This window comes from Drosophila virilis, chromosome 5, assembly GCF_030788295.1.
Source record: "Drosophila virilis strain 15010-1051.87 chromosome 5, Dvir_AGI_RSII-ME, whole genome shotgun sequence".
Lineage (NCBI taxonomy): Eukaryota > Metazoa > Arthropoda > Insecta > Diptera > Drosophilidae > Drosophila > Drosophila virilis.
The window spans coordinates 27,411,841-27,483,929 of record NC_091547.1 but is presented as its reverse complement, the minus strand read 5'-3'; the positions used below and the strand labels follow the sequence as shown (position 1 = coordinate 27,483,929).

The following is a 72,089-nucleotide window of genomic DNA, read 5'->3' as shown; positions in this document are numbered from 1 at the left end:
ATCCTTTTCGCATTCCGCCAACGTGTCTTCGTCGAGTCGCAGAATGGTTTGTTGGTGTGAGACGGGGTAGACGGAGACCTTTTGGCACCTAAACTCAACTTTAGGGTAGGCTATTAATATGTGGATAATATTCTCGGACTGAAGGACCTTGATCTTAGAAGCTTCTATTAAGCTAATTATTGGGGTATCTTGTTCGATAAGTGATTTCAGATCGGTATGATCAAGGATTGTAGGATTTACTATGTTTGCTTTTGCCGACGTTATGGTGAGTATTAAATTTTGAATTTCTGTGTTCAGTATTCTATTTCTTGCCAACAGTGTCTCGAAAAAATGAGGAGTGTCAACCAAATCGCCTTTGCGGGAACTGATAATTTTGTTGATAGTGTCCGTCAGTCTGTTTATTTGTTTTTGAGTTTCGGAGTTTATTAGTATCTGTTTGGAGTTAGCCTCCACCAACTGCGTCTCTGTAACGCGGACCCTTAGGAAATCTGAAGCATCAGGGGTGCCAGCAACAACCTTCAAGGCAGTGCCTAAGAAATCGAGGCTTCGTGCAAATCTGTGATGCACTTGAAGAACGGACAACAATGTTCTAAGGTGATCTGTATCTACGTCTAGTAGTTTGCGCATATGCGACTGTGGAAAGGAATCGGACAGTTTTTCCGTCTCGTCTACCATACTAACAAATTCAGAAATGTTACTTGAGTGCCTCAAGTAGCTACGTTGATCGAACACCAATACTTCCCCGTCTAAGACCGGAATGTAATTGGCATGCGAGAAGTCGGTGATCCGAGCATTTACCGCTGCTAGTGCCACAAGCAAAGTGAGTGCAAACCTGAAATGGGCGAACAATATAAGACGATGTTCTAACTCTAAGTTGGCTTACTAGCTAATTGTGGAGGAAAACTTATTTCAGGTTGTCCTTATGGACCACCCTCCCCTTAATGAGGACAGACGTTCCCAGGTCTGCTTCGACCTTTTGTTCTGAGCATAAGGGAGTTAACTTGTTCCATAGCCTCTTGTGGTTCTTCTGGAACACCTTTTCTCCTACCTCGAAAACGCGGTTTTGCCTGGATGCATTGCACCTTTTGATATTGTCTTGCTGTGCCTTAATTAGCCTGTCTTTGACGTTCTCGCTACGATCATAAGCTGCGGCATGGACGACCTCTATTGGTTTCTCGCGGGTTACTGAGTGCAAACTTTTGTTGTACTCTATCGTAGCCTTTAAGATTAATTCTGTAGTGTCGCTGATTTTCTTGTCTAACTTAAGGCATCTCGCAATTTAGGTCAGGGTGCTATGAAAGCGCTCCACCTGGCCGTTTGAGGTGCTGTGAAGCGGACCCGCATTCACAATGCAAATGCCGTAGGCGTTTCGGAGCATCGAAGTGATGGTCTCGGAATTGAAGGCCGCCTCGTTATCGCAATAAATTGTCTTGGTTGCGGGGAAAAGGTTAACAATTTGCAGTAGAGGGCTTGTGACATCGATTATCGTTCTGGATAATATCGGTTGGACGACTGCAAATTTGGAGAATTTGTCTATGCAGGCGCTTGTTTCTTGTCTGTCGAGAAAATGTCAATATGCAACATTTTGCCAGTATAACTTGGTATAGGCGTTTCCCAGAGTTCTTGTTTCTTCGGGTGCCTATCGTACTTGGCCTTAGTGCAGACCCTGCAGTTTGCAACCACTTCTTTGGCCAAACTGGCCATATTGGGAAAATAATAGTCACGAAGTACTTGTTTAATGTTTTCCTGAGCTGCTCTGTGCGCTCGATTGTGCTCGACAGTGATGATTTCTAACTGCTCGTTTTTGTCCGTTATATCTTGCACAAGATTTTTGCAATGCCAGAATTCGGTGACAGGGAAATGCAAAATCAGGTCGTGTTGTTAACTTGCCAACGTGGGAAGATCGCAATGTATTGCATTAACATTGAGAGTTTCGAGAATTGTGCTCTTGTCAGTGTAACTGATCAAGTGGCGTGTTTTGCTGCGAAACAGCAAAAAGTTTCGCTTTAACGGAAAACGCGATTCCTCTAGGACAATCTGGTTCCTAAAGCAATTCAAAGGTTTGTCTGTTGTCTCGACCGTGTAGGTCAGGGAAAGTTCGCTGTGAACGGTTGCAGCGTCCGAACGGGGCCCATTTTGCAGAGCATTAATGTTTTGCCTTGAAAGGGCATCCGCCACCAGATTCTCTTTGCCCGGTTTATAAAACATTTTGGCATTGTGCTGGTCAATGTAAGATTTCCATCTTTTAATCTTGGATTTCGTGTTCTTGTCTGGCACAGCGAACGTGAGCGGCTTGTGGTCCGTGAAAATGTTAATTTCCCTAGAACCGTACAGAAAGTTCTGCAGTTTGCCTAAAGCCCACACAATGACCAGCAATTCAGCAAATGGTAGGCGACAGAACTCGTACTTGCCGCTGCTTACTGAAAACGAAGTCTTTTCGCGGTCATGCTCCGCAAGGTAGATTTGATGGTACCCAGACTTTAAGTCGAGGGTAGTGAAGTATTTCGCCTTTCCTAGATTTGCTAAGATCATGGGGATGCTCGGCATGGGGTAACGGTCCGGTATGGTTTTTTCGGTCAGTTTCCTGAAGTCGATTACCAACCTTTTTTTTGGGTTACCGTATGAGTCAGTGCCTTTTTTATCAACCACCCATGTTGGGCTGTTGTAAGGCGATCTGGAGGGCCTGATTATGCCATCGTCCAGTAATTGTTTGACTTCTTTGTTTATGAAGTCAGAAACACCCATGAGACTCGGGTATCTTGAATACACAGGCTCGTTGTCTACTGTTCGGATTGTAGCGATAACAGCAGTATTAAAAGGGAGAGGTTCATCTGTATTTGAGAAAGCTCTTTTGTTTCTGAGTATCATGTCCCTAAACTCTTTCTTTACGGAAGGGGGGACTACGATGTCGTTGACATCGGTGAAGTTCACATCAGCACATTGATAGTACTGGAGTTTTGCAGATGTACTCTGGTATTCCAGAGTGTTTTTTGCCAAGTTCAATTTGACTCCGGTTTGTGTTAGCAAGTCGAAGCCTATGATGGCGTCGAAAGAACTTAGGGTATCGAGGAGAAAAAACGGGGAAGTATGTTGGAAAATATTCATCAAGCATTTGCGCTTGATTTCGGTAGACCCGTGGATTGAGCTTACCGAGAATGACTTGGCGACCGGCGTTATGGTCTTTAGCTCTGTTAAGGGCTTCACATAATTTTTTACCGCGCCAGTGTCAATCAACATCTTCAGAGTTCTCCCAGCCAACCGTCGTTCAATGTACGGAAGCCGGGAGTGTTCCCTAAAAAATTAATCGAGTCGTCACCAGGTGTGAACTCGTTCTCACTCTCTAGTTCTTCAACTGCCTCTTTGGCCGCCTTCTCGAATTCTGTTACGGCTTCTTTGGAATCTGATTGTACGACATTGTTAACGCGTTGTCGTCTTTGACCTGTTGAACGGTCTGACGAATTCTTGCGTTTTGGTGCGTTGGACTCATTAGCCTGACGCTTGCTGTAGTCGGTTTTTTGTCTAAATCTGGAGGAAGAGTCAACTTCCATGGGCTGTGGAGCCTCGGTTTGATTGTCTTTAGGGGCCTGGGGCTGGGGACCGCCCTTTTGGCGTTTCACAAAATGGGGATTTCTCTCCTGATTTTGCTCATCTTTGTTAAATCTGGTTTGTTTGCCTTAGGCACGGCTTTTGTTACTTTCAGCAATTTGCGCTCGGTCTTGCAAGGCTTTAGCGTAAGAGTTCGCAAACATGCTTCTCTCAATGCTAGCTTCTGCCTCTCTGGCAAGGGCCAGTGCGGATGGTAGATCTTTTGGTTGTGCAGGGAACAATGCAAATGCCGTAGGCGTTTCGGAGCATCGAAGTGATGGTCTCGGAATTGAAGGCCGCCTTGTTATCGCAATAAATTGTCTTGGTTGCGGGGAAAAGGTTAACAATTTGCAGTAGAGGGCTTGTGACATCGATTATCGTTCTGGATAATATCGGTTGGACGACTGCAAATTTGGAGAATTTGTCTATGCAGGCGCTTGTTTCTTGTCTGTCGAGAAAATGTCAATATGCAACATTTTGCCAGTATAACTTGGTATAGGCGTTTCCCAGAGTTCTTGTTTCTTCGGGTGCCTATCGTACTTGGCCTTAGTGCAGACCCTGCAGTTTGCAACCACTTCTTTGGCCAAACTGGCCATATTGGGAAAATAATAGTCACGAAGTACTTGTTTAATGTTTTCCTGAGCTGCTCTGTGCGCTCGATTGTGCTCGACAGTGATGATTTCTAACTGCTCGTTTTTGTCCGTTATATCTTGCACAAGATTTTTGCAATGCCAGAATTGGGTGACAGGGAAATGCAAAATCAGGTCGTGTTGGAAACTTGCCAACGTGGGAAGATCGCAATGTATTGCATTAACATCTCCAGAGTTCACAACTTCTTTGAGAGTTTAGAGAATTGTGCTCTTGTCAGTGTAACTGATCAAGTGGCGTGTTTTGCTGCGAAACAGCAACAAGTTTCGCTTTAACGGAAAACGCGATTCCTCTAGGACAATCTGGTTCCTAAAGCAATTCAAAGGTTTGTCTGTTGTCTCGACCGTGTAGGTCAGGGAAAGTTCGCTGTGAACGGTTGCAGCGTCCGAACGGGGCCCATTTTGCAGAGCATTAATGTTTTGCCTTGAAAGGGCATCCGCCACCAGATTCTCTTTGCCCGGTTTATAAAACATTTTGGCATTGTGCTGGTCAATGTAAGATTTCCATCTTTTAATCTTGGAATTCGTGTTCTTGTCTGGCACAGCGAACGTGAGCGGCTCGTGGTCCGTGAAAATGTTAATTTCCCTAGAACCGTACAGAAAGTTCTGCAGTTTGCCTAAAGCCCACACAATGACCAGCAATTCTCTTTCGTTAGTGGCATAGTTTTGTTCGGCTTGTTTTAAGGCACGAGAAATCATTGTTATTGGCCTATTGCCTTGGGAAAGAACCGCGCCAATTCCACTGGCCGAAGCATCAGTGGTTAAATCGAACGGTTTCTGGAAGTCTGGATACATTAACATGACATCTTCTGATGCCAAAATACTCCGCAGACGGTGAAATGCATCGCGTTGAACTTCATTAAATTCAACAGGGATTTTCTTTGACACGTGCCTGCTAACTGAACCATTTTCCCCTTTAAGTATGTCCGATATCGGACGCGCTATAGCGGCAAAGTCCTTAATAAAGATCCTATAGTAGTTGGCTAACCCCAAGAAGGACCTAACGCTGTAGACACTCTTTGGTTCAGGGAATTCCTGAATGGCTTTAACCTTTTTGGGATCGGATGTTGCTCCGTCTTTGGTTACAATGAAACCCAGGAATTCGATACTTTCCTTGAAGAATCGAGTCTTTTCAGGGCCTACACGCATGTTGGCGCCGATTAGACATTTTAACACAATGTTAATATGTTTAAGGTGCTCCGTTTCATTTTTAGAAAAAATTATGACGTCATCTACATAGACAAAGCAAATCTTTCCTATATCGTCTATTGCCCTTTGGAATATGCTGCTTGCATTGCGCAGGCCGAATGGTAGGCGACAGAACTCGTACTTGCCGCTGCTTACTGAAAACGAAGTCTTTTCGCGGTCATGCTCCGCAAGGTAGATTTGATGGTACCCAGACTTTAAGTCGAGGGTAGTGAAGTATTTCGCCTTTCCTAGATTTGCTAAGATCATGGGGATGCTCGGCATGGGGTAACGGTCCGGTATGGTTTTTTCGGTCAGTTTCCTGAAGTCGATTACCAACCTTTTTTTTTGGTTACCGTATGAGTCAGTGCCTTTTTTATCAACCACCCATGTTGGGCTGTTGTAAGGCGATCTGGAGGGCCTGATTATGCCATCATCCAGTAATTGTTTGACTTCTTTGTTTATGAAGTCAGAAACACCCATGAGACTCGGGTATCTTGAATACACAGGCTCGTTGTCTACTGTTCGGATTGTAGCGATAACAGCAGTATTAAAAGGGAGAGGTTCATCTGTATTTGAGAAAGCTCTTTTGTTTCTGAGTATCATGTCCCTAAACTCTTTCTTTACGGAAGGGGGGACTACGATGTCGTTGACATCGGTGAAGTTCACATAAGCACATTGATAGTACTGGAGTTTTGCAGATGTACTCTGGTATTCCAGAGTGTTTTTTGCCAAGTTCAATTTGACTCCGGTTTGTGTTAGCAAGTCGAAGCCTATGATGGCGTCGAAAGAACTTAGGGTATCGAGGAGAAAGAACGGGGAAGTATGTTGGAAAATATTCATCAAGCATTTGCGCTTGATTTCGGTAGATCCGTGGATTGAGTTTACCGACAATGACTTGGCGACCGGCGTTATGGTCTTTAGCTCTGTTAAGGGCTTCACATAATTTTTTGCCGAGCCAGTGTCAATCAACATCTTCAGAGTTCTCCCAGCCAACCGTCGTTCAATGTACGGAAGCCGGGAGTGTTCCCTAAAAAATTAATCGAGTCGTCACCAGGTGTGAACTCGTTCTCACTCTCTAGTTCTTCAACTGCCTCTTTGGCCGCCTTCTCGAATTCTGTTACGGCTTCTTTGGAATCTGATTGTACGACATTGTTAACGCGTTGTCGTCTTTGACCTGTTGAACGGTCTGACGAATTCTTGCGTTTTGGTGCGTTGGACTCATTAGCCTGACGCTTGCTGTAGTCGGTTTTTTGTCTAAATCTGGAGGAAGAGTCAACTTCCATGGGCTGTGGAGCCTCGGTTTGATTGTCTTTAGGGGCCTGGGGCTGGGGACCGCCCTTTTGGCGTTTCACAAAATGGGGATTTCTCTCCTGATTTTGCTCATCTTTGTTAAATCTGGTTTGTTTGCCTTGGGCACGGCTTTTGTTACTTTCAGCAATTTGCGCTCGGTCTTGCAAGGCTTTAGCGTAAGAGTTCGCGAACATGCTTCTCTCAATGCTAGCTTCTGCCTCTCTGGCAAGGGCCAGTGCGGATGGTAGATCTTTTGGTTGTGCAGGGAACAATGCAAATGCCGTAGGCGTTTCGGAGCATCGAAGTGATGGTCTCGGAATTGAAGGCCGCCTTGTTATCGCAATAAATTGTCTTGGTTGCGGGGAAAAGGTTAACAATTTGCAGTAGAGGGCTTGTGACATCGATTATCGTTCTGGATAATATCGGTTGGACGACTGCAAATTTGGAGAATTTGTCTATGCAGGTCAAGAACTGTTTCTTGTCTGTCGAGAAAATGTCAATATGCAACATTTCGCCAGTATAACTTGGTATAGGCGTTTCCCAGAGTTCTTGTTTCTTCGGGTGCCTATCGTACTTGGCTTTAGTGCAGACCCTGCAGTTTGCAACCACTTCTTTGGCCAAACTGGCCATATTGGGAAAACAATAGTCACGAAGTACTTGTTTAATGTTTTCCTGAGCTGCTCTGTGCGCTCGATTGTGCTCGACAGTGATGATTTCTAACTGCTCGTTTTTGTCCGTTATATCTTGCACAAGATTTTTGCAATGCCAGAATTGGGTGACAGGGAAATGCAAAATCAGGTCGTGTTGGAAACTTGCCAACGTGGGAAGATCGCAATGTATTGCATTAACATCTCCAGAGTTCACAACTTCTTTGAGAGTTTTGAGAATTGTGCTCTTGTCAGTGTAACTGATCAAGTGGCGTGTTTTGCTGCGAAACAGCAAAAAGTTTCGCTTTAACGGAAAACGCGATTCCTCTAGGACAATCTGGTTCCTAAAGCAATTCAAAGGTTTGTCTGTTGTCTCGACCGTGTAGGTCAGGGAAAGTTCGCTGTGAACGGTTGCAGCGTCCGAACGGGGCCCATTTTGCAGAGCATTAATGTTTTGCCTTGAAAGGGCATCCGCCACCAGATTCTCTTTGCCCGGTTTATAAAACATTTTGGCATTGTGCTGGTCAATGTAAGATTTCCATCTTTTAATCTTGGAACTCGTGTTCTTGTCTGGCACAGCGAACGTGAGCGGCTGGTGGTCCGTGAAAATGTTAATTTCCCTAGAACCGTACAGAAAGTTCTGCAGTTTGCCTAAAGCCCACACAATGACCAGCAATTCTCTTTCGTTAGTGGCATAGTTTTGTTCGGCCTGTTTTAAGGCGCGAGAAATCATTGTTATTGGCCTATTGCCTTGGGAAAGAACCGCGCCAATTCCACTGGCCGAAGCATCAGTGGTTAAATCGAACGGTTTCTGGAAGTCTGGATACATTAACATGACATCTTCTGATGCCAAAATACTCCGCAGACGGTGAAATGCATCGCGTTGAACTTCATTAAATTCAACAGGGATTTTCTTTGACACCTGCCTGCTAACTGAACCATTTTCCCCTTTAAGTATGTCCGATATCGGACGCGCTATAGCGGCAAAGTCCTTAATAAAGATCCTATAGTAGTTGGCTAACCCCAAGAAGGACCTAACGCTGTAGACACTCTTTGGTTCAGGGAATTCCTGAATGGCTTTAACTTTTTTGGGATCGGATGTTGCTCCGTCTTTGGTTACAATGAAACCCAGGAATTCGATACTTTCCTTGAAGAATCGAGTCTTTTCAGGGCCTACACGCATGTTGGCGTCGATTAGACATTTTAACACAATGTTAATATGTTTAAGGTGCTCCGTTTCATTTTTAGAAAAAATTATGACGTCGTCTACATAGACAAAGCAAATCTTTCCTATATCGTCTATTGCCCTTTGGAATATGCTGCTTGCATTGCGCAGGCCGAATGGTAGGCGACAGAACTCGTACTTGCCGCTGCTTACTGAAAACGAAGTCTTTTCGCGGTCATGCTCCGCAAGGTAGATTTGATGGTACCCAGACTTTAAGTCGAGGGTAGTGAAGTATTTCGCCTTTCCTAGATTTGCTAAGATCATGGGGATGCTCGGCATGGGGTAACGGTCCGGTATGGTTTTTTCGTTCAGTTTCCTGAAGTCGATTACCAACCTTTTTTTTGGGTTACCGTATGAGTCAGTGCCTTTTTTATCAACCACCCATGTTGGGCTGTTGTAAGGCGATCTGGAGGGCCTGATTATGCCATCGTCCAGTAATTGTTTGACTTCTTTGTTTATGAAGTTAGAAACACCCATGAGACTCGGGTATCTTGAATACACAGGCTCGTTGTCTACTGTTCGGATTGTAGCGATAACAGCAGTATTAAAAGGGAGAGCTTCGTCTGCATTTGAGAAGGCTCTTTTGTTTCTGAGTATCATGTCCCTGAACTCTTTCTTTACGGAAGGGGGGACTACGATGTCGTTGACATCGGTGAAGTTCACATCAGCACATTGATAGTACTGGAGTTTTTCGGATGTACTCTGGTATTCCAGAGTGTTTTTTGCCAAGTTCAATTTGACTCCGGCTTGTGTTAGCAAGTGGAAGCCTATGATGGCGTCGAAAGAACTTAGGGTATCGAGGAGAAAAAACGGGGAGGTATGTTGGAAAATATTCATCAAGCATTTGCGCTTGATTTCGGTAGACCCGTGGATCGAGTTTACCGAGAATGACTTGGCGACCGGCGTTATGGTCTTTAGCTCTGTTAAGGGCTTCACATAATTTTTTGCCGCGCCAGTGTCAATCAACATCTTCAGAGTTCTCCCAGCCAACCGTCGTTCAATGTATGGAAGCCGGGAGTGTTCCCTAAAAAATTAATCGAGTCGTCACCAGGTGTGAACTCGTTCTCAATCTCTAGTTCTTCAACTGCCTCTTTGGCCGCCTTCTCGAATTCTGTTACGGCTTCTTTGGAATCTGATTGTACGACATTGTTAACGCGTTGTCGTTGTCTTGCGTTTTGGTGCGTTGGACTCATTAGCCTGAATCTTGCTGTAGTCGGTTTTTTGTCTAAATCTGGAGGAAGAGTCCACTTTCATGGGCTGTGGAGCCTCGGTTTGATTGTCTTTAGGGGCCTGGGACTGGGGACCGCCCTTTTGGCGTTTCACAAAATGGGGATTTCTCTCCTGATTTTGCTCATCTTTGTTAAATCTGGTTTGTCTGCCTTGGGCACGGCTTTTGTTACTTTCAGCAATTTGCGCTCGGTCTTGCAAGGCTTTAGCGTTAGAGTTCGCGAACATGCTTCTCTTAATGCTAGCTTCTGCCTCTCTGACAAGGGCCAGTGCGGATGGTAGATCTTTTGGTTGTGCAGGGAACACAACCGCTCTCAACGGCTTTCTGAGACCGGAGATAAAGGCGTGCAAGGCGTCGTCTCTGACCTCCCGGTTGAGCAAATCGGCGCCTTCTTGGTCGTGAGACATTACAATTTTGTTAGTTACGAGCGTGAGTTTCTTTTCGACGTCATCGTAGTATTGCATCAGGGATATTTCGCCCTGCGTAACTAACTCCAAACATTGTCTCAACAAGCGCCTGGATGTTTTATCCGAGTATGTGCAATATAGCCTAGCTAGTATTGCATCGAAATTTAGGACAGTGTTGTGAGACACTAGTAAGGCTCCAGCTGGGCCTTTGATTGTGTTCCTAATGATCGCTACCGCTTGGTAGTGTGCAGTGCTCTTTGGATAGTTCTTGAATAGTTCGTATGCGTAGATGGCTGCTTGCCTCCACGCCACATACTCATCCTGTACGCCGGAGAAATCCGGCACAGATTTAATAATGTCTAAGGGAATATCGCATTTGGCGTTAGGATCGACGGATATTTTCTCGTATGTGATGATTTGCGGCGCTTCCACCTGCAAACTCTGTACTTGTGAAGCTAAAGCGGTTATTTGTGATTGAAACAGATTTTGTTGTTGCGCTAAAGCTTGCCTGATGGCACCCTCTATGAGAGTCTGAACTTGAGCCGGCTCCATTTCTTCAGTTACAACGGTATCTGCAGGAGTAGGATCTACTGAGAAATTGATTTCCCCCTCCCAGCTATCGTCACTATTATATTCAACTTTTACCTCCCTAAAATTCCAACTCATTGGCTTATGGTTGGCACTTTTCAAAATTTAGGCCGATCGAGAAAGATCGGCAGGTAATACTGTTGGCAATAACGGAAACTGGTGTATCTTGGGGTATGCAATATTTATTATAAAATATTGTTAAGGGTATGCAGCAAAAAATATAATGCTGCCAAAAGTATGCAATAATTATTCGTTTACGGTATGCAATGCTTTATTGACAAAGAACGCTGGTAAAAGTATGCAACCATTTTTTGTAAAAGTATGCAACAATTTTTATAAAAGTATGCAATGATTTAAAGGAATGAAATGCCGGCAGAAGAAAGCAGCAATATTTACTTTACTTTACACTTTTTTTTTTTTTTTTATAAAAATCACACGTATCGGTACGTGGCGTTCGTGAATAATTTCTTCAAAACTGAAATCACTTATGAACTTACATGGTATGGGTTCCTATTTATTGGTTGGGCGCCAATTAAGTCTTCCGTCGTAACTTCGTTGTCTGGCGACGATGTGTGGTTAATCCAACAGGTGAATCCTTCTCCTTATGGGGTGGCGATGAATCCAACAGTTGCCCGTCTTGGACGTGGTCAACTATGATTGATAACACAAAAAACGTTTATTGACGGCAATGCCAGAGTTTAATCATTTACTCGTCTTATAATGTTGCGATCTAGATTGAGACTGAAGGCTACAGAAATGTTCAAGCTTAAGCTTGCCCTGTGAAGCCAATGCATCACGCCATACGCTAGAGTCGGCATGCCGACTCAGCATTCTTGCGCAAGCAGCACGGGTGTCCGCTTTCAGTTGCTGTGCGCAGAACTCTTGGCAGCGGGTCAGCATTGTTTACAAGAATACTACTTTGTTGCTGAGGGCAACCAATATGCTTAAGGCTGTGTGTTGTTGTATTTGTTGCTGAGGGCAACCAAATACTTATGATTGTGTGTTGCGTACTTAGAAATACCAATGTATGACTGTGAGAGTGTATCATATGTTTAGTTGTTAACTTACACATCGTTAACTCGCCACCGTTACATAGCGTTTCCAATGGTCAGGTAGAAGGATATCATAGCACCTTGACGGACATAGCTCGAAGCCTAAAAATGGATAAGGAAGCCAGCGATACAGTTAAGCTAATTATAAGGAGTATTATGGAGTATAACAGGTCAAACCACTCGGTCACGAACCAAAAACCGCCGGATGTCATACATGCCACAACTGAAAAGGTGCAGCAAGCTGTACTTGAAAGATGTAATGCAGCCAGACAGTATAGGGCTTTTGAAGTGGGCGAATAGGTTCTGGTAAAGTCGAACCGCAGATTGGGAAACAAGCTATCGCCCCTCTATATTGAAAATAAACTCGAGGCAGATCTGCGGACAACGGTCCTCATTAGGGTAAGAATTGTTCATAAGGACAGCCGCCTCTTTTACAATCAAATTCAATTTATTATTCTCAGGTCCACATACGTTATCGGTAGTGGAAAAATCGATTTTCCCTGAACGGAAAACATAAACATTATAACCAACAATATAACAAGCTAATACATCTGCCTCTTTAACCGAAAGGTTTTTGTAGCCACTGGTCCTTAAACACTTCACTAGATTCTCATGCACAAATTTTCGCCCTCATTAGAAGGAGGGTGATCCATAAGACAATCTAAGGTAGCAGTCAGAAAAATCAGTTAGAATAAGAACTAGCAGCTATGTTTATATTACTAACCGTACAAACCTTATCTGTTTTTTTTTTTTTTACAGGATTTAATCTGCAATCTTGTTAATGCTAGGTTTAGTACCGAATCGGATTATCGACTATTTGCATTCTAATTATATTCCGATAATAGACGGAATGGTATTGGTATGGGAACAGAGGGACTACTTGAGGCATTCAAGTAACCTGACGGAATTTAATGCCATTGCAGATTAAGCTGAAAAACTAATAGAGCTATTCCCACAATCTCACATGCGAAAATTATTAGATCATATTAAGAGCTTACTGTCCGTTGTTGAAATACACCATAGAATAGCCAGAAGCCTAAAATTCTTAGGCTCAGCGTTAAAGGTCATAGCAGGCACACCAGATGCCTCCGACTTCAAAAAGATTAGATGGCCGAATCCCAAGTAATCAATGCAATAGGCAATTCATTATCAACTCAGAGATGCAAAAGCAAGTCAACAAACTAACTGACCAGTAAATAAAATACTAAAGGCAAAAAAGAATAGTTTAGTGGATACACCGCATTTATATGAAACAATATTAGCGAGAAATAGAATATTTAATAATCAAATATCGAATCTAATTCTCATAATTACATTAGCTAAAGCCAATTTAATATATCCAACTATTTTTGAACATAATGATTTTAAAACAATTTTGAATGAACACCCAGTAGAAGTCCCCATAGTTAGCATTACAGAAGCGTCTAAATTAAGGTCCTCCAGTCCGAAAATATAGTCCACATATTAATAGCCTATCCTAGGGTATAATTAGCCGATTGCAACGATGACATACTAGCAGTCAACGAGTGCGTGTCAACAACGCCTCTGATTGTAAGCTCGCAGCACACGACTCCTGTGCACGAGGACTATACGCTGGCAGCACGGCCTCTTGCTGAACAAAACCGAGCCACCTCGAACCAGTCGCATTAATAAACGGTAATGTCATCATGATCAACGGAAGCACAGCTAAAGTGAGCACTGACGATGGCCCAGGGGTCGTAACAAACGGGACCCACCTCGTCATCTTCCATTTCTCCGCTACCATAAATGGCACAAAATATGCGAACAAGCGCGAGATCATAGGGAAGGCATCAGGCATCATGGGGTCACCTCTACTCAACATCATAAATCATAACTCCACAGGATCAATAACCATAATCTCCATGTCATCAACAACTTAAAAAATGAGTTGGCATCCACAGAAACATCCAAGCACCTGGCCACAGTCGGCGTCGCTCTCAGCATTACCATCAGCAGCTCATCATCATCTGGCTAGTTGTAATGGCAGACTTCGAGAAAGGTGAAAAGGATCATCAGTAGCTATAAGGTGACCGAGGATGGTCTGAAACTTGACATTTGGCATTTTCGACCTCTAACGAGGCACTTCCTTTCAACACTTCTGTCATTGCCACTATTCAAACCACAGACAACGAGCCGGTGTATTCAAAACTATACCCGCACCCTATGGGAGTTTCAGATTTCGTAAACTTCAAAATCAAACAATTGCTAAAAGATGGTATAATTGGACCATCCAAATCGCCATACAACAGCCCTTCTTGGGTCATCGACTAAAAAGGTTTCGACCCCAACGGCAACAAAAACAAACGATTAGTATTCGAATTTAGGAAGCTCAATGAACGAACTATAGCCGATCGATACCCAATGCCGAGTATTCCCATGATCTGGGACAGGCAAAGTTTTTCACGACCCTCGACTTCAAATCGGGTTACCACCAAATTTATTTAGCAGAACAAATTCGCGAAAAAATCTCGTTCTCGGTCAATGGGGGAAAATACGAGTTCTGCCGATTGCCTTTCGGACTGAAAAATGGGGGAAGCATTTTTCAAAGGGCCATCGAAGATGTCCTCAGAGAACACATAGGGAAGAACACACAGGGAAGTTTTGATCATGTCCGGAACATAAGCCCGGTGTTGGAATGTCTGTGCAATGCTAACATGTGTGTTGCTCAAGAAAAGAAAAAGTTTTTCAAAGAAAGCGTCGAGTTTCTGGGATTCGTAGTAACATAAAACGGTTCCAGAACCGACCCTGAAAAGGTGAAAGCCATGCAGGAATGCCCTGAGCCAAAAAACTTGCCTGTGATCATTTCTTGGGCTAGCCAACTATTATAGAGGCTTTATTAAAGATTTTGCAGCAATAGCTAGGCCACTGACAAACATTCCCAAAGGAGAAAACGGCTCCGTGAGTAGACACGATGAAACGCAACGCAATGCTTTCGAAACCTTGAGTATTTTGGCATCTGAAGATGTAGTCCTCATGTACCCGGACTTTAAATATGCTTTGATTTGACCACTGACTCTTCTATGGACGGCATCGGTGCCGTTTTGTCTCAAGATGGTAGGCCAATAACTATGGTTTCCAGAACCCTCAAAGATGGCGAGTCTCATTACGCTACAAATGAACGAGAGTTGCTGGCCATAGTTAGGTTATAAAATTATCTATATGGGACAAATATATTCACCGAACATCTGCACCTTACTTTCGCTGTCTCTGACAGAAATACAAATGCAAAAATGAAAAGATGGAAAGCATTCATTGACGAACACAACGCCAAGGAAAATTTTGTGGCCGATGCCCTATCCAGACAAAATGTGAACGCAGTGCAAGATGAGCCTTTATCGACGGTGCAACCATTCACAGGGAGACCTCGTTAACCTACACGATAGAGGCAACTGACAAGCCATTAAAATGCTTTAAACCCAAATTGTCTTAGAAAAGGCACGTATTCCACTGCAAAGGAAAATGATAACCTTCGGCAAAAAAATTCGCCACATCATTAGCTTCGTGGACAAAGCTTCACTGTTAAACGTAATTCACTACGATCTTCCAACGCTCGCTAGCTTTCAACACGAACTCGAGTTAAACTTCCCAGCCACTTAGTTGTGGCATTGGAAGAACTATGTGTCAGATATTAATGACAAAAACGATCAAATGGAAATCGTTACGACAGAACATAACCGAGCGCGCGGAGCCGCACAGGAAAATGTTAAGCAATTCGTGACTACTATTTTCCCAAATGACAAAATGACATACACATCGTTAACTCGCCACCGTTCATAGCGTTTCCAATGGTCAGGTAGAAAGATATCATAGCACCTTGACGGACATAGCTCGAAGCCTAAAAATGGATAAGAAAGCCAGCGATACAGTTAAGCTAATTATAAGGAGTATTATGGAGAATAACAGGTCAAACCACTCGGTCACGAACCAAAAACCGCCGGATGTCATACATGCCACAACTGAAAAGGTGCAGCAAGCTGTACTTGAAAGACGTAGTGCAGCCAGACAGTATAGGGCTTTTGAAGTGGGCGAATAGGTTCTGGTAAAGACGAACCACAGATTGGGAGACAAGCTATCGCCCCTCTATATTGAAAATAAAGTCGAGGCAGATCTGGGGACAACGGTCCTCATTAGGGTAAGAATTGTTCATAAGGACAGCCGCCTCTTTTACAATCAAATTTTCGTAGTGGAAAAAGCGATTTTCCCTGAATGGAAAACTTAAACATTATAGCCAACAATATAACAAGCTAATACATCTGCCTCTTTAACCGAACGGTTTTTATAGCCTCTGGTCCTTACTTACTTCACTAGATTCTCATGCACAAATTTTCGCCCTCATTAAAGGGAGGGTGGTCCATAAGACAATCTAAGGTAGCAGTCAGAAAAATCAGTTAGATTAAGAGCTAGCAGCTATGTTTAAACTTATTACTAACCGCACAAACCTTATCTGTTTTTTTTTTTTTTTACAGCATTTAATCTGCAATCTTGTTAATGCTAGGTTTAGTACAGAATCGGATTATCGATTATTCGCATTCTAATTATATTCCGATAATAGACGGAATGGTATCGGTACGGGAACAGAGGGACTACTTGAGGCATTCAAGTAACCTGACGGAATTTAATGCCATTGCAGATTAAGCTGAAAAACTAATAGAGCTATTCCCACAATCTCACATGCGAAAATTATTAGATCATATTAAGAGCTTACTGTCCGTTGTTGAAATACACCATAGAATAGCCAGAAGCCTCAAATTCTTAGGCTCAGCGTTAAAGGTCATAGTAGGCACACCAGATGCCTCCGACTTCACAAAGATTAGATAGCCTAATCCCAATTAATCAATGCAATAGGCAATTGATTATCAACTCAGAGATGCAAAGGCAAGTCAACAAACTAACTGGCGCAGTAAATGAAATACTAAAGGCAAAAAAGAATAGTTTAGTGGACACACCGCATTTATATGAAACATTATTAGCGAGAAATAGAATATTTAATAATCAAATATCGAATCTAATTCTCATAATTACATAAGCTAAAGCCAATATAATATATCCAACTATTTTTGAACATAATGATTTTAAAACTATTTTGAATGAACACCCAGTAGAAGTGCCCATAATTAGCATTAAAGCGTCTAAATTAAGGTCCTCCAGTCCGAAAATATAGTCCACATATTAATAGCCTATCCTAGAGTATAATTCATCTGCAAGAAGATTACTATCTATCCCGTGACCCACCAACATGTCGCACTACAAATACAAGACAACACCGTAGCCGATTGCAACGATGACATACTAGCAGTCAACGAGTGCGTGTCAACAACCTACGCCTCTGATTGTAAGCTCGCAGCACACGACTCCTGTGCACGAGGACTATACGCTGGCAGCACGGCCTCTTGCTGAACACAACCGAGCCACCTCGAACCAGTCGCATTAATAGACGGTAATATCATCATGATCAACGGAAGCACAGCTAAAGTGAGCACTGACGATAGCCCAGGGGTCGTAACAAACGGGACCCACCTCGTCACCTTCCATTTCTCCGCTACCATCAATGGCACAAAATATGCGAACAAGCGCGAGATCATCGGGAAGGCACCGGGCATCATGGGGTCACCTCTACTCAACATCATAAATCATAACTCCACAGGATCAATAACCATAATCTCCATGTCATCAACAACTTAAAAAATGAGTTGGCATCCACAGAAACCTCCAAGCACCTGGCCACAGTCGGCGTCGCTCTCAGCATTACCATCACCAGCTCATCATCATCTGGCTAGTTGTAATGGCAGACTTCGAGAAAGGTGAAAAGGATCATCAGTAGCTATAAGGTGACCGATGATGGTCTGAAAGTTGACATTTGGCATTTTCGACCTCGAGGCACTTCCTTTCAACACTTCTGTGATTGCCACTATTCGAACCACAGACAACGAGCCGGTGTATTCAAAACTATACCCGCACCCTATGGGAGTTTCAGATTTCGTAAACTTCAAAATCAAACAATTGCTAAAAGATGGTATAATTGGACCATCCAAATCGCCATACAACAACCCTTCTTGGGTCATCGACAAAAAAGGTTTCGACCCCAAAGGCAACAAAAACAAATGATTAGTAATCGAATTAAGGAAGCTCAATGAACAAATAGCCGATCGATACCCATTGTCCCATGATCTGGGACGGGCAGAGTTTTTCACGACCCTCGACTTAAAATCGGGTTACCACCAAATTTATTTAGCAGAACAAATTCGCGAAAAAATCTCGTTCTCGGTCAATGGGGGAAAATACGAGTTCTGCCGATTGCCTTTCGGACTGAAAAATGAGGGGAAGCATTTTTCAAAGGGCCATCGAAGATGTCCTCAGAGAACACATGGGAGGAACACACAGGGAAGTTTTGATCATGTCCGGAACATAAGCCCGATGTTGGAATGTCTGTGCAATGCTAACATGTGTGTTGCTCAAGAACAGAAAAAGTTTTTCAAAGAAAGCGTCGAGTTTCTGGGATTCGTAGTAACATAAAACGGGCCAGAACCGACCCTGAAAAGGTGAAAGTCATGCAGGAATGCCCTGAGCCAAAAAACTTGCCTGTGAGTATTTCTTGGTCTAGCCAACTATTATAGAGGCTTTATTAAAGATTTTGCAGCAATAGCTAGGCCACTGACAAACATTCTCAAAGGAGAAAACGGCTCCGTGAGTAGACACATATCCAAAAAAATCTCAGTTGAGTTCGATGAAACGCAACGCAATGCTTTCGAAACCTTGAGTATTTTGGCATCTGAAGATGTAATCCTCTTGTACCCGGACTTTAAATATGCTTTGATTTGACCACTGACTCTTCTATGGACGGCATCGGTGCCGTTTTGTCTCAAGATGGTAGGCCAATAACTATGATTTCCAGAACCCTCAAAGATGGCGAGTCTCATTACGCTACAAATGAACGAGAGTTGCTGGCCATAGTTAGGTTATAAAATTATCTATATGGGACAAATATATTCACCGAACATCTGCACCTTACTTTCGCTGTCTCTGACAGAAATACAAATGCAAAAAATCAAAAGATGGAAAGCATTCATTGACGAACACAACGCCAAGGAAAATTTTGTGGCAGATGCCCTATCCAGACAAAATGTGAACGCAGTGCAAGATGAGCCTTTATCGACGGTGCAACCATTCACAGGGAGACCTCGTTAACCTACACGATAGAGGCAACTGACAAGCCATTAAAATGCTTTAAACCCAAATTGTCTTAGAAAAGGCACGTTTTCCACTGCAAAGGAAAATTATAACCTTCGGTAAAAAAACTCGCCACATCATTAGCTTCGTGGACAAAGCTTCACTGTTCAACGTAATTCACTACGATCTTCCAACGCTCGCTAGCTTTCAACACGAACTCGAGTAAAACTTCCCAGCCACTTAGTTGTGGCATTGGAAGAACTATGTGTCAGATATTAATGACAAAAACGATCAAATGGAAATCGTTACGACAGAACATAACCGAGCGCACGGAGCCGCACAGGAAAATGATAAGCAATTCGTGACTACTATTTTCCCAAAATGACTAATTTGGCAAATGAAGTTGTCAGAAATTGCAAAATATGCACAAAAACAAAATATGATAAGTATCCACAAAAACAAACACTTGGAGTCTCACCAATACCTTCATATGCTAGCGAAATGTTGCATATGGACATTTTCCATTTTCCTCCGATAAGAAGTTTTTCCTTACTTGTGTAGACATATTCTCTAAATTCGCTGTCGTCCAACCAATCCCGTCACACAAAAATTGACTTAATCAGCTGATTAATCCCTAAATCGAAAACGATATTCTGCGATAACGAAGCAGCATTCAATTCTGAAACAATAGTGTCACTTCTGAAAAATAACTACCACACACACATCGTTAACTCGCCACCGTTCATAGCGTTTCCAATGGTCAGGTAGAAAGATATCATAGCACCTCGACGGACATAGCTCGAAGCCAAAAAATGGATAAGAAAGCCAGTTAAACAGTTAAGCTAATTATAAGGAGTATAACAGGGAGTATAACAGGTCAAACCACTCGGTCACGAACCAAAAACCGCCGGATGTCATACATGCCACAACTGAAAAGGTGCAGCAAGCTGTACTTGAAAGATGTAATGCAGCCAGACAGTATAGGGCTTTTGAAGTGGGCGAATAGGTTCTGGTAAAGACGAACCGCAGATTGGGAGACAAGCTATCGCCCCTCTATATTGAAAATAAAGTCGAGGCAGATCTGGGGACAACGGTCCTCATTAGGGTAAGAATTGTTCATAAGGACAGCCTCCTCTTTTACAATCAAATTCAATTTTTATTCTCAGGTCCACATACGTTATCGGTAGTGGAAAAAGCGATTTTCCCTGAACGGAAAACTTAACCATTATAGCCAACAATATAACAAGCCAATACACCTGTCTCATTAACCGAAAGGTTTTTATAGCCTCTGGTCCTTACACACTTCACTAGATTCTCATGCACAAATTTTCGCCCTCATTAAAGGGAGGGTGGTCCATAAGACAATCTAAGGTAGCAGTCAGAAAAATCAGTTAGAATAAGAGCTAGCAGCTATGTTTATATTACTAACCGCACAAACCTTATATGTTTTTTTTTTACAGGATTTAATCTGCAATCTTGTTAATGCTAGGTTTAGTACAGAATCGGATTATCGACTACTCGCATTCTAATTATATTCCGATAATAGACGGAATGGTATTGGTATGGGAACAGAGGGACTACTTGAGGCATTCAAGTAACCTGACGGAATTTAATGCCATTGCAGATTAAGCCGAAAAACTAATAGAGCTATTCCCACAATCTCACATGCGGAAATTATTAGATCATCTGAAGAGCTTACTGTCCGTTGTTGAAATACACGATAGAATAGCCAGAAGCCTAAAATTCTTAGGCTCAGCGTTAAAGGTCATAGCAGGCACACCAGATGCCTCCGACTTCAAAAAGATTAGATGGCCGAATCCCAATTAATCAATGCAATAGGCAATTGATTATCAACTCAGAGATGCAAAGGCAAGTCAACAAACTAACTGACCAGTAAAAAAAATACTACAGGCAAAAAAGAATAGTTTAGTGGATACACCGCATTTATATGAAACAATATTAGCGAGAAATAGAATATTTAATAATCAAATATCGAATCTAATTCTCATAATTACATTAGCTAAAGCCAATATAATATATCCAACTATTTTTGATCATAATGATTTTAAAACGATTTTGAATGAACACCCAGTAGAAGTCCCCATAGTTAGCATTACAGAAGCGTCTAAATTAAGGTCCTCCAGTCCGAAAATATAGTCCACATATTAATAGCCTATCCTAAGGTATAATTAGCCGATTGCAACGATGACATACTGGCAATCAACGAGTGCGTGTCAACAACCTACGCCTCTGATTGTTAGCTTGCAGCACACGGCTCCTGTGCACGAGGATTATACGCTGGCAGCACGGCCTCTTGCTGAACAAAACCGAGCCACCTCGAACCAGTCGCATTAATAGACGGTAATGTCATCATGATCAACGGAAGCACAGCTAAAGTGAGCACTGACGATGGCCCAGGGGCCGTAACAAACGGGATCCACCTCGTCACCTTCCATTTCTCCGCTACCATCAATGGCACAAAATATGCGAATAAGCGGGAGATCATAGGGAAGGCACCAGGCATCATGGGGTCACCTCTACTCAACATCATAAATCATAACTCCACAGGATCAATAACCATAATCTCCATGTCATCAACAACTTAAAAAATGAGTTGGCATCCACAGAAACATCCAAGCACCTGGCCACAGTCGGCGTTGCTCATTACCATCAGCAGCTCATCATCATCTGGCTAGTTGTAATGGCAGACTTCGAGAAAGGTGAAAAGGATCATCAGTAGCTATAAGGTGACCGAGGATGGTCTGAAACTTGACACTTGGCATTTTCGACCTCTAACGAGGCACTTCCTTTCAACACTTCCGTCATTGCCACTATTCGAACCACAGACAACGAGCCGGTGTATTCAAAACTATATCCGCACCCTATGGGAGTTTCAGATTTCGTAAACTTCAAAATCAAACAATTGCTAAAAGATGGTATAATTGGACCATCCAAATCGCCATACAACAGCCCTTCTTGGGTCATCGACAAAAAAGGTTTCGACCCCAACGGCAACAAAAACAAATGATTAGTAATCGAATTAAGGAAGCTCAATGAACGAACTATAGCCGATCGATACCCAATGCCGAGTATTCCCATGATCTGGGACAGGCAAAGTTTTTCACGACCCTCGACTTAAAATCGGGTTACCACCAAATTTATTTAGCAGAACAAATTCGCGAAAAAATCTCGTTCTCGGTCAATGGGGGAAAATACGAGTTCTGCCGATTGCCTTTCGGACTGAAAAATGAGGGGAAGCATTTTTCAAAGGGCCATTGAAGATGTCCTCATAGGGAAGAACACACAGGGAAGTTTTGATCATGTCCGGAACATAAGCCCGGTGTTGGAATGTCTGTGCAATGCTAACATGTGTGTTGCTCAAGAAAAGATAAAGTTTTTCAAAGAAAGCGTCGTGTTTCTGGGATTCGTAGTAACATAAAACGGTTCCAGAACCGACCCTGAAAAGGTGAAAGCCATGCAGGAATGCCCTGAGCCAAAAAACTTGCCTGTGATCATTTCTTGGTCTAGCCAACTATTATAGAGGCTTTATTAAAGATTTTGCAGCAATAGCTAGGCCACTGACAAACATTCTCAAAGGAGAAAACGGCTCCGTGAGTAGACACGATGAAACGCAACGCAATGCTTTCGAAACCTTGAGTATTTTGGCATCTGAAGATGTAGTCCTCATGTACCCGGACTTTAAATATGCTTTGATTTGACCACTGACTCTTCTATGGACGGCATCGGTGCCGTTTTGTCTCAAGATGGTAGGCCAATAACTATGATTTCCAGAACCCTCAAAGATGGCGAATCTCATTACGCTACAAATGAACGAGAGTTGCTGGCCATAGTTAGGTTACAAAATTATCTATATGGGACAAATATATTCACCGAACATCTGCACCTTACTTTCGCTGTCTCTGACAGAAATACAAATGCAAAAATCAAAAGATGGAAAGTATTCATTGACGAACACAACGCCAAGGAAAATTTTGTGGCCGATGCCCTATCCAGACAAAATGTGAACGCAGTGCAAGATGAGCCTGTATCGACGGTGCAACCATTCACAGGGAGACCTCGTTAACCTACACGATAGAGGCAACTGACAAGCCATTAAAATGCTTTAAACCCAAATTGTCTTAGAAAAGCCACGTTTTCCACTGCAAAGGAAAATGATAACCTTCGGCAAAAAAATTCGCCACATCATTAGCTTCGTGGACAAAGCTTCACTGTTCAACGTAATTCACTACGATTCCAACGCTCGCTAGCTTTCAACACGAACTCGAGCTAAACTTCCCAGCCACTTAGTTGTGGCATTGGAAGAACTATGTGTCAGATATTAATGACAAAAACGATCAAATGGAAATCGTTACGACAGAACATAACCGAGCGCACAGAGCCGCACAGGAAAATGTTAAGCAATTCGTGACTACTTTTTTCCCCAAAATGACTAATTTGGCAAATGAAGTTGTTAGAAATTGCAAAATATGCACAAAAACAAAATATGATAAGTATCCACAAAAACAAACACTTGGAGTCTCACCAATACCTTCATATGCTAGCGAAATGTTGCAATGGACATTTTCCATTTTCCTCCGATAAGAAGTTTTTCTTTACTTGTGTAGACAAATTCTCTAAATTCGCTGTCGTCCAACCAATCCCGTCACACAAAAATTGACTTAATCAGCTGATTAATCCCTAAATCGAAAACGATATTCTGCGATAACGAAGCAGCATTCAATTCTGAAACAATAGTGTAACTTCTGAAAAATAACTACGACACATACATCGTTAACTCGCCACCGTTGATAGCGTTTCCAATGGTCAGGTAGAAAGATATCACAGCACCTCGACGGACATAGCTCGAAGCCTAAAAATGGAAAAGAAAGCCAGCGATACAGTTAAGCTAATCATGAGGAGTATTATGGAGTATAACAGGTCAAACCACTCGGTCACGAACCAAAAACCGCCGGATGTCATACATGCCACAACTGAAAAGGTGCAGCAAGCTGTACTTGAAAGATGTAATGCAGCCAGACAGTATAGGGCTTTTGAAGTGGGCGAATAGGTTCTGGTAAAGACGAACCGCAGATTGGGAAACAAGCTATCGCCCCTCTATATTGAAAATAAAGTCTGGGGACAACGGTCCTCATTAGGGTAAGAATTGTTCATAAGGACAGCCTCCTCTCTTACAATCAAACTCAATTTTTATTCTCAGGTCCACATAAGTTATCGGTAGTGGAAAAAGCAATTTTCCCTGAACGGAAAACTTAAACATTATAGCCAACAATATAACAAGCCAATACACCTGTCTCATTAACCGAAAGGTTTTTATAGCCTCTGGTCCTTACACACTTCACTAGATTCTCATGCACAAATTTTCGCCCTCATTAAAGGGAGGGTGGTCCATAAGACAATCTAAGGTAGCAGTCAGAAAAATCAGTTAGAATAAGAGCTAGCAGCTATGTTTATTTTACTAACCGCACAAACCTTATCTGTTTGTTTTTTACAGGATTTAATCTACAATCTTGTTAATGCTAGGTTTAGTACAGAATCGGATTATCGACTTTTCGCATTCTAATTATATTCCGATAATAGACGGAATGGTATTGGTATGGGAACAGAGGGACTACTTGAGGCATACAAGTAATCTGACGGAATTTAATGCCATTGCAGATTAAGCCGAAAAACTAATAGAGCTATTCCCACAATCTCACATGCGGAAATTATTAGATCATCTTAAGAGCTTACTGTCCGTTGTTGAAATACACCATAGAATAGCCAGAAGCCTAAAATTCTTAGGCTCAGCGTTAAAGGTCATAGCAGGCACACCAGATGCCTCCGACTTCAAAAAGATTAGATGGCCGAATCCCAATTAATCAATGCAATAGGCAATTGATTATCAACTCAGAGATGCAAAGGCAAGTCAACAAACTAACTGACCAGTAAATAAAATACTAAAGGCAAAAAAGAATAGTTTAGTGGATACACCGCATTTATATGAAACAATATTAGCGAGAAATAGAATATTTAATAATCAAATATCGAATCTAATTCTCATAATTACATTAGCTAAAGCCAATATAATATATCCAACTATTTTTGATCATAATGATTTTAAAACGATTTTGAATGAACACCCAGTAGAAGTCCCCATAGTTAGCATTACAGAAGCGTCTAAATTAAGGTCCTCCAGTCCGAAAATATAGTCCACATATTAATAGCCTATCCTAGGGTATAATTAGCCGATTGCAACGATGACATACTGTCAGTCAACGAGTGCGTGTCAACAACCTACGCCTCTGATTGTAAGCTCGCAGCACACGACTTCTGTGCACGAGGATTATACGCTGGCAGCACGGCCTCTTGCTGAACAAAACCGAGCCACCTCGAACCAGTCGCATTAATAGACGGTAATGTCATCATGATCAACGGAAGCACAGCTAAAGTGAGCACTGACGATGGCCCAGGGGTCGTAACAAACGGGATCCACCTCGTCACCTTCCATTTCTCCGCTACCATCAATGGCACAAAATATGCGAATAAGCGGGAGATCATAGGGAAGGCACCAGGCATCATGGGGTCACCTCTACTCAACATCATAAATCATAACTCCACAGGATCAATAACCATAATCTCCATGTCATCAACAACTTAAAAAATGAGTTGGCATCCACAGAAACATCCAAGCACCTGGCCACAGTCGACGCCGCTCTCAGCATTACCATCAGCAGCTCATCATCATCTGGCTAGTTGTAATGGCAGACTTCGAGAAAGGTGAAAAGGATCATCAGTAGCTATAAGGTGACCGAGGATGGTCTGAAACTTGACACTTGGCATTTTCGACCTCTAACGAGGCACTTCCTTTTAACACTTCCGTCATTGCCACTATTCAAACCACAGACAACGAGCCGGTGTATTCAAAACTATACCCGCACCCTATGGGAGTTTCAGATTTCGTAAACTTCAAAATCAAACAATTGCTAAAAGATGGTATAATTGGACCATCCAAATCGCCATACAACAGCCCTTCTTGGGTCATCGACAAAAAAGGTTTCGACCCCAACGGCAACAAAAACAAATGATTAGTAATCGAATTAAGGAAGCTCAATGAACGAACTATAGCCGATCGATACCCAATGCCGAGTATTCCCATGATCTGGGACAGGCAACGTTTTTCACGACCCTCGACTTAAAATCGGGTTACCACCAAATTTATTTAGCAGAACAAAGTCGCGAAAAATTCTCGTTCTCGGTCAATGGGGGAAAATACGAGTTCTGCCGATTGCCTTTCGGACTGAAAAATGCGGGAAGCATTTTTCAAAGGGCCATCGAAGATTTCCTCAGAGAACACATAGGGAAGAACACACAGGGAAGTTTTGATCATGTCCGGAACATAAGCCCGGTGTTGGAATGTCTGTGCAATGCTAACATGTGTGTTGCTCAAGAAAAGACAAATTTTTTCAAAGAAAGCGTCGAGTTTCTGGGATTCGTAGTAACATAAAACGGGGCCAGAACCGACCCTGAAAAGGTGAAAGCCATGCAGGAATGCCCTGAGCCAAAAAACTTGCCTGTGATCATTTCTTGGTCTAGCCAACTATTATAGAGGCTTTATTAAAGATTTTGCAGCAATAGCTAGGCCACTGACAAACATTCTCAAAGGAGAAAACGGCTCCGTGAGTAGACACATGTCCAAAAAAATCTCAGTTGAGTTCGATGAAACGCAACGCAATGCTTTCGAAACCTTGAGTATTTTGGCATCTGAAGATGTAATCCTCATGTACCCGGACTTTAAATATGCTTTGATTTGACCACTGACTCTTCTATGGACGGCATCGGTGCCGTTTTGTCTCAAGATGGTAGGCCAATAACTATGATTTGCAGAACCCTCAAAGATGGCGAATCTCATTACGCTACAAATGAACGAGAGTTGCTGGCCATAGTTAGGTTATAAAATTATCTATATGGGACAAATATATTCACCGAATATCTGCACCTTACTTTCGCTGTCTCTGACAGAAATACAAATGCAAAAATCAAAAGATGGAAAGCATTCATTGACGAACACAACGCCAAGGAAAATTTTGTGGCCGATGCCCTATCCAGACAAAATGTGAACGCAGTGCAAGATGAGCCTTTATCGACGGTGCAACCATTCACAGGGAGACCTCGTTAACCTACACGATAGAGGCAACTGACAAGCCATTAAAATGCTTTAAACCCAAATCGTCTTAGAAAAGGGACGTTTTCCACTGCAAAGGAAAATGATAACCTTCGGCAAAAAAATTGGCCACATCATTAGCTTCGTGGACAAAGCTTCACTGTTCAACGTAGTTCACTAGGATCTTCCAACGCTCGCTAGCTTTCAACACGAACTCGAGTTAAGCTTCCCAGCCACTTAGTTGTGGCATTGGAAGAACTATGTGTCAGATATTAATGACAAAAACGATCAAATGGAAATCGTTACGACAGAACATAACCGAGCGCACGGAGCCGCACAGGAAAATGTTAAGCAATTCGTGACTACTATTTTCCCAAAATGACTAATTTGGCAAATAAAGTTGTCAGAAATTGCAAAATATGCACAAAAACAAAATATGATAAGTATCCACAAAAACAAACACTTGGAGTCTCACCAATACCTTCATATGCTAGCGAAATGTTGCATATGGACATTTTCCATTTTCCTCCGATAAGAAGTTTTTCCTTACTTGTGTAGACAAATTCTCTAAATTCGCTGTCGTCCAACCAATCCCGTCACACAAAAATTGACTTAATCAGCTGATTAATCCCTAAATCGAAAACGATATTCAGCGATAACGAACCAGCATTCAATTCTGAAACAATAGTGTCACTTCTGAAAAATAACTACGACATACACATCGTTATCTCGCCACCATTCATAACGTTTCCAATGGTCAGGTAGAAAGATATCATAGCACCTTGACGGACATAGCTCGAAGCCTAAAAATGGATAAGAAAGACAGCGATACAGTTAAGCTAATCATGAGGAGTATTATGGAGTATAACAGGTCAAACCACTCGGTCACGAACCAAAAACCGCCGGATGTCATACATGCCACAACTGAAAAGGTGCAGCAAGCTGTACTTGAAAGATGTAATGCAGCCAGACAGTATAGGGCTTTTGAAGTGGGCGAATAGGTTCTGGTAAAGACGAACCGCAGATTGGGAAACAAGCTATCGCCCCTCTATATTAAAAATAAAGTCGAGGCAGACCTGGGGACAACGGTCCTCATTAGGGTAAGAATTGTTCATAAGGACAGCCTCCTCTTTTACAATCAAATTCAATTTTTATTCTCAGGTCCACATAAGTTATCGTTAGTGGAAAAAGCGATTTTCCCTGAACGGAAAACTTAAACATTATAGCCAACAATATAACAAGCCAATACACCTGTCTCATTAACCGAAAGGTTTTTATAGCCTCTGGTCCTTACACACTTCACTAGATTCTCATGCACAAATTTTCGCCCTCATTAAAGGGAGGGTGGTCCATAAGACAATCTAAGGTAGCAGTCAGAAAAATCAGTTAGAATAAGAGCTAGCAGCTATGTTTATTTTACTAACCGCACAAACCTTATCTGTTTTTTTTCTTACAGGATTTAATCTGCAAGCTTGTTAATGCTAGGTTTAGTACAGAATCGGATTATCGACTATTCGCATTCTAATTATATTCCGATAATAGACGGAATGGTATTGGTATGGGAACAGAGGGACTACTTGAGGCATTCAAGTAACCTGACGGAATTTAATGCCATTGCAGATTAAGCCGAAAAACTAATAGAGCTATTCCCACAATCTCACATGCGGAAATTATTAGATCATCTTAAGAGCTCACTGTCCGTTGTTGAAATACACCATAGAATAGCCAGAAGCCTCAAATTCTTAGGCTCAGCGTTAAAGGTCATAGCAGGCACACCAGATGCCTCCGACTTCAAAAAGATTAGATGGCCGAATCCCAATTAATTAATGCAATAGGCAATTGATTATCAACTCAGAGATGCAAAGGCAAGTCAACAAACTAACTGACCAGTAAATGAAATACTAAAGGCAAAAAAGAATAGTTTAGTGGACACACCGCATTTATATGAAACATTATTAGCGAGAAATAGAATATTTAATAATCAAATATCGAATATAATTCTCATAATTACATTAGCTAAAGCCAATATAATATATCCAACTATTTTTGAACAAAATGATTTTAAAACTATTTTGAATGAACACCCAGTAGAAGTCCCCATAGTTAGCATTACAGAAGCGTCTAAATTAAGGTCCTCCAGTCCGAAAATATAGTCCACATATTAATAGCCTATCCTAGGGTATAATTCATCTGCAAGAAGATTACTATCTATCCCATGACCACCAACATGTCGCACTACAAATACAAGACGACACCGAAGCCGATTGCAACGATGACATACTGGCAGTCAACGAGTGCGTGTCAACAACCTACGCCTCTGATTGTAAGCTCGCAGCACACGACTTCTGTGCACGAGGATTATACGCTGGCAGCACGGCCTCTTGCTGAACAAAACCGAGCCACCTCGAACCAGTCGCATTAATAGACGGTAATGTCATCATGATCAACGGAAGCACAGCTAAAGTGAGCACTCACGATGGCCCAGGGGTCGTAACAAACGGGATCCACCTCGTCACCTTCCATTTCTCCGCTACCATCAATGGCACAAAATTGCGAATAAGCGGGAGATCATAGGGAAGGCACCAGGCATCATGGGGTCACCTCTACTCAACATCATAAATCATAACTCCACAGGATCAATAACCATAATCTCCATGTCATCAACAACTTAAAAAATGAGTTGGCATCCACAGAAACATCCAAGCACCTGGCCACAGTCGGCGTCGCTCTCAGCATTACCATCAGCAGCTCATCATCATCTGGCTAGTTGTAATGGCAGACTTCGAGAAAGGTGAAAAGGATCATCAGTAGCTATAAGGTGACCGAGGATGGTCTGAAACTTGACACTTGGCATTTTCGACCTCTAACGAGGCACTTCCTTTTAACACTTCCGTCATTGCCACTATTCAAACCACAGACAACGAGCCGGTGTATTCAAAACTATACCCGCACCCTATGGGAGTTTCAGATTTCGTAAACTTCAAAATCAAACAATTGCTAAAAGATGGTATAATTGGACCATCCAAATCGCCATACAACAGCCCTTCTTGGGTCATCGACAAAAAAGGTTTCGACCCCAACGGCAACAAAAACAAATGATTAGTAATCGAATTAAGGAAGCTCAATGAACGAACTATAGCCGATCGATACCCAATGCCGAGTATTCCCATGATCTGGGACAGGCAAAGTTTTTCACGACCCTCGGCCTAAAATTGGGTTACCACCAAATTTATTTAGGAGAACAAATTCGCGCAAAAATCTCGTTCTCGGTCAATGGGGGAAAATACAAGTTCTGCCGATTGCCTTTCGGACTGAAAAATGCGGGAAGCATTTTTCAAACGGCCATCGAAGATTTCCTCAGAGAACACATAGGGAAGAACACACAGGGAAGTTTTGATCATGTCCGAAACATAAGCCCGGTGTTGGAATGTCTGTGCAATGCTAACATGTGTGTTGCTCAAGAAAAGACAAATTTTTTCAAAGAAAGCGTCGAGTTTCTGGGATTCGTAGTAACATAAAACGGGGCCAGAACCGACCCTGAAAAGGTGAAAGCCATGCAGGAATGCCCTGAGCCAAAAAACTTGCCTGTGATCATTTCTTGGTCTAGCCAACTATTATAGAGGCTTTATTAAAGATTTTGCAGCAATAGCTAGGCCACTGACAAACATTCTCAAAGGAGAAAACGGCTCCGTGAGTAGACACATATCCAACAAAATCTCAGTTGAGTTCGATGAAACGCAACGCAATGCTTTCGAAACCTTGAGTATTTTGGCATCTGAAGATGTAATCCTCATGTACCCGGACTTTAAATATGCTTTGATTTGACCACTGACTCTTCTATGGACGGCATCGGTGCCGCTTTGTCTCAAGATGGTAGGCCAATAACTATGATTTCGAGAACCCTCAAGGATGGCGGATCTCATTACGCTATAAATGAACGAGAGTTGCTGGCCATAGTTAGGTTACAAAATTATCTATATGGGACAAATATATTCACCGAACATCTGCACCTTACTTTCGCTGTCTCTGACAGAAATACAAATGCAAAAATCAAAAGATGGAGAGCATTCATTGACGAACACAACGCCAAGGAAAATTTTATGGCCGATGCCCTATCCAGACAAAATGTGAACGCAGTGCAAGATGAGCCTTTATCGACGGTGCAACCATTCACAGGGAGACCTCGTTAACCTACACGATAGAGGCAACTGACAAGCCATTAAAATGCTTTAAACCCAAATTGTCTTAGAAAAGGCACGTTTTCCACTGCAAAGGAAAATGATAACCTTCGGCAAAAAAATTCGCCACATCATTAGCTTCGTGGACAAAGCTTCACTGTTCAACGTAGTTCACTACGATCTTCCAACGCTCGCTAGCTTTCAACACGAACTCGAGTTAAACTTCCTAGCCACTTAGTTGTGGCATTGGAAGAACTATGTGTCAGATATTAATGACAAAAACGATCAAATGGAAATCGTTACGACAGAACATAACCGAGCGCACGGAGCCGCACAGGAAAATGATAAGCAATTCGTGACTACTATTTTCCCAAAATGACTAATTTGGCAAATGAAGTTGTCAGAAATTGCAAAATATGCACAAAAACAAAATATGATAAGTATCCACAAAAACAAACACTTGGAGTCTCACCAATACCTTCATATGCTAGCGAAATGTTGCATATGGACATTTTCCATTTTCCTCCGATAAGAAGTTTTTCCTTACTTTTGTAGACAAATTCTCTAAATTCGCTGTCGTCCAACCAATCCCGTCACACAAAAATTGACTTAATCAGCTGATTAATCCCTAAATCAAAAACGATATTCTGCGATAAGGAAGCAGCATTCAATTCTGAAACAATAGTGTCACTTCTGAAAAATAACTACGACATACACATCGTTAACTCGCCACCGTTACATAGCGTTTCCAATGGTCAGAAATATATCATAGCACCTTGACGGACATAGCTCGAAACCTTAAAAGTGGATAAGAAAGCCAGCGATACAGTTAAGCTAATTATAAGGAGTATTATGGAGAATAACAGGTCAAACCACTCGGTCACGAACCAAAAACCGCCGGATGTCATACATGCCACAACTGTTGAATTTAGACAGAAAATTAAAAAAAAATTGAAAAGTTACAGCAAGCTGTACTTGAAAGATGTAATGCAGCCAGACAGTATAAGGTTTTGAAGTGGGCGAAAAGGTTCTGGTAAAGACGAACCGCAGATTGGGAAACAAGCTATCGCCCCTCTATATTGAAAATAAAGTCGAGGCAGATCTGGGGACAACGGTCCTCATTATTGTAAGAATTGTTCATAAGCACAGCCTCCGTTGACACCGTAGTTTGTTTACTCTGTTTTTTAACGTGTTCTTTTACAACCAAATTCAATTTTTTATTCTCAGGTCCACATAAGTTATCGGTAGTGGAAAAAGCGATTTTCCCTGAACGGAAAACTTAAACATTATAGCCAACAATATAACAAGCCACCACCTGCCTCTCTAACCGAAAGGTTTTTATAGCCTCTGGTCCTTACACACTTCACTAGATTCTCATGCACAAATTTTCGCCCTCATTAAAGGGAGGGTGGTCCATAAGACAATCTAAGGTAGCAGTCAGAAAAATCATTTGTAATAAGAGCTAGCAGCTAAGAGTATATTACTAACCGCACAAACCTTATCTGTTTTTTTATTACAGGATTTAATCTGCAATCTTGTTAATGCTAGGTTTAGAACAGAGTCGGATTATCGACTATTCGCATTCCAATTATATTTCGATAATAGACGGGATGGTATTGGTATGGGAACAGAGGGACTACTTGAGGCATTCAAGTAACCTGACGGAATTTAATGTCATTGCAGATTAAGCCGAAAAACTAATAGAGCTATTCCCACAATCTCACATGCAAAAATTATTAGATCATATTAAGAGCTTACTGTCCGTTATTGAAATACACCATAGAATAGCCAGAAGCCTAAAAATCTTAGGCTCAGCGTTAAAGGTCATAGTAGGCACACCAGATTCCTCCGACTTCAAAAAGATTAGATGGCCGAATCCCAATTAATCAATGCAATAGGCAATTGATTATCAACTCAGACATGCAAAGGCAAGTAAACAAACTAACTGAAGCAGTAAATAAAATACTAAAGGCAAAAAAGAATACTTTAGTGGACACACCGCATTTATATGAAACATTATAAGCGAGAAATAGAATATTTAAAATCAAATATCGAATCTAATTCTCATAATTACATATACAATATATCCAACTATTTTTGAACATAATGATTTTAAAACTATTTTGAATGAACACCCAGTAGAAGTCCCCATAGTTAGCATTACAGAAGCGTCTAAATTAAGGTCCTCCAGTCCGAAAATATAGTCCACATATTAATAGCCTTTCCTAGGGTATAATTCATCTGCAAGAAGATTACTATCTATCACATGACCAACAACATGTCGCACTACAAATACAAGACGACACCGTTGCCGATTGCAACGATGACATACTGGCAGTCAACGAGTGCGTGTCAACAACCTACGCCTCTGATTGTAAGCTCGCAGCACACGACTCCTGTGCACGAGGATTATACGCTGGCAGCACGGCCTCTTGCTGAACACAACCGAGCCACCTCGAACCAGTCGCATTAATAGACGGTAATGTCATCATGATCAACGGAAGCACAGCTAAAGTGAGCACTGACGATGGCCCAGGGGTCGTAACAAACGGGACTCACTTCGTCACCTTCCATTTCTCCGCTACCATCAATGACACAAAGTATGCGAGTAAGCGCGAGATCTGCAGGTCATCAACAATTTAAAAAATGAGTTGGCATCCGCAGAAAAAAACAAACACCTGCTCACAGTCGGCGTCGCTCTCAGCATTACCATCAGCAGCTCATCATCCTCTGGCTAGTTGAAAAAAAGTGGCAGACTTCGAGAAAGGTGAAAAGGATCATCAGTAGCTCTAAGGTGACCGAGGATGGTCTAAGTCTGAGTTCAGCGCCCCGTCTGTTTTGTCGGCAGCAGCAAGTGGCTACGTTAGCACTTATGCTGAGTCAACTTGCCGAGTGCAACCTTGTAGTTCATGGATTTTTGTAGCTTTGGATTTCTGCCTTTTTGTTTAGCTATATGCTTTTCTTGTTTTTTTGACTTCAGTGCTGTGAAACGCGCATATATATAAGACGCTAATAAACATTTATTACCGCCTAGTCCAAGACTAGCGATAGGGGCTTAAGTCACCTCCGCAACATAATAGCTACAAGAAGTATCACCGGTGGACTAGGAGCAGACATCGCAGTCACTAGGTGAGACCGCACAACTTCGTAATTTATATGTGCCTCATTTCACAAATCTGCATATAGTGACATATCCATAGTCGCACCCACACTTTAATATAACTTAGAACATAAGCATTAGCACAAGTATAAACATTTCTAATCTTGTAAACAAAGAGCCTGGTGATAGCATCGACATTGGTCAAGTTCAAACTGTCCCCCTTTGGTAGACATAAACACTTCACTCTAAATATCACGCCACTGCTGACGCAGCTCAAACTTCACTCAATTTTGACTCAAAGCAATTCAAAGCGAAGTTTGGTAAGCGACCGCAACAGTTTGATAAATCAGTTCATATTCGGGAGGCAAATCTGAATATACTCAACAGAAGTAGCCGTTTGTGAAAATAATAAATTGAAATATATTTTTTAAAGTGACTAAAAGTGTAAAACTTAATTATATGTGTCTTCCAAACCAAGGGAAGTATATGGACTTAAGAAGATTGCAATATTCTGTTGCGCATGTGACGTCACAGCCAAAGGCCTTATCCGTGCAATCATTTCGTATTTAAAATGATTACATATGTCAATCAATTATTGACTGTAAATTTCCCTTTTTATAAATTATGTACTCGTCAATACAAGAAATATAATTCTATAAATTGTGACGTCACACTTTATTGTGTTACCGCGCCGTGCGCGTGACCATTTGATTTGAATGCCATTGCCTGCAGGCATTAAAATTTTCTACCTACTTGCGCCGAGACTCGGCTATGCAACAACAACATTAGTGCCCAAATTACGTATGAACGCAAGGATCTCAGAACCTCTAAGAGCTAGAGACTAAAATTTTATATGTAGGTCCTCCTAGAGCCAGCGCAGATCGAGACTGTTTCCGTTAATCGATAACTTACTCAGTTTTCAATCGATAAAAGTCTAAATCGACATCCTGTTCTTTGAGCAAATTGGGTACATAATAAGAGCTAGAGTCAAAAAACATGATATGTTGCTTCTAAAATATTATATATATGTCAAGTTTCTTTCATTTTATACCCATCGCCACTAACCTTTATTGCCAATCAATTTAAGCCACAACTTAAATGCAATTGACTTTATGAGAATACACAAATATTGTATTGTACAATAAGATATACTGTAGAAAATTTCATAAAGATCGGTTATGAAAAAACCAATGTTATATGTAACTGCGCAATTGGATGGGCAGCTAGTGAATACTTGAAGATTTTCTGTATAAATGTACACACACACATCCGTGCGCGACTGCTTCGCATTATAACAGCATGATAATTGGGATTTTTTCTGTAATGACATTTTAGTTCCTTTTTTTCTCATAAGTACTTTGTCTAGTTACAAGGTTTTTTTGCATTTTATTTATTATCACTGCTTATGTGCAGCGAAATTCAAAGAACTATATATTATTTCGAATGTACTTATTTTCCGCACAAGGCACTTATTATAATTTACGAAATGTTATAATGTGGCTTGGCAGTCAACTCGAAATAGTTGTGCCACGCCTGCGATCAAACGAAAAACTAAACTACTTATATGCAAAACGAACGGAATTGAGCTCCGCTCAGAACGATGGGCAGTGGGAGTCAATGCAGGAGGCAAAGGGCCGATGAAGAGAGTAGGCAGCAACTTACAAGGAGCAAACATCATTTGCTCTTAAGCTGTAATTATTATTATTGTTTTCTGCCCTCCTCCCTCCGTTGGAAGCCAAGGGACTTTCACCTTTATCCTGTTTTGGCAGCAAACACAGCTTTCGTACGGCTCTGCGTATGACTCCAATCGCAGTCTGAAGCACTTCAACTCTAGATACCCCTTCAGATCCTGAGATCAGCTCTAAAACTCTAGCTTTTGGCTACTTCAGCGGGGGTAGGTTTTCATCGCTTGCAAGGACGATATTGTTGAGAGCGCTTTTGAAGAAGTGCTAAGTTCTCATCGCGCCAACGGGACCAAAATACTTGTTGGAGGTATGTGACGCGCTGAAAATAGTTGAGCCGATTGAAATTAAGCTTCTTTAGATCAGGCTCAATGTATGAAGGTGGCGCTGTACCCAAGAAGTGTGGGGGTGTCAAGACGCCAAGACCATCGGGATGCTCTAAAAGTGGAAGTAATGGTCGAGAATTCATAATTGCCGTGATGTGGCAGACGGCGTGATGTGGCAGATGTGTGCGCAGCGAATCGAAATCCAAGATAGAAGGGCCGACAGAGCGATTAAAATGATGCTTCGAAGTCTTCACAGCGGCTTCCCTTAGCCCGCCAAAGTGCGGAGAGCGAGGAGAGATGAACGATCATTTAATTGAGTCGGATATGCAAAACATGTGAACAGCCTTGACATGCTTATCACTCAGGAACAGGCGGCTCAAGATCTGCCAGCTCATTCTTAGCGCCTACGAAGTTTGTCGCATTGTCATACCAGATGATTGAATGTCGAGTGCGAATCAGGATGAACCGATTTTGGGCGTTTAGAAACGATATTGTGGACAAATCCTTTTCAAGTACTGACCTTGTAGCGAAGCATATGATCAGGCTAATGTAGCATTTCATGGGTGGCATGCTGCGCACTTTGCTCTTGTAGAAGAGTGGTCCAAAGTAGTTAACGCCAGTGTCTATAAAGAGTTACGATGTGTCGAGACGATCAGCTTGTAGGTCTGCCATTACGTGCTCTGCCAGTCGTGGCTTGGTACGAAAACAGATTGTTCATTTGACAACAATACTGGAGCCTGTCTTACGACCGCCAATAGGCCAGTATTGAAGCCAAATCGAAGCCAATGCGGCGTGAAGTCCAGCATGTGAGCTCCGTTTGTGAATGTGGATTATGATTGCTCGAGTCACATGATGCTGGGGAGGCAATATAATCGGATGTCGCGCTGAGAAGTCCAACGACGAGTTTTTCAGCCGTCTACCGATGAGTAGTAGGTCGTCAAGGAATGGCGCCAGAGAGGGCATTGAGCTAGACGGCTTGGCGGCCTTCCTTCCATCAATGCTTGTAGTCAACGAGAGTAGCACTGACTGCAGCAACAGATGTGTGCCATGATACACGTGGCTTACTGTTACCTCAGCTCCTCGGATTCGATTTACAAACTCGTAAATGTAAGCAAAGACGTATAACAGCTTGGAGAGCGAATTGATGAACTTACAGCTAATAGAGGTATCAAGTTGCGCTGCCGCTCCGAGTAATACGCTGTGTCGAAGTGGGTCATGGGCCCACAACGGAGATCAGGAGAGCTCACTGAGCAGCGCTCCTCGTAAAAGTATATCCGCCGGGTTTAATTCAGTGGAAATATGATGCCATTCCATGTCAGTGGTGAGCTCATCAGCGTAGAAGTTGATCCAGACATTGCTTTAGTGTACAGGCAAGCTCTCATTCCAGTCCAGTTTTTCTCTCCAGAGATTCTGCATCAAGATTTTAGATTTTGGTATTACAGGACCAACAAGGCCAAGGGGGTCGTAAGAACCAGCAATTGAGGACAGGATTAATCGTTTTGTCATTCTCGAAGGTAGCCCAGTGGAGAAAAAGAAAAAAGAAAACAGTCTGAGACGGTATCCCAAACAAGGTCTAAAGTTTTCGTGATATCGCTGCCATCGTTGAACTTAAGCAGCGATTCTCTATCCACTTCCGGTATGTTTTGGAGTACAGTAGCGTCGCTAAAATACCAGTTTCGCAGGTTAACGGTGCCCTTGGCGAGTAGTCCAGACGTTTGCATCAGTATCTCAACTACTCATTGAACACAGTTACCACCAGAGATGAGATCATCCAAGTAGAAATCCTTTTTAACAATGTTAGCGCCTATATGAAATGCTTTCTGTTCATCCATGGCCAGTTGGTGCAAAGCCCGCACTGAGAGAAACGATGCTGGATTTGTGCCGAAGGTGACAGTGTCTACATTGTAAATCTGTATCTTCTGATGTTGAAATTCACGTCACAGTATACATTGCAGATAGGTATCTGCTGGTTTGACTCGTACGATTCATTTTGCATATGTCGCATATGTCAACTGCAATGTACAAAAACGCATCAGTAACGAAAACAGTTTCGGTTGGATGATAGGCTAGAAGCTAGAAGCAACGCTTTGACTGGGGTGGCAAGATGCAACATGCTATGATGTTTGCTTCCGCAGACTCTGCAAGTGCTGCAGCCGCAGACTTTTAGCTAATGTCCCTTTTGCAGGCAAGTTAGGCACATAGCAAGCCGTTTGGCTTCATGAAGGCGCAGCAAGGGCCATAATTTTGCGGTTTTACAAAATAACGTGTATTTATACCATTCCTAGTCACCACAAACGTTCTTCTACTACTGTTGTTCTGGCCTACCTGGGAGTCAGCCGTGCCGTAATTTTGTACCACCTACTCTGCCGGGTCGTAGCCTCGTACCACCTTCTCTACCGGGTCGTAGCCACTTTCCAACTGTACTATTGGGCCGTAGCCTGGCACCAACTGCACTGCCGGGCCGTGGTCACGCACCAAACTCACTGCCGGGCCGTAGCCTCGCATCACTTGCACTATCGGGCCGTAGTCAGCTATTCCCGATGTTAGCACAAGTATGACCACCCGAGAATACAAAGACCAGCAATTTCCTTCATTGATTTCTTTATATACACTTTATTCGCTTGTTCATTAACTACTGTCCTACTGTGTTTCCTGAACTAAGGCCCTGCCGCACTGTCTTGGAGCCCTAGCGCTCCGATGCACTCTTTGCACTTCGTCGCTCACACTGCTCTTCGCTGCACGGCTACTCACCCGCTCGCTAGCGTGCAGTGCGCTCGGCTCGGCCGCTCGACTTCGCCGCGAGCTTTCGAAACTTCACCGCGGAGCTTTTACTCTTCGCCGCCGAATTGAAGTTGCGCTCTCGAGGGCGGTGTTGAGCAACAGATTAGCTACGCACGGTTGCTGCGACGGCCGGCGGTTAAATTCAAACTCAATTCAAACTGGGCTCTTTGCCCTTTACTAGTTACAATACATCGGCACCTTGCCGTACCTGTTCTTATCACTAATGAAATGCTTATATACCATACAATGCTTATACCCTATAATTATAATTATGAACTGTGGGGCCGCCTCACACACCCCCTTACTCCGAAGACGATACCGTCGCTTCCTCGGCGGCGTTTATGACTTCTAGGTCTTCAACTAACCTATCGCCTATCCGTTTGCTTATGTTATTCCCTGCTCTAGCAGTGCAGCTTACAATATATCGAACCTACTCTATTTATTCTTAACTTATACTACGGTTATTCAGTAAAGTCTGCTGTGCACGCTTTTCTTCCACATCCATTGGGTCCGGTGTGACTCTTCGGTCATCTCTTGGTAAAACCGTTTCAGCAGCGAGATATTGGCCTCTCCTTTCGTTCGCCTGGCCCCACTAGGCGCACAATATTAGAGGATATGAGTGCCAGCTTCGCAGCGAAACCATCAGCGCCGTTGAATGGTTGGTGCTGCCTTAACAGAACCATCGAATCCAACGAAGGCCGCCACTCTCGTTTCCGCAGGTTGTAGTGTCTGCCTTGGCCGTTTGATGCGCGCTGGAGATTGGTGTGGACTTGCCAGAATATTTTAACTGGCTACCTTGCGTAGTCGTTTGAATGTCTCTCCTCTCATAGAGACTGACGTTCGATGGATTTGTCATGCATAGAGTAAGTTTATTTATGGGTAATGTTGTGTGCTTGTGCAAATGAATTCATGGCAAGGAAATCAATTTGATGATGCAAAAGTTTAGTGGGAGTGGATGATTGTAACATGAACAAGTTGCCGTCAGCATAGCAAGAACATACACGGCTGCGGTCTTGGCATAGTCTCTATAGTATGCAGAACGAAAAGCGTGGACATATTGAATAATAATATTGCACTAGAGAAACTTATGGGAATAGTCTATTTCAGTAAGTTAAGATCATGGGATCATGCGGTCTTGTCATTGTCTCTATTCCAGTATACAAAACGGGAGTATGTTCTTGGGAGTATATTACGTGTTGATGAAATAGAAACGGGATTGAATATTTCAAGATCATTGGAGTATAGCTCTTGCAAGGGTTTGTAAATAGGGATCGTTAGGATAGTTAAGAAGGGTACCCTGGACGGAAAATCTACATTGAAAGTGTTTTACAAAAACTTCCAGTACTTATGATCATCATCTGCATAATAGGCATAGTGAGATAGAGTCGCGTCTGTTTGCTCACCTTGGCTGCACATGGTTTTAAGACAGGGCTCCCGGTATACGAGACAACTTTGTACTGTTCGTTGTACTGCATATCAGCAGAGAAGCGAAGTGTGAAGTAGAGTAAGTGTGGGGCTGGTCACGGTATGGCTGGCCACGTGTTCGTGCACATGTGCCGCCATCTCTGCTGCTGAATACAGAGAGCATAAGGGGCCTGGTACAAATAATCACGTGGCAGGATGCATGCAAAAGAAAAAGGAGGTTAGTTTTGATTTTTAAACTATGAATACTTACTGGAAGTGATCATTTGACCGTTATGACAAGGCAGCTGGTTCAAGCGTTGTTAGAGTTGTTGCAGACAGTTAGAATTAGATGAGGTATGGCGGAGGTCTGCGTCGAATAAGCTGGACACCTGGCTAGATTCGCCCAAGTCGTCGTTGGACACGATTACTCCCTGTTATTAGTAGCAGTCTCGGCAATTTGTTTGCATGGTTTTCCAGCCGGGCGTTATATTGCTTGGCACAGGAATTGATTATTTCCCGTACTGTAGGGACTTTTGGGTCATTACAGTTTTTGATGTAATAGGGTGTATTGCAGATTAGGCGGAGTGCCTGTGATTGAATGCTATATAGTTTGCGTAAGTGTGTATCGCCAGCACAGCCGAATAGTTCAATACCATAGTACCAGGCATTGGCTATGATTATTTTTGTGAAATAGTAGTTTGTGTAGTAGTATTGTGATAGCTTGGATCTGTTAGCAGGTAGAAGCTATTTGCGTTTGGCTTATTTTGTGAGAATGGACTGTGTGGTTATGCGAACATGGCGTGACCAATTTAGTTTGTTGTCTAGGTGAAGGCCCAAATATTTGTACAAGGCTTTTAGCCGGTATGATATTGTCATTTATACTAATGACAGGAATTGCAATGTTGTTGCGTAAGGTAGAGTGAATATGGGCTGATTAATTGCCATTTACTTGAATGTTCCATTTTTTAGACCATTCAGCAAACTGATTTATACGATCTTGCATGTAGTTGGTGCCAATTTCAGCATTGTTGGCACTGCTCAGATTAGCAGGACCGTCAGCATAAGTCGCTGCTAGACCGTTGATTTTTGAAGCAGGTAGAAGTAGTAGAGTGGATGTGTGTGGCTATGGAAGGTATGTCAGAGACATATATATTGAAAAGCAGTGGCGCCAGTACACTGCCTTGAGGTACGCCAACCAGTATAGGCCAAATATTCGATTTAATTGTTTCGGATTGTGTAGTAGGGGTATAACGGTTGGTAATTGTGCCATCTGTATTATTGCTAAGCACACAGAAGGATCGGTTGGCAAAATAACGAAAGGTTCATGTCGGGAGTTCCCGACTTGGGAATACCCTGAACCCTCTTATACCAACACCAAATAAATTTAAAAAACAAGCTGCCTTGGCAGGGTTTGAACTCGCAACTGACCGCATTACTTGCTGTCGACTCTACTCAACAGCCACACCAGCAAAAAAATACTTTCCCCAGTAGGTCTCAAGCTCGCGACAGACCGCACCACTTGCTATGCCTCTACTCAGCAGCCAATAATTAGGGACTTATGATACAAAAAGGAACTAAAATAGTATAGCAGAAAAAAGTCGCAATTACCATGCTGGTAGAATGCGAAGCAGACGCGCATGAATGTGTGTGAGTACATGCATACAGAAACTCTTAAACTCTTAACTCCCCATCCAATTGCGCAGTTGCATATAACTTTGGTTTTTTCTTAACCGATCTTTATAAAATTTTCTACAGTATATCTTATTGTACCATAACATTTTTGTGTATTCTGAAAAAGTCAATTGCATTTAAATTGTGGCTTAAACTGGTTGGTAATTAAAGTTGGGTTATTTACTTGATTTATAGCTCTGTGGTGGTAGTGGGGTGGTGGCGATAGGTATAAAATGAAAGATACTTGAACTATATATATTGTTCTAGAAGCAGCATATCATGTTTGTTGACTCTAGCTCGTATTATTTACCCAATTTGCTCAAAAAACAGGATGTCGATTTTTATCGATTGCTTGGAAACGGAGATTGTTTTCGATTATTGGAAACAAACTCGATCTGCGGAGACACCGGGAGGACCTACATCTTAAATTTCAAGTCACTTGCTCTTAAAGGTTCTGAGATCCTTGCGTTCATACATACGGATAGACGGACAGACGTACATAGCTAGATCGACTCGGCTATTCATGCTGATCAAGAATATACATAGCTTATGGGGTCGGAGATGCTTCCTTCTGCCTGTTACATAATTTGGATTTTGCACAAATACAATATACTCTTATACCCATTTTTAATGGGTTCAGGGTATAAAAAGAATTTATTTCACGATATTGAATTTTTATCTGTTTATTAGGTTGAATATTTGGATTAAGATAACATTAGATACAGTGGGTTATACCAAAGACAATATAAACACTAAGATGAGTAACCCCATACAACAAAATGCACCTATGTAGCTTAATTTTTTGAAAATTGAGAACGAAAACGAAATCTGTAGCATTGCGCTCTCACATCCGAGAGAACGAAAAAGCTAAAAACAGAATTTGCTCTCAGCTTCGGCTCTGTGATGGCCGTGCAAGCAATTATGTTTGTATGATTGTGAATATACATACATAACAGCATACTTGAATGTGTTGTTATCCACTGTTCTGGCAAATTCTCTGGCTGGCAAAGAAACAATTTTCTTAGTTTTTTAGCGCAGATCACGACCTACCCAAAATTTCTGTTGATATACGAATGCATTTCGTGTACTGAGGTTGGCTTCGTACAAAAAAAATTTGTATATTTAAGTCGATGCAAATATTTATGTAATTTCTTATATTTGAAATTATTAATTAAATTATTATTATTTTTATGTAATACAGAAATAAACTAAGGAAATTAAAGTGCAAATTTGTTGTTTTCAAAGATACATTTAATTAATTTTTATTTCTTTTATTTTATTATTTTTTGCTCGAAATATAAAGAACAAAGCACTCTTTTATTTCCTAATTGGTGAATAAAAATAATATTAATTAAATATAAAGAAATTATGTAAATATTTGCATCGACTTAGAAATACATCTTTTCTGCGGAGCCAACCTCAGTACACAAAATGCATTCATATATCTACAATTTGGATAGGTCACGATCTGCGCTAGAAAACAAACAAAATTAATTTCTTGCCAGCTAAAGACAGAGCAGTGAATAACAACACGCTATTCGCTGAGACAAGAACTTTTCTCGAGCATACACTGTCCAAAAAGAAAAGTGAAATCAATCTATGTGTGCTATTTTCTTAACAAAGTTATTGCGCAAGAAGCGCCTTGTGTAAAAATCATATAAGTTCTTAAGCTTTCCTGTAAAATTAATCGTTAATAGGGTAATATATCATTTAAATAAAGCATGCATGGCCTTTCATCTGGCCTTTGAGGCTTCGTACGGCATGCCTGCCGACTGGTTGTTCGTTCTCCAAAGACCAGACGAACGAATGCCGAAGTCGCGGCTTGCTGATGCTGACACGAGCTACGAAGTTAGTCGCTAGCCTGCCTTCAGCAAAGCTGGTCGATGCTGCTTTGCGTCGCTTCGTTTTCGAAGTACATTGAGCGAAACAGTTTAGAACTTAAGATCGACGCAAATTGATAGTACTTTATCCATGAAATGCATGCTTTATTTTAATGATATATTACCCTAGATATTAACGATAAATTTTACTGGAAAATTTAAGAACTTTTATAATTTTTACACAAGGCGCTTCTTGCGCAATAACTTTGTTAAGAAAATAGCACACATAGATTGATTTCACTTTTCTTTTTGGACAGTGTATGCTCGAGAAAAGTTCTTGTCTCAGCCAATAGCGTGTTGTTATTCACTGCTCTGTCTTTAGCTGGTAAGAAATTAATTTTGTTTGTTTTCTAGCGCAGATCATGACCTATCCAAATTGTTGATATATGAATGCATTTTGTGTACTGAGGTTGGCTCCGCAGAAAATATGTATTTCTAAGTCGATGCAAATATTTACATAATTTCTTTAAATTTAATTAATATTATTTTTATTATACAATTAAGAAATAAGAGAGTGCTAAAAATACAATTACATTTAAAGTCGACCCGAAGGTCATATTTAGTTATGACCCCATTATAATTATAATGGCCTGCTTGCGGTTTGTTTATTGTTTATAATTCGAACAAAAAGTAATAATATAAAAAATAAAATAAAAATTAGTTAAATGTATCTTTGAAAACAACAAATTTACACTTTTATTTCCTTAATTTATTTTGTATTACTTAAAAATAATAATAATTTAATTAATAATTTCAAATATAAGAAATTACATAAAAATTTGCATCGACTTAATTATACAAATTTTTTTTGGTACGGAGCCAACCTCAGTACACAAAATGCATTCATATATCAACACAAATTTGGGATAGGTCATGATCTCCGCTAGAAAACTAACAAAATTAATTTCTTGCCAGCTAAAGCCAGAGCAGTGAATAACAACACATGCATACATACTTTAAAGTTCTTATGCATGTATAATTCACGCATACAACGAAAGGTGCACGCACGCTATTGGCTGAGACAAGAACTTTTCTCGAGCATACACTGTCCAAAAAGAAAAGTGAAATCAATCTATGTGTGCTATTTTCTTAACAAAGTTATTGCGCAAGAAGCGCCTTGTGTAAAAATTATATAAGTTCATAAACTTTCCAGTAAAATTAATCGCAGCAGAACGTCAATTGATTTAGTATTAAACATATAATATCATGCTTCATTTCACTCACATTGTCACTTTAAAATACCTTGTAAATATTCTTAAAACTTACATCACCAATCATCCAATCATCATTTTACCATCACCAGTCTTCTTATAGCCCTACAGCTAAATACGCGCACTGAACTAAATTAAAGTCGGGTCTTATCTGTTTAGAATTAATATTTAATAGATAAAAGTGGGATGCAAAGCAGCATCTCCTCGAAACAGCTACTATTACTAAAATCTAAATATTATTATTATATAATTTAAGTTCTATCCATATAACCAAATTGGTGACCCCCGGCAATCATCACCAACAAGCAAACTCCACGATCATACTGAAGTTTTCGCCCATTCGATTTAGTATCAAAAGCAAATGGACACACTTATATAGCTTTGCTGCGACATACTCACACGAAGATAGACATTTTGTGTAGTTCCACGAAACACATGACGCTTATAATACAAAAAGAAAGACGAGAATAGAGGTCTAAATTTATTTTCTTTTTTTGCGCTGAAATCAATCAGTGCCTTCTGATCTTTACCAACCGAAAAGTTATTATAATAGGGTAGTTACTATTATGTACTTATATGATATTTACAAGGATGTCATTTACAATGATAGGATGTTTAAGTGATACGCCTCGTAGGTAGGTCGTCGGGGTGTGGCCTTCGGAGTGTGTGGCCTTCGGTGGCGCCTCTCTCTGATGGGTTCAGCCATGATCCTGGCGGCCGCGTTCGGCTGCTCCAGCAGCTTGTCGGCGTATCGTCTGCAAAATAAGTTTAATTGGTCTCCGAAATTTGTTAGGCGGAGACCACGTTAGATGTCACGTACCATGGTAGGCCGGCCACCTTACGTGCAGTCTTGGCTAAGACCACTCTTATGCGGCGCAGGGGGTGTGCTGACGCCGTGCCCCAAACTAGGATAGCATATTTCCAGACAGGCGTTATATTCGTTTTTACAAGCTGCGCCTTTGTGGAAACATGCAGCTTGCTTTGAGGCCTTAGTAGCCAGTCTGTCTTTCGAAGCATTCTCAAGCATTTTGCTCTCGTTACAGCGATGTGAGATTCCCATACGAGCCTTCGATCTAGGTTAATGCCTAAGTAACCGAATAACTTCCAATCGTAGCCCCTGGCAACCGTCTGGGACAAGGCAAAGTTATTGGCCAAGTGGAAACTTGGCTGTCCAAGTTTCGACTTTCAGCAGACAGTCCCGAACTGCATTTGTCTTAGCTTGCAGATATTTGTGCAAAGCTAGGAAGGTGGTGTCATCCGTATACGTTGCCACCAGCAGTTTCATCCTCGTGTCGAGAGGTCAGCTGTGTACAGGGCATACATTGAAAACACATTCACATATGCGGTTCCCAAATACTCAGATCAAGTTCACGATATTGTTCAATATTGAGCCTCAAACAAGTCCATTGTAGTGTGTGTATAGTGTTTGTCTAGTCCCTGTGGACCACCGCTTGTCTTGTACTGCAATAGTCGTTGGTCTAGGCTTAGATCTACCAATGCATAGATGATTTCGTGCATTTTTTGCTTTTGCTGCTTAGGCTCGTTGAATGGGGCGTAGATTCTTTCCATGGTAGTTTGTATCTACACCATATATGTATATATATACGACAACATGGGTTTCACTACTTTATGGTACTCGCATCCTCGTAAATACAGTCAAAGCTCCCGTTGCTGCCGTGCCTGCTCAAAACCGTAATGGTTTGATCCACAAATATGGACTGAACATTTGCCGTCAGTGCTTCAGGGAATACGCCAATGATATTGGCTGCAAGAAGCTGGATTAAATTCAACTTTGGCGTTTCGCAGGCCAATTAAGCATATTAATTTTTGGCATTCGCTGAAAAGAGAGTACGTTTATTAATATGCTGGAGCAACTACAACGACAAAGCAACAACAACATAATCATTTGGAGATTTAAATAACACAAGAGGCAAACATTTCTGAAACCAACATACAAACCAGGAACATGCTGGGAGTGTGCCACATTTTATTCTTTAAAAATATTAAGATAATGCAACCAGAGCAATATCTCGAATGAGCATTCCTCAATGCAATCAAGTTGACGAACTCCGTGTTACCAACGCCGCTCAACCGTGTTCTTTTATACACTGGCGTAAATTCTTATTTGTTTAAATCTCCCTCTGATTAAATACATAACAAGTGCACTTTCTGTAGTAATTATGGAAAGGCTAAAGGGTGCATCTGTATGTTCCACTTGAACGAATTAATAGTTGTCAAACTGATAATAATGAATTAGAGTACTGAAGGTGTTTGGTAGTACCCTGGTCTCTACCCAAACTTCCTTGGCGACACCTTTAAGCTGTCTTGGGCAGCCCCTATTTCTAGATCACGTTCGTTCTAATGGTTATGCATAATACAATCAACCTGCCGACGAGATTGAAAGTTCATATTAATTTAATATCACACAAAGTATTACTTAAATGCAAAATAAAAATGAAAGAATAGCTTTATTGCCCTGACTTAACAATAGAAAATTTATGCATCTGGAGCAGCGCTCGGTGCGTTCACTTTTACTATACCTAAAGTCACACCCTCCGGCCAGTCTAAGTTCACTTTGTGCCACATCTGCCGTGGTGGATAGTTGGAGGCGACGCTTCAGGTGTTGTTGCCAATAGCATCAAGTTAGGGCTTGTAGGTCACACCCTTCGCGTTACGTGTGCGTGAATAGCCCACTGGATCCGTGGCTCTTCCAAACAAAAACTATCGTGGGATTAGTTGGCCGACCGGTCTACTCCGGAAATGTGCAAGCACGCGAAAGGGGGCAGCGCGAAAGCGCTTGCAGAAGCCGGCGGGTGAGTTACTTAGTTTTCACCGCTGTAACTCAAATTTTGGTTAACTTCAATATCACTTAGATTAACAGCTCAATATCAACTTTCACTGTTTATTCGGCTCTCCATTCAATGCTTCTGTAATTTGGAAACGATTGCTTTGTGCCCACGAGTTAGAGACACTGTTTAAAACTACCAAATTGTGCAGTTGCCAATCGATACTTCTACCTTCTCCGGCAATGAGATTGAAAGTGAATTTAGCTTCGCCCAACTCTTTATGAGCAGCCTAGTTGAATGTTCTATAGGGCAGACATACGGACCGTTAGAGCGAGGATAAGGGTAAACTGGCGGGATTTTTCATTCATTTGCTTTGCGCTGCGTGCAGGTGTTTGTGCGTGGGAGAGTCAAAATGAGAATGGGAGCCAATGTACATGCTGACGAATCCAATTCTCCGTGTTAAACTTACTGACGCACAACAAAAATAACGTACTTACGATCACGAGCTTTTTGCAATTTACCTTATTATTAAGCAACATCCGACACATGCTCGAAGGTACAATTTTTTATGTCCACACCAGCCATAAACCATTGAGATACGCTTTTACTAAAAAATCAGAAGAAGCTTCTCCACATCAGCTTCTACAGCTAGATTTTATCGGACAACGTCGATAACATTACTACACACACACTCTTTTGCATCGAAACTATTGAAGCCACCATCATCATCGACTACAATAAGATTGCTGCTTCACAAACAAGTTATCCGGAGCTAAAAAATCTACTTAATGACAACACGACTTCACTTCAAATCAAATCTACAACTTACTGCAATCAAGTACTCCAATCTTCTACGATTTTTCAACTTCCGCGGTGCGATCATTTATACCGCAGCCACATCGAAAAAATATTGTCAGCAAGATACATCGCATTGCCCATGGAGGGAGTCGGTTCATCAATTAAACTCATCAAACAGCGCTTTGTGTGGCCTTGTATGCATTAGGATATAGCTCACTTCGTCAATCACTTCCCAAAAATCATTCTCCACTCCAACAATAAACCCTGCCTTCACGCAGATTTGTACACATCAATGTAGACCTCATTGGACGATTACCTCTGTCTGGTCAATTAAGATATTGTCTCGCGATCATCAATCGCTACACAAGATGGCCAGATGCAATCGACATCGACGATATCCAAGCTATAACAGTAGCCACAGAACTCTTCAACTCATGGGACTCGCTTGGGATTTCCACCACGCATTACCATGGACCAAAGCAGACAATTCGAATTCAGGTAATTTCGCGTGCTATCGCGCCTCCTCAGCATTGAACACTTACAACCAGCCGCATACCATACACAGGCAAACGGAATTATCGAACGTTGGCACCGCACAATTGAGGCAGCTATAATATGTCAAAATAGGACCGGCTGGCCATCCAAATCGCCAATGATTCCCCACTGCCTACTCTCAGCATATATGCTCGACATCCAAACAACAGTAGCACAGCTCGTTTACGGCACAACTCTTCGTCCTTCTGGAGAATATTTTAACAACATCAGTCAACTTCAACCACAAACTGTTTTGGCCAAGGATCTAACAGAGATGAAATCCGACCAATTCAAACTTCTAACTACGACTCATCAAAGCATTTCATCTGCAAGCAATTAGCTGAGTCAACTCATATTTTTCTGCGTAACGACACGGTACGTGGATTGCTTCAAACGCCCTACTACGAACCATTTGAGGTAAAATCAAAACAAACCAAATTTTTCAACATACTTATCAATGGTCACGATACCCTAAGTATCAATTTATCGGCTCAAACCTGTTTTCATGGAAACACAACAACAATCAACGATAACCAGCTCAGAAGCAACATCACCATTAAGTCAACAAAAAGACGCATCCAAGGTTATCCCAGCACACCTATACTGCTTTAACAATCCACAAGGCCTCGCCGCACCTCGTTCGTTTCACAACTTTAAAGCTAGAACGCACAGTATGCGATCAGGCAGCACAGAAATTGATACATTTTTAAGTTTTTTGTCTTTGATACGTTTTGTTATTTTAGCTGTAGGTCCTCCTAGTGCCAGCGCAGATTGAGTTTTTTTTCGATAATCGATAACGTACTCCGTTTCCAAGCAATCGATAAAAATCGATATCGACATCCGGTTTTTTTTTTTTAGCAATTTTGATAAATAGTAAGAGCTAGAGTCACCAAACTTGTTATGTTGCTTCTAGTATTTTATATATATGTATCAAGTATCTTTCATTTCCTCTCGCCACCTCCCCGCTAACACCATAGAGCTATAAATCAAGCTAATAACCTAACTTATATTGCCAACCTATCAAAGCCACAATTTTAATGCAATTGACTTTATGACATTAATACAATAAATTGGTACAATTGGTACAATAAAATATATCATAGAAAATTTCATTAAGATCGGTTAAGAGAAACCCAAAGTTATATGTAACTTCGCAATTGGATGGCACCGCTACCGAAACTTCAAGAATTTCTGTATACATGTACACACACACATTCATGCACGTCTGCTTCGCTTTCTATCTAATAGCATTGTAATTGTTATTTTCTGGGATGCTATTCTAGTTGGTTTTTTTATTTTATTTTAATTATACTTATTTATTGGTGTGGCTGTTGAGCATAGCAAGTGTTGCGGTCTGTCGAGAGTTCGCGCCCTACCTGGAAACTATTTTTTTTTTTGCTGGTTTGTATGTTGTCGTCAGCAAGTAATATGGTCAGTTGTGAGTTCGAACCCTACCAAGGGACCCTTTTTTTTTAATTTATCTTTATTGCTTCACACGAGCGCGATCCGCGATTCGCATTTAGTGTTGAAATAAGAGGGCTCAGGGTATTCCCTAGTCGGGAGCTCCCGACTAGAAACCGTTATTTCTTTGATTTTGCGTTTGCGGACCAACCCGAACTATATCTCGTGTTTCTTAAAACGGTAAAAAAAGCTCAAGTGACAGTTCATCTCTTCTCTTTATTACTCAATGCTTATACGCGTATAGAGAACTAATACAAAATACGACATCAATATTGCTGACAAAGAAAAAGAAGCTTGGGACACAATTATTTAAGATGGGTGATGATTACTTCCACAGTGGTACCGAAAATGCACTACCGAAAATGCACATGGAGGGGACATCTCTGAGATCAATATGTTCCTCTTTCGGTCTCATTATATGCACTATGCAAATATATTATAAAATAATTATGAAACTTGACAACGGACTTTAGATATAGCATTAAGAATTCGTTAGAGTTTAAAGACAGAGTCAACAACCCCACTATCAAGGGAGACGAAATATTAGTATCTTTTTCCTGTTTCCCACCATACCGAATTGGTACTGGACCCAATTAGACGGAAATGGACTTGAGGAAATTAGAGAAACACGCAAAAAAAATCTAAGCAATTGCTTATGAATATAGTTATATTTTGTATTCAAGAGAACAGGTATTTTAAATATCAAGACAGACTATACATACAATGGAAAGAAACGCCAATGGGATCACCGGCATCTCCAGAACTCCAGAACCAGAGAACTGTTGGACAATATTACTTCTGGTAAAATATGTAGATGTCCTTTTTGCTGTAACGGACAAAACAAAAGAACAAAACATCCAAAAAGAATTAAATTCGTTTCACGTTTTTTTTGGTATACAAAGGCGAAAATACCAATGATGAACAAAAATAACGTCATTTGCGAAATAGCATGTGGCAGGGATAATAACAATATTTTCAACAGCGTGTACATCGAGACAACAAAATCCAATCTAAAAACAAGAATAACTTACAAAATCTGTATGTTTTTATACCCTGAACCAATTAAAAATGGGTATATTGTACAGGCAGAAAGAACCATCTCCGTAGGCGTGCCTTCGCCGCTCTGTTATCAATTTCATCGAATCCGGAGGTCTTTTTCAGCTTAAGCGCTTTCAGCTGTGCCCCGATTTCAGCAGGGGAGATACCCCTTATTGGGAGAGTCATCTGAAGTGGCACTTTGAGTGATTCAGTCACTTTCCGGAACTGTGCGACATTAGCGAATTGGAATGGCACGAATGTCTCCTCCAGGTGGATAGTAAAGCAATGCCTTTACTTTTCTTTTCCGATCGCAGCCAGTGGCCGGAATGACCCTTGATCGGCGAAGAAAAAATTGCTTGCCTTTTAATACCTCTGGTGAGTTTCCACACTGAGAAAGTGCTGTTGCCGTCGTCCCAGCTGTTTCTAGTAAGCTGTCGTTTTTGCTGGTTTTTTCTTTGGGTCCTAGCCAGCAGTCGTCGGAGCCGGTTGGACGCACTGACCATTTCCGCCTTGACAGAGGCATCGCCGTTCCGGATATACAGCCTTCCCAAACGTCTTTTGTTGGCGAGGAGACTCCTGGCGGGGAGGGTGGGGTGCAGTTTGCGGGGCTGCACGTCAGGCAGCTTCCGTTATTTCAGTTGTCAGGTGGTCGACGTAACTCTCCAGTTCGATTGCCGTATTTGTTGCGACACTTAGCTCTAAAAAGTCCTCAAGGCGGTTCCGGTAGACGTCTAAGTTAGAGCACGGCGGGAGCATTTTGCGGATGCCAGCGACCTACTTAGGTGTCTCCTCTAGCTCAAAGAGAAGTAGTAGGTGATCTGAGGGTAGGTCCAGAAGCTGTTCCTGTAAGAATCCCTTGTAGAGCCCGAAGTCGAGTAGTAGTAGTGTAGTAGTAGTAGTGCAGTAGCACTTTATGGGTAGAATGTTGCATCACCAGTGGCTAAAACTTCGATGCCTTCGGCCTCAATGATAGAGAAGAGCGTTCTCCCTTGGGAGCACATACCGTAGTTTCCCCACCAGCGATTTTTCGCGTTCCAGTCTCCCTCTGTCAGGAATTTTGGGCCGAGCTGGTTGAAGGGGATTTGGAAGTGTGCCTCTGTCACTCTCAAGACCGGAGGGCAGTAGGCAGAAGCGAGGTTAAAGTCGCCTCTGCCGGATCGGAGTCGGCCAGTGGCAGGACGACTCAAGTGGATGGTGGGACAGGAGCGTGTTATCTGGATGGTTGGCGATGTGGAGAGTGTTGCCTGGCATTCTGAGGGTGATACGGGAGCAGAAATAAGTCTCCGTGAGCAGAAACACATCGATGTGGTGGAGCTTGATGAAGAATACGATCTCGTTCGCTTTCGAAAAGACTGCTAGCGTTCCACAGTGCTATCCCTAGTGAGTTCATTTTAGATCCTGTAATTTTTGCGATTAGCATAGTACTTAGCGCTTGAAGTCAGGTCCCTACAAGAGATATCAGTTTGTCGAACCTGGCGAGCATATCCTCCAACCTGACAGCGGCTGGATGGGATCGACTGGGAACGCTGCGTGTGATTCGCCACAGTGGTAGCAACACCGATCCTCGTCCTTGCCAAGTGTGCACTCGTTTGTGGGATGGTTGCCCCCACAGTCCTTGCACACATAGTGTCTCGAGCAATAGGCCTTGGTGTGCCCGTATTCTTGGCATCTTTTGCACTGGACTGAGATGTCTTGCGAGGCTTCTCCAACGAAACTTTGTGTCTGCATAACACATTAATAGAACTGATTTGGCTGTTGTTGTCCGCCTTCCTCAGATCAACGAATCTCATGTTGAGTGGTTCGTTGTTGGGTCTGCTACGCAGGGTGTATAAGCGGACAACTTAGTGCCCCTTCGGATGGGACCTCGTGGTGAATGTTTTTCAGCACTACGCGGTATACTTTAGTCGATCCTCTGTCAGTTGGTGGTGGTGGAACATGCAGCCGTTCTCGCGAAGGTGCCTTTCCAGCGCTCTGTAGACGTCTGAGTTGCCACACTGGACAATGCAGTCACCGGAGTTAAGCGCTCTCACGGTGTACGTGTCTGCGCCTAGGATGCTGTCTAGTTCCTTGCAGAAAGTAGCGAAGCTAACGATATCTGGCACCGTTATTCTGGCCTCCTAGGAGAAAGGCGCCGTCTGGGTGGGTTGCCGGTGCGTGGCACGCTTCTGATCAGTTATTTGTTGCCTGTTGGCCCTTGCGCGTGCTGCGTGCGGGGTGGTTGATTTATCATCTTCATCGACACCATTAATGGCCTTGTTGTTGGGAGTTGGCTCTACCTCCATGCAGCTTTTCTCTTCATAGCAGAGGGCAGAGAACCGAATTCGGCTGCCTTTTTTGGCGGAGATGCTCGCCTTCTTGCGGACAATCCTGGGCGAGAGTGTACCACCTTCTCTTTTTTTGGCGGCCCCCATTCCGGGCTTGAACTTGGTCTTTTGGTACTTGACCTTGGGCCACTTGGGTGTTTGCTGAAAGTAGCAAGAAGGTCCGGGTTCCAGCAGGATTTGGTACAATGAGAAATGTGGTAGTGGAGCTTTGGGATGTGCATGTGCGAGGGACGACGTTACCGTAGTCGTTCCTATGGAGCAGACACTTGTGGTGATACAAGTCGTAGTGGGCAGCGTAGTACCCCCGCACAGAGTGATATAAGCCGGTAGAGCATTTTCTACAGGCTTATATATATGAGGGACGCCGGGTAGTCTGGGATAGGCTTATTAGGGTTTGACGTCATTAGGTTGATTATTTAACAGGTTTGTTTTGTTTGTTTTTTATTTTTAAAAAGGCAGCACTTATGGGTTTTCGCGCACTACTGGTGCGATTTCTTTGTTAAGGCCTGGGGCGGGCTTAGTAAGTGTCACTGCCACTGTAATTGATTGCTTTTTGCCTCTGTTGCACTTAACATACACACACAGAGGGGAGAGGAGAGCACAAAATGAAAAAACGCGACCGATCTCCGCGGAAGTTCAAGGCGAATGACACAAATATTCTTTGGTACAATAAGATAAACTGTAGAAAATGTAATAAAGATCGGTTAAGAAAAAACCAAAGTTATATGCAACTGTCTGCTTCGCATTCTAACAGCATGGTAATTGCTTTTTTTCTGTAATACTATTTTAGTTCCCTTTTTTATCAGAAGTACCTAATTATTGGTGTGGCTGCTGAGTAGAGGCATGGCAAGTGGTGCAGTCTGTCGCGAGTTCGAGCCCTTTCGGGAAGAGTAATTTTTTTTTGCTGGTGTGGCTGTTGATTAGAGTCGACAGCAAGTAATGCGGTCAGTTGCGAGTTCGAACCCTTCCAAGGGAACTTTTTATTCCCTGAACCCATTTAAAATGGGTATAAGGGTATATTGTATTTATGCGAAATCCAAACGTATGTAATAAGCAGAAGGAAGCATCTCCGACCCCATAAAGTATATTTATCTTGATCAGCATCAATACCCGAGTCGATCTAGCCATGTCCGTCTGTCTGTCCGTCCGCCGTTCGTCCGTTCGTCCGTCCGAATGTATGAACGAAAGGATCTCAGAACCTATAAGAGATAGAGACTTGAAATTTTAGATGTAGGTGCACCTAGTTCCCGCGCTCGAGTTTATTTCCGATAATCGATAACTTACTCCGTTTCTAAGCAATCGATAAAAATCATTCATGCGGTCAGTTGCAAATTCGAGCCCTGTCAAGGGAACTTTTTTTTATTAATTTATTTGGTGTTGGAATAAGAGGGTTCAGGGTATCCCCTAGTCGGGAACTCCCGACTAGAACCTCTTACTCGTTTAAATTGTTAAAGTAATTACTTAAGTTTTATTAATTTTATCTTGATGTTGATTGTTTTTTGTTTTTGTGTTAGCCCACTAAAGACGGTTGCCCAAATATATATGTAAGTTAAAGTCAATCAAAATTGCGGTTTCATTTTTTATTGAATAAAAAATCCTTGGACTTCGAGCCACCCTTTTTTGGTAAAAAACAATTATTGATTTAATTAAATATAGTATAATAAGTATCACTTAAAATTGTATTTTCATTATAATTTAGCATAAAATATTCAGTTTGCATTTTCACATACATTTCTAGTTTTAAAAGCATTTTTCGCCATTGCTTAGAGAAGTATGTTCATAAGTATATATAGTCTTAAATGTCACCAGCGACATCATGAACCCATTCATTCGATTTTTTCCTGAAAAATATGTTATCACAATTGTTTAATGAACTTAAAGTTTTCACGTGCATGCTATAATAATATTTTTGTTTGGATCACTTCGCTACGATTTTAATATCCTGAACCCTTTATAATGTATATAAAAACTGTATAGTGTATTTGTGCAACATGCAGAAGGAGGCATCTCCGACCACATAAACTATATATTCTTGATCAACATCAACAGCCGAGTCGATCTCGCCATGCCCGTCTGCTGTCCGTCGGTATATATGAACGCAATAATTTAAGAACCTATAAGTGCTAAAGACTTGGAATTTGGTATTAGGCTCCTCTTAGTCCATCCGCAGTACGTGTTTGTATTCCATATTCGATAACTTATTTTTTGAGTCACCAAACTTCATCCCAACATCCCTCTACCAACGCAAAGATATAAATCAAGTTAATAACCCAACTTATATTGCTCACCAATTTAAGCCCAAATTTTAAAGCAACTGACCTTTTTAGAATACAAAAATATTCATATTTTTTTATCTAAATGTTTATTGTATTAAATCAAAAATAGTATACATTTTAATTACAACACAGTTGACTCAGGTGATATTTCGCCAGGCATGGTTGGGTGCTCAGGCGAAATATTCTATAGCACAATAAGATGTACTGTAGAAAGTTTCATCAGCATCGGTTAAGAAACACAAAGAAAACGTGTTTTGGCTAGCCTCGTGTTTGCGGCAGCTAGAAAAATTTGCAAGAATTTCGGTACATTCATGAGAATCTTTATTAAATTTTATTAGCATCATGACAAAAATGATTGTATTGTTTTCTGTGCTGCTATTATAGTTTGTTTATTTCTTATTAAGACTCAATTATTAGTGTGGCTATTGACTATAGGCGGTTGCAAGTAGTCCGGTATATTACGAGCTCGACACCTATCAAGAAAACACTTTTTCTTTTAATTTATTTTTATTATTGCTGAAGCAAACGAACGCGTGCTGAATTTTGTTTTGGTAGAAGAGGGTTCCGAGTATTCTCTAGTCGGGAGCTCCCCACTAGAACCTCTTACTTGTTTATTTTATGGTAGATTCATTAATTAGATTCGGGTACAGTTCAGATTTTTAAACCGATAATTTTGTTTTGCACATCCTCCCAAAAACCAACCCACATGGAGTGAGATTCAGATTTGGACGGGATGTATCTAGGGATTCTATATTAATATTATGTTTTTTCAAAACAGCATTTCCGGCAAATTTATTTCTTTTCGGGAATCTTGGTCTAGAAAATTGCAAAACTATATTACACTGATTAGCGAATTTCTTGAACATAAAACAATTGAATGGATTGTCACATTTTAGTTTGGTTGGGTAGCCATAGCGATCAAAAGACTTCTTTAGTTTTTTTTTTTTGTTCTCTCATTAGATATATTCAACAGATTAGAGTACGCAGCAAAGATTGAATTTATTTCCTCCCATATTGAAAAATGTCCATTCCTTCAATGTGAAAATGGTATTTCATCTTCTATAAAAGGCTCCTCTTAATGTTTTTGTCGAAATCTTTCACATGTTTCACAAGCGTTCACCATTCTTATTAATATTTGGCCAGTTGTAGGGTTTGTGGGTACGAGAGTGTTTTTTCGATACCCAAATGAGATTCATGTAGCTTTTTAAGAATTTGTGGGTGCAATTTGACTGACAAAACTATTCTGCAAGAGCGACACAGAAGACCTTGCTTAAAATGTTGTTCGGATTTCAACTTATAGAACTCTGTGGCATTCTGCAGCCGTCGCATCCCATTAGCATTAGCAAACATTCATGCAAAAACTATTCTAAGCCACAGCCAAATTCCTTGTAAATATATATATAAATATATTGTCCAATAAACGCATTAAGACGTTGCTGCCTGGCTTGTATTTTACAGATATTATAAAATATGGCTTTCTAGAACGAATTTTCGACCACAAACATAGTAACATTGTTTGGGGCCAATTTTGTTTTATGTGCGTAAGGTAAAACTAACTGGTTATCCGAAAACAGTTTAAATCACAAGCAGTTAGAGTCATCAAGTTCATTTTTATGTACCCTATATTCCTTGGATCGGGATTGAATATCTTTGAAAATCTTAAAGATATTTTCTTTGTGGTCTTATTTGCCTTCTGACAAATTATAACCCATAAATTTGACTTGTTGTGTTCTATATTGAACTTTGTCAGGATTAAAATGAACTCCACTACAATGGATTAACCCTGTACTACTTTTACAGGGTATGAGGACGTGTTCTTCCACGAGTCGCTCGCAGTTCCAACCCACGGTGTCGCAATCCTGTCGTTAATAGTACACACACATTTACTCTTCGTTCGGACAGACCTAGAGGCCGAGTCCGCCTTCAGCGAGCTATTGATATCACGACCGTTACCCGCCTGAGACCATTTAAGCACATACAAAAAGCGACGGGATGAGATTTCGTACCACTAAGATTTGTAAGAGCTGTGCTTGGAACTTTTTCTAACTCTATTTTATGTTCATATTTACGTCCCCCATCTGATTTGTCCACCTATCCAACTCATCTTTATGCCATTAAATCTGTCTCCTCCCTACTTTCTGATAGAAACCTATAAGTAGTTCTTAGGGACTTTAATCTTCCAGATGTCGATTGGTCAACGCGATCAGACTCTAACTTTCAGTTGCCATCTTCGTCAAACGAATTTATTGATGGCCTACATGAAATGACCTAACGGCAGGTAAGCCGTGTGCAAAATTCAAGAAACAGATCTCTTGATCTAATTTTCATATTGCATTCGTTCAACAGTGTTGTTCCCAGGATCAATCCGCGTACAGTTCCTGAACACCCTTGTCATCCAACTCTGAAAATGGTCATTGATTTACCAGCCTGACTCCCAATCACGGAATTAAAATTATCTGAACGTATGTGTTGTTTCCGAAAGGCTGATTTTCTTATCTGCAAGTTGACTGGTCCTAACTGTATAATTGTGCAGACATTGATATTGCCATTAAACTTTTTTATGATACCTTGTACTCGATTTTTGACTCTGCGTTCCTCTTGGTCACCCAACGAGGCCTGATAGGCCTCCCTGGTTCTCAAGTGAATTTATGAGGATAAAAAATGTGAAGTCGATGTGTTATAAAAACTTTTTTAAACTACCTACTCATAAACCTGTTTTTGAACTTTTGAATTTTCCGTAAGCACTTTATCTTTTCCGAACATTTGGAAGGAATTATACATTATCCCTCTCCATAAGAAAGGGAGTATGTCCGTGCTCGAAAACTAGAGAGATATATCCAAATTAACCGATACATCTAAAGATTCTATTATTTTACCTGCAACCACTAACCTTCTTGAGTTTACTTCGCTTGTAATTGATGTGTTTAAGAAAAGAATTTAGACTGAAGTCATCTCTACAAATTTCAGTATGGCTTTCGCCTCTGTCAACCACTCCTGCTGCTTCATAAATTATGCCTGCTCAGCTTGCCAGTCAATCTTTTGAACTGGTTTTCAAAGCTTTTTAGATAGCATGCAAAAGGTCCTTTTTCGAAATTTGTTTTCTAAAGTATTTTGGTTTTCTAAAGTATATCGGTGTTCCTCAAGGTAGTCATCTTGGCCCGCTACTCTTCTCATCAATGACCTTCCCTCGATACTGTCGCAATCTCGAGTATTAATATATGCTGATGATTTAAAATTATTCTATGCATATAAAGATAAGGCATCATGTTATCTCTTACTAGCTGGTATTGATGCGTTTCAGGCTTGCTGTCTAGCCAACCTCTTAAGCCTAAACTGCTCCAAATGTAAGGTAATGCATTTCTATAGAAGCCCTTCTTAATTGGTTTGTTAGATCCTTGAAAGCTTACCGCTCGAGCGTGTTAACAGAACTTCCATGATCAAGGTGTCATCCTTGATCATAAACATAAATTCGACTCTCATATTAAGAATAGTTATGGATTTCATCAAGCGACGGTCGAACGCGCTTGACGATCCGTACACGACAAAAACACTTATAAATCTTTGGTACGACCTATTCTTGAATATGTCTCATGTATCTGGTCAGCACAATATGCTATCCATCAGGACAGAATGGAACCCTTTTAAAATAATTCTTCGTTGTTTAAATTGGGATCCTCGTGTATGGTTACCGTCATACTCTAACAGATTTCTGATGATTAACCTTCCTTCTTTGATTAATAGTAAAACCATGTTGGGTGTAATATTTATTCATAAATTAATTACTGGTGAAATCGACTCTTATGTGTTACCTAGCTAGGTTTCTCTGTGATGACTATAGCACGCATTACAGAGTATTCTTCTCGGAGTCTTTTCATCCTCGTATAGTCTTCTTTTCTAAACTATTTAGCAAGTAGATAGGCATAGATTTATTTGTAATTGTATTTGTACACAGACTCGTAGCTTGTATCGTTTTTACTTTTCTTATTTTTCAGATTTACTTTGCATTTCGTGTCGTACGTTACACGACCGGTTACATGGGGATTCGCGTAAAAAAAGTCACTTCTTAGGTTAGGGAAGGGGATTATGTAGAACACCGACTTGCTATGATATCCGAGATTATTGATAACAGAAAATAAAAAGAGTTCACGGGCTTCCTTATTAACATTACTTTTATTCGCGCTCTATTCTCTATAGTTATTATGTTCCCTATATAAAGGCCCTGCCCCACTGTCTGGAGCCCTAGCACTCCGATGCCCACTCAGGGTTATGCTCGTCACTTTTGTCTTACTTGACACACGTCTTCTTACTCTGATCGTCGCTGTCGAGGAGTGCGCTTGCATCCGGTCGCTCAACTTAGCGGCGAGCTTTCGCAACGTCGCCTTGGAGCTTTTGCTCTTGAGGACGGTGTTGGGCGACCGATCAGCGTCGCAAATTGAAGTGGTGGATTATGGTTACATTTGAACTTAAACTATGAGGGCTCCTTGCCCATAAATAACTTGATCAATTCGGTGCCTTTCCTTAGCTATTTTTATTCCTAACATAATATCTTTAATAATGCTTATATACTACATCTATAATCGTAATAGTAGCTGTCCCATGACAGGTACGTAGTCCGCGTTCGTGTAGTCAGTCACCCGTGCCGTCGTCATGGTAAAAATTGAACGTATAATAAACGTAAATGAAAATATTGAAACTAATATTAAAAAAAAAGATGATAAATGTGTTTTTTTTTTTTTAAACGTCAACGGAGGTTGTCCTTTCGACCACCCTCCATTAATGGGGACCGTTGTCCCTAAGTCCGCTTCTACCTTTTTTCGACGCACAAAGGCAATAGCTTGTTGCCTAATCTGCGGTTTGTCTTTGCCGTTCTGTCTAATTAATAATAATAATAATACCCCCTTGATGTTTTAAGCACATAACTATATCCAAGAGGGTGCTGTGAAAGCGTTATACCTGCCGATTATACGTTCTATGAAGAAAGACCCGCTTACCACGCTTACACCATAATAATTCAAAAGCAGAGACCTAATGGTCTCTGACTTGAATGCAAGCTGACTGTCGCAATACACCTGCTTCGCCAACGAGAAAATGTTCAGTAACACTAGCATAGGCGGTCTCGTTTCTTCTATCGTTTGATATGCGTTAGGCTGGAGCACCCCAAACTTTGAGAGTTTGTCGACGTAAGTCAGGAAGAATTTTTTGTCTGTGGAAAATATGTATTGCTTCTCCAGTTTGTGAGGTGACTGGTGTCTGGTCGAGTTCCTGTTTTTTTTTAGTGTCTGTCGTATTTTATTTTAGTGCAAATTACACAATTCAAAACAACCTTGTTAGCCAATTTGGTCATTTTAAGTAAATAGTATTCCACCATGGTCTGTTTCACATTCTCTAGGGCCGCCCTATGGGCTCGATTGTGTTCTTTAGTTACTATTTATCTTTTATCTTTGATGTGGAACACGTAGGCTTCTTGCAATACCAAAACTTGTGAAGTGCATTGGCCGCGTTTGGGTTAATGACGGCACTTATTCTCTCAGTAAGGCCTCCCTATTGGTGATATTTATTATATGGCCAGTTTTTTTCGGCGAAAAGAATTCAATTCATTTTTAGATGAAAGTGTGTCTGCTCTAATACAATCTGATTCCGAAAGGAGTCTCCGTCGAATCGATTGTATAAGAAGGGAACAATATACTGTGAATCGTAACTCATGGTTCTGGCTCATCGCGATTGCCATGCAGGGTGTTCACGTTCTGGCACGACAGCGATCCAGCTTCATAATTTCCCTTAACAGGCTTATAGAACAGCTTGGGTCTTATTTCATAAATGCACTTTTTCCAGCGCTTTTTTTGCTTTTATTGAGATTGCCCGTGGATACCGGGATGTTGAGAGGCTGGTGGTCACTGAAAATGTTTATATTCCTAACACTCATGAAAATGTCGCAGTTGCCGGAATCGCTAGACGATGGCAAGCAACTTTCGCTCGTTAGTAGCGTAGTTTGCTTCCCTATTTTTTAAAGATCAGAGGATCATCGTTATGGGTCGGTCATTCTGCGACGGAACTGCGCTAATGCCGTCGGCTGGTCATTAAATCAAATGGTCATTAAATCAAATGGTTTTTTGACGCTCCGGGTCCAGCGAGTCAGCGTGCATTAGTAAGTATAACGACTTCTGAAGCAAAACATTTCTTTTCCCTTTTTAGGATGTCGGAGATTTTTTCATTTTTGCCTAAAAAGATCTTACACCAAATACCTTCCTCCAAATCTTACACCAAATCTATATATATTTATTAAAGACTGAAATGACCTTAATACAAAATATTTATTTATATTATATCCTATTTTTTTTGTGTAGTGACTTATTTTAATAAAAACCTAAGTCGTAAGAACTAAGCGTAATTTATTGTCGATTGCTAAAGAATTCTGAGTCCAAAAATTGAAAATGTTCAATTTTTACGACTTGCTACCTATGAGCACGCACACTCTTTCGTGTAAACAAGCGTATGAAATTATTAAAGGGTTTGGACTGTTCATGTGCAAAATTGGTATTTTACATGCTTTCTGCTGGTAAGAGTGCCCGTACATTGGCATGTGTGCATGAAAACTGTTTGGATCAGCCATGCAAATGCAAATTCAGGCTACTAATTGGAAAAAAAATATCTAACAGGCAGAAGGAAGCATCTCCGACCCCATAAAGTATATATATTCTTGATCAGCATCAATAGACGAGTCGATCTAGCCATGTCCGTCTGTCTGTCCGTTCGTCCGTCCGTCCGTCCGTCCGTCCGTCCGCCCGTCCGTATGTATGAACGCAAGGATCTCAGAACCTATAAGAGCTAGAGAAATTTTAGATGTAGGTGCTCTTAGTTCCCGCGCAGATCGAGTTTATTTCTGATAATCGATACCTTACTCCGTTTCCAAGCAATCGACAAAAATCGATATCGATATCCTGTTTTTTTTGGCAATTTTAGTAAATAATAAGATGTAATGTAATAATGATTAGTAATGTCAATTACTAATCGCCATTTTTTCGTGTCAGAAACCTGGAAGAGATTTCTTCGGAACTAACAAAAGTGGGCTGTTATAAGGGGATACAGACGGTTCGACTTTTTTATTGTCGATTAATTTTTGTACTTGTACTTGTATCTCATCTATTTGACTTTGAGGGTTTCTATAATTTTTTATGTAGACTGGTTCATCATTCTTCAATCTTTGCTTTTGTTTGTAAAGTTATTGGTAGTGATTGATTCGGTTTCGAGTCCGAATACGTCGCTAAACTGGGTGCATAAGTTAGTCAATTCGTTTTTGAATTGTGGTGGACAATTTTTAGCTAATTGAGATAAGACAGTTTTTTCTCTATTTTCTGGATTGTTTTGAACTATGTCGTAGTTCGAAAGTGGTTCATATGACAAATTTTTAATATCTTCTACTTGATTGGTACTGGTCGTATTCAGTAATCGGACAAATGCATTTTTGGTTGTTGCAACGGTGTTTGCAACATAAATGCCTTCTTTAATTTCCTGGTTTGGAATTAGTACACTATCTTCATCTGATGATAGGTGAATTTTTCTGACTACTTGGGATCTTGCTGGTAGAACAATGGAATTATTACCAGAACTGTATGTTATTGGAACATAAATTGGGAAACTTAGATTATTTGGTCTCATTATGAGCCAATCTTCATTTGGTTTGAAATCTAACTGGCAATTGAATTTCTTAATGAAGTCAATGCCTATTATTCCATCACAAGGTATTGCGAAATGCAAATCTACTAAGTGAAAATCGTGTGGAATTATGTATTTACTTGTCTGTATCTTTATTGAAATCAGTCCTTTGGACTGTATTATGTCTTGGCCTATGCCTTGAATATTGATCTTCTTATTTATTTGGATATCATGAAAGATATCATAAAGATATATGTCTGCACCAGTATCTATTAAAAATACAAGTTTTTTATTTGTCTTCACATTGAAAAAGTTTACAAATATATTCAAACTAAGATTGATGGTATGAACCGCATAATTTCCTACTGCTGAATATCTGAGGGTTGTTGAGAGTTTCCCTGATTGTTCTGGGTTACTCTAACATTGTTTGTATTATTATTATTTTGGTTGTTTCGGCCTCGGTTGGAATTGTTGTTTCCATTTCCTCGGCCTCTACGGTTTTGGTTACCGTAGTTATTATTTCCTCTGTTTTAGTAGTTACCATTGCCTCTACCACGATAGTTACCACGATTGTTACTACCGCGGTAGTTGTTATTCCCTCTTTTAGAGTACATCACTGTATTCACACTACCAGTAAGTCTTGTACTAGTACGGATGTATGCACTGACGGCAGCATCCATGGTAGTGAAAATACCAGACTCCATAACGGTTTTAACACTTTCGTGACTAGTTTTACTAATCATTGTGTTAACGGCTTCTGTAGTGCTGAGCGTGTCAGCATTTTCAGATGGTATGCCTTGGTCAACATAAGCAGCTTCAAGAAGCTGTCGCAGATTTTCTAGTTCAGTTGTGAACTGAGTGGATGTTTTGCCTTTCTGCGTTAAAGTGTCCATTTTTGCCTTTATGTTGGCGGGTGTTTCACCGACAACTACGGCTTTTAATTTTGCAATAATTCCATTTATTGTGGTTTCATTTTTTATTTGTTGAGGGTAATTTTGAAGGAAGAGGGTTCAGGGTATCCCCTAGTCGGGAGCTCCCGACTAGAAACTCTTTCTTGTTAAAAATTCAATTTGTTCGTTTAACTGGTTTAATATGTCAAGCTCTGTGTCTGTAGTTTGAGTGTTATGGTACTTTTGATTACTTGACGATTTCAATTTCGTATTTTGAGGGGTTTTAAATTTCTTAAAGGGCAGCGTTTAAGAAGCTTTACCATAGTATATATAATATATAATTAGTATAAATAATAAAAAGGTTATTTTGGAATGATTATTTTATAATTTTATAACAATTTTTGATGGTTTATTTGTATCTTATTTAGTAAATAAAAAAAAAGTTTGTCAAAAGTGTTTTTTAATGAGTTTTGGATTTCGTTTAAATCTTCGAGACTGCAATGAACTCCTGTAGTCAGGTTTGGTTGAAGAAATTCTTTAAGTATGATTATTAAATTGTGTACTATGTCGTATTCTATAATATGTCTTGTTCTGTTGATATCTTCATATTTTTCATGAATTGTTATGTTGTTTTTAGAAACAAGTAATTGTTGTTTAAATTGGTTCAATGGTTTCTGTGTTTCTTCAATTACGCTTTTATAACTACTGTCGGCTGAATGGATAGTTTCATTATCGGACGACGGTTCTTCTTCGGACACGAGATTACTTTCATTGGAAATATGATTGATCATTACCCTTGATAACGCGTCAGCGACGACATTGGTAGATCCTCGTTTGTAAAATATTTTAGGGGAAAATTCTTCTACGAAAGCATGCCATCTTTTCATTTTTGAGTTAGGGTTTCGTGCAGAAACTGCAAAAGATAGTGGTTGATGGTCTGTTTGGATTTCTTAATTTGTAACACCATACAAGTGTTCCTAAGGTTTTTTAATGCCCATACAATGGCGTATAATTCCCTTTCACTTGTGGCGTAATCTCTTTCTGTTTTATTTATGGTTTTTGAAACAAAGTTGATTGGTTTGTTTTCCTGTGAAAGGACGGCACCTATGGCGATGTCGGAAGCGTCTGTGGTGAGGACGAACTTTTTTGTATAATCTGGCTGAGTTAGTTCGATGTTTGCAATCAAGTGTGATTTTAAGTTTTCAAACGCAGAGATTGCTTCTTCGTCTAAAGATATTTCTGTTTATTTGCACATATATTTTGAAACCATACCATTATGTCCCTGTAACAATTAAGTGAGTAGTTTTGCTATAGTCGCGTAGTTTTTTACAAACTTCCTGTAGTAGCCTGTAAGCCAAGAAAACCTCGTAATTCCCTTAAATTATTAGGAGGAGGGTATTTCATGATTGATTCTATTTTTTCGGATCAGTTTTAATGATATTATATAATACTATGTATCCTAAAAATTCTATTTCTTTTCTAAAGAAATTTGGTTTTTCCAAGGATATTTTCATGTTTGCTTTGAATAGAATTTCAATGATTTCTTGTAAATCATCAAAATGTTGTTCCGGGGTATTTGAAATAACTATTATGTCGTCCATATTAATGTGACAAGTTTTTCCGATTTTTTCAAGTAGTATATTGTCCATTGCTCTCTGAAAGATGCTTGGCGCGAAAAAGCTCAAATGGCAAACGAAGAAATTCATATTTTCCATTGTTAATGGAAAAAGCTGTTTTTTCGATGTCTTCTTCGTTTATTAGAATCTGATGAAATCCCGATTCTAAGTCAATTGTCAAAAACATTTTGGCTTTGCCTAGGTTGGATAGAATGACTGAAGGATCAGGCATTGGATACCTATCGGGGATTGTATCGTTATTCAGTTTCTTAAAATCTATTACCAATCGATTCTTTGGCGTTCCATCTTCATTAAAACCTTTTTTCCCTACTACCCATACCGGGGCATTAGGACTTCTGCTGGGCCTTATTATATTTACATTTAACATCCTGTTTATTTCCTGACTAACAAAATTGTTAGCTGAATGAGGATAAGGATATTGTTTACTGTAAATTGCATTTTCGTTTAATGTTCTTATCTCTCCTCTAATATCTGTTCTAAAAGGGAGACATGTTTGAATCTGAGAATGCGTTGTTTCTATTTGTTGAACGACTTGTTGCTCAAGGATATTCAAATTATTCATTTCATTAATGGAATGATTTATTTTGCATAAAGAAGAACTTTTTGTAGAGGATACCGACATCATTCGACGACTGCTCTTTTAGAGTTTTAATTTCTTTAGCTTACCTTCATTAAGAATATCGTCAACTTTAGTTTTTTCGATACGTGAGTTATAAGCGTCACTTAAAGACGATGATTCTGTATCGGATACATTAAATAAAGAAAATGATTTACATTTCCCACTTTGGTAGTTCAAATACGAAGCAACGTAATAGATTTCGTCTGAACTTTTTAAATGGCCAACCGTTTCTTGGACATGTTTTGTAAAATTAATATTTTCCTTTTTGTTGTTATAAAACAAAGTTCCCTTTGACAAGTCGATTACTGCCTTAATCTTCTTCAGTAGATTATAGCCGACTAATAGATCTACGTCTCGATTATTAATTTCATAAGATCTGTGGCGTTTGCCAAAAATGTTTATGTTATGAAAATGAGTTATGATACTGTAGCCATTTACAGTTTAATTCTTTTTTTTGTAACTAATTCTTCTGCGTCTTTGTATATACCCTCTTTTATATAACAAGCGGTGGCACCGGTGTCAGTTAATATTTTTAAAATTTTATTTATTTTTTTGTCTATTCTGAAAATGTAGGGGAGTTCTCCCCCTCTTCTTCTAAAAAATGGTCTTCCTCGAGCTTATTGATACGCATGAGTTTGTTAGGTTGCTGAACCGAAGGGGGAGCGCATTCCCGTTTCTTTGGTTGAGCCGAATTTCGATTTTGGGGATACGGATAAGGTGTATTCTGTAGTTGTATGGATTTGTCTACATCCATGGGCTCCGGTGGAGGTTGAGGAGTCTTGTTGCTTTGCGCAAAAATTTGATTTTGTGGAACTTGATTGAACCATAAGTGATTGTCATATCTTTTATTAGGTTGTTTTGGGGATTCAGCTATCTTTTGCTGATTGTTATGCCTTGGGTTTAGATTGTTACGCTGATGGGTATTTGCGAAATGGTGGTAAGCGAAGTTAGCCCTTTGGTAATTCGCTTCCAGTTCCTGAGCTTTTGTCAAAGCATTGGGGAAATTTTCAGGTTTAAGGGAAAACAAAACTTCTGATAAAGAACCGTTAAGACCTGTGATGAAAATTCCTAAAGCTTTGTCTCTGTTTTTTTTATTCATTTCCGTAATGATGAGGGCTTTGTCACCATACGTTATTAACTAAATTGTAGTATTCGAGAACGGATAAGTTACCCTGTCGTAGAATACTTAAGCGAAATCCAAACTTGCAAGTATAGCTTCAAAACTAAGAGCGGTACCCTGATTAGTCAAGGTGTCATTAGCTTTACCTGTTATTTTATTTCTTAATATTGTAAAAGCACCTACGTACTTTCTACTTCCTTCTTTATACATTCGCATGGCACAGCAAGCGGCTTCGCGCCAACTAACATATGCATTATAGCTGCCTGAGAATTCTGGTATGGACTTGATAGCATCAAAAGATTCATCGCAACGATTAAGGTCATTTATTTCAGTAATCTTATATTCTTCTTCATTATTAGATGAGAGAGTGATTTGTAACTTCAATTCTGCAATTTGCTCTTGAAGCGCTCTGGTCTGAGTTGCAATCAACTGAGCTACCAAATCAGCTGTCAAGTTATTATTGTTAGCCATTTTTAAATTTTGAAAATCTTTAATTAAACTTTCTATATGGTTATCCAGTTTATAACACTTATTATTCTAACAAATGCTTACACAAATTTAAACTCTCATTACTTAAGAAAAAAAAAATTTCTTTTTAAAGTAAATGATGATGGCTCACGTAAAAGGTCCTTCTTTATGGGTGCTTATACAAGTCTTCCTTCCTTCCTTCCTTCTGGGTTTGAGGGTCTTCTTTTATGGGGGTCTCAGGTTGACGTGATATTTTTTATTAAGTTAAAAGTTTTTGATTGGTGAACAAATTTTTGTTGGCGAAAATATTTGTTTCGCTTCTTTAATCGATTAATTTTTTGGAATGTGTTCACTTAACTTGAATCTGAAAATTTGATTTCACTTTTAAGTCTTATGAACAATCAATATTTCCAGCTCAGGGTATTTTCACTACTCTTCAAGTTTTCAAGTTTTCCGTTTGTCGGAAACTTTTAATGTTTCTTTTAGAGGCACTCGATATTTTCGTTCTTAGAAAATTTGTAATCCTCTTTTGAGACAATCTTGGGCGTATAAAATTAATATTTTCCTTTTTTGTTGTTATAAAACAAAGTTCCCTTTGACAAGTCGATTACTGCCTTAATCTTCTTCAGTAGATTATAGCCGACTAATAGATCTGCGTCTCGATTATTAATTTCATAAGATCTGTGGCGTTTGCCAAATATGTTTTTGTTATGAAAATGAGTTATGATACTGTAGCCATTTACAGTTTTAATTCTTTTTTTTATAACTAATTCTTCTGCGTCTTTGTATATACCCTCTTTTATATAACAAGCGGTGGCACCGGTGTCAATTAATATTTTTAAAATTTTATTTATTTTTTTGTCTATTCTGAAAATGTAGGGGAGTTCTCCCCCTCTTCTTCTAAAAAATGGTCTTCCTCGAGCTTATTGATACGCATGAGTTTGTTAGGTTGCTGAACCGAAGGGGGAGCGCATTCCCGTTTCTTTGGTTGAGCCGAATTTCGATTTTGGGGATACGGATAAGGTGTATTCTGTAGTTGCATGGATTTGTCTACATCCAAGGGCTCCGGTGGAGGTTGAGGAGTCTTGTTGCTTTGCGCAAAAATTTGATTTTGTGGAACTTGATTGAACCATAAGTGATTGTCATATCTTTTATTAGGTTGTTTTGGGTATTCAGCTATCTTTTGCTGATTGTTATGCCTTGGGTTTAGATTGCTACGCTGATGGGTATTTGCGAAATGGTGGTAAGCGAAGTTAGCCCTTTGGTAATTCGCTTCCAGTTCCTGAGCTTTTGTCAAAGCATTAGGCAAATTTTCAGGTTTAAGGGAAAACAAAACTTCTGATAAAGAACAGACCTGTGATGAAAATTCCTAAAGCTTTGTCTCTGTTTTTCTTATTCATTTCCGTAATGATGAGGGCTTTGTCACCATACGTTATTAACTAAATTGTAGTATTCGAGAACGGATAAGTTACCCTGTCGTAGAATACTTAATCGAAATCCAACCTTGCAAGTATAGCTTCAAAACTAAGAGCGGTACCCTTATTAGTCAAGGTGTCATTAGACTTACCTGTTATTTTATTTCTTAATATGGTAAAAGCACCTACGTACTTTCTACTTCCTTCTTTATACATTCGCATGGCACAGCAAGCGGCTTCGCGCCAACTAACATATGCATTATAGCTGCCTGAGAATTCTGGTATGGACTTGATAACATCAAAAGATTCATCGCAACGATTAAGGTCATTTATTTCAGTAATCTTATATTCTTCTTCATTATTAGATGAGAGAGTGATTTGTAACTTCAATTCTGCAATTTGCTCTTGAAGCGCTCTGGTCTGAGTTGCAATCAACTGAGCTACCAAATCAGCTGTCAAGTTATTATTGTTAGCCATTTTTAAATTTTGAAAATCTTGAATTAAACTTTCTATATGGTTATCCAGTTTATAACACTTATTATTCTAACAAATGGTTACACAAATTTAAACTCTCATTACTTAAGAAAAAAAAATTTCTTTTTAAAGTAAATGATGATGGCTCACGTAAAAGGTCTTTCTTTATGGGTGATTATACAAGTCTTCCTTCCTTCCTTCCTTCCTTCTGGGTTTGAGGGTCTTCTTTTATGGGGGTCTCAGGTTGACGTGATATTTTTTATTAAGTTAAAAGTTTTTGATTGGTGAACAAATTTTTGTTGGCGAAAATATTTGTTTCGCTTCTTTAATCGATTAATTTTTTGGAATGTGTTCACTTAACTTGAATCTGAAAATTTGATTTCACTTTTAAGTCTTATGAACAATCAATATTTCCAGCTCAGGGTATTTTCACTACTCTTCAAATTTTCAAGTTTTCCGTTTGTCGGAAACTTTTAATGTTTCTTTTAGAGGCACTCGATATTTTCGTTCTTAGAAAATTTGTAATGCTCTTTTGAGACAATCTTGGGCGTATAATTCCCTTTCACTTGTGGCGTAATCTCTTTCTGTTTTATTTAAGGTTTTTGAAACAAAGGTGATTGGTTTGTTTTCCTGTGAAAGGACGGCACCTATGGCGATGTCGGAAGCGTCTGTGGTGAGGACGAACTTTTTTGTATAATCTGGCTGAGTTAGTTCGATGTTTACAATCAAGTGTGATTTTAAGTTTTCAAACGCAGAGATTGCTTCTTCGTCTAGAGATATTTCTGTTTATTTGCACATATATTTTGAAACCATACCATTATGTCCCTGTAACAATTAAGTGAGTGGTTTTGCTATAGTCGCGTAGTTTTTTACAAACTTCCTGTAGTAGCCTGTAAGCCAAGAAAACCTCGTAATTCCCTTAAATTATTAGGAGGAGGGTATTTCATGATTGATTCTATTTTTTCGGATCAGTTTTAATGATATTATATGATACCTAATAATTCTATTTCTTTTCTAAAGAATTTTGATTTTTCCAAGGATATTTTCATGTTTGCTTTGAATAGAATTTCAATGATTTCTTGTAAATCATCAAAATGTTGTTCCGGGGTATTTGAAATAACTATTATGTCGTCCATATTAATGTGACAAGTTTTTCC

General features: G+C 40.5%; 1 pseudogene; it reads left to right on the top strand.

The window, feature by feature from the left end:
• The first annotated feature begins 46,483 nt into the window (after positions 1-46,483).
• On the top strand, positions 46,484-47,601 carry LOC138911405 (small ribosomal subunit protein uS14-like; annotated as a pseudogene).
• The last annotated feature ends 24,488 nt before the right edge of the window (positions 47,602-72,089 follow it).